This window comes from Budorcas taxicolor, chromosome 19 (assembly GCF_023091745.1).
Source record: "Budorcas taxicolor isolate Tak-1 chromosome 19, Takin1.1, whole genome shotgun sequence".
NCBI lineage: Eukaryota > Metazoa > Chordata > Mammalia > Artiodactyla > Bovidae > Budorcas > Budorcas taxicolor.
Genome location: NC_068928.1, coordinates 46,433,220 through 46,505,308, shown reverse-complemented (window position 1 = coordinate 46,505,308; position 72,089 = coordinate 46,433,220). Strand labels below are relative to the sequence as shown.

General features: G+C 39.5%; 2 protein-coding genes across 2 annotated transcripts; both read right to left on the bottom strand.

Annotated features, from left to right (window-relative positions):
• Positions 1-3,476: 3,476 nt before the first annotated feature.
• Positions 3,477-14,497, bottom strand: METTL2A (methyltransferase 2A, methylcytidine). The gene is made up of 9 exons (XM_052658103.1): positions 14,382-14,497; positions 14,087-14,178; positions 11,835-12,190; positions 10,701-10,750; positions 10,301-10,361; positions 8,440-8,579; positions 6,482-6,588; positions 5,077-5,142; positions 3,477-4,210 (listed from the first exon to the last, which is right to left on the bottom strand). The coding sequence occupies exons 1-9, from the start codon at positions 14,489-14,491 to the stop codon at positions 4,032-4,034; spliced, it is 1,161 nt and encodes a 386-aa protein (XP_052514063.1). The 5' UTR covers positions 14,492-14,497; the 3' UTR covers positions 3,477-4,031.
• A 4,528-nt stretch (positions 14,498-19,025) lies between these two features.
• EFCAB3 (EF-hand calcium binding domain 3) lies at positions 19,026-48,294 on the bottom strand. The gene is made up of 9 exons (XM_052658779.1): positions 48,212-48,294; positions 42,210-42,286; positions 38,937-39,080; positions 36,172-36,243; positions 34,657-34,777; positions 28,813-29,006; positions 28,282-28,466; positions 24,759-24,881; positions 19,026-19,352 (listed from the first exon to the last, which is right to left on the bottom strand). The coding sequence occupies exons 1-9, from the start codon at positions 48,283-48,285 to the stop codon at positions 19,026-19,028; spliced, it is 1,317 nt and encodes a 438-aa protein (XP_052514739.1). The 5' UTR covers positions 48,286-48,294.
• Between the last annotated feature and the right edge of the window lie 23,795 nt (positions 48,295-72,089).

Here is a 72,089-nt window from a genome sequence, read left to right as displayed (position 1 = left end):
CTGATTTCCCAGCCAGAGCCCAGGAGAGTATAAACTCACATGAAGGCAGCTAGTGGACCCATTGCAAAGGAGTAGGTTTGACAGCATCAGCACAGGCCAGGTTCAAGATGAAGCATGCACAACCAGGAGATGAATCACTTCTGAGCCGTAAGAACCCAAGGTCTCCAGGGAATAGTGTCACAATCTGACCCTGGGCAACGCCGTCAGGAACACAGCTCCTCTCTGATAGCTCTGGCGCACCCATCTCAAATCAAACTGTCCCTCATTTTTTAAACAATGTTGAATCTGTCTCCTCAGCCAAATTAACATCATTTAGGAAGATCAGTGAGTTTCAGAAACACTACTTTGCTAGACTTGAATCTAAACCACACAACTTCCTGAGCAGTTTCATATGTGGAGCTACCTTCCCAGCCAACACAGCACTTTTCTTGCCTGAAGAGGGTCAAGAGAGTCAGACTGAAAGCCCAGGCAGCCTGTGTTTTTCTGAGTGGCACTGAAGTCATACTTTAATCTACCCTGACCATGTTTAATTGTCTATTGCCCCTCATTAGTGATTCCAAGGCTGAAAAATTATGCAAAGTCCCTTACAGAGTTCAAGTTAGCTTGACAGATAAAAAGAGAGCTTGGCATATGGCTAAGTGGTAAAGAGATGGGGGAGGGGTGGTGCATAGGAAGGAAAGATAAAGGCTCAACTTTTGTATACCTAAACCCAAAGCACAGGCAGGTACTGGGATAAGGGAATAAAAACTGTTTCTGGGCTTCCCTGGTGGCTCGGTGGTAAAGAGTCTGCCTGCCAACGCAAGACACACGTTTGATCATGGATCTGGGAAGACTCCATACGCCATGGAGTAACTAAGCCTTTGCACCACAACTACTGAGTCTGTGCCCTAGAGCTCAGGTGCCACAGCTACTGACGCCCCTGCACCGTGGAGCCCGTGCTGCACAACAGAAGCCATCACAATAAGCCTGTGCACCACAACTAGAGAATGGCCCCCGCCTGCTGGTACTAGAGAAAGAGCCCGCACAGGAATGAAGACCCGGCACAGCCAAAAATAAACAAATTAACCCAATAATTTTATAAGGAAAGGAAACAGTCACTCAGTCGTGTCTGACTCTTTGTGACCCCATGGACTGTAGCCTGCCAGGTTCCTTCTGCCCATGGACTTTTCCAGGCAAGAATACTGGAGTGAGTAGCCATTTCCTTTTGCAGGGGATCTTCCTGACCTAGGGGTCAAACCTGGGTCTCCTGCATTGCAGGTGGATTCTTTACCATCTGAGCCAGAAAAATTTAAAAAGCCAATGATGAGGTGTACCAAATTAAGTCTCCAAACTATAATTTTTCTCTTGTGAGAAAAGTTGCCTTACTAAAGTGTGCAGACCACAATAAATAAAAGCCTTTTTATAACTAGTTGAAACTTCTTAAACTCCACCAAATTTTTTCACTTCTTGGCACACAGATATGCTAATTTCCAACACACCTTAAAAAACCTTCCCTAAGTGGTCCTTGTTCATCTTGTTTCACTCTTCATTGGAGCCAATTTCTCAATCACAGCATCTGCCACCACCAGCTTGTCATGGCAGTGCTGATGCCAGCCAGCACTGTGGCAGAAAATCTCCTCCATGGAGTCTTGTCACTGCTGTGTGGATGACGACCTTGTTGGAGGCACTCCCTTGGCTGGCTGGGTGTAGGTGACATGTCAAAAATGGTTATATGTGCGGAGATTAGCCCATTATGTTTAGGATTATGGGCACTGGTGATTGTTGAAAAGGGAACAAGTACAGAGACAAAATCCTGCGGTGTTGGACCGGAATCAAAGGTATTCCTCTGAACTGATGGTTTTCAATACATATTTAAGTAGAGAAATACAGACTCAAGTATGTATATATACATATATCCCTATGCTTCATCCACTGAGGGGACCAGGAAACAGGTACCCAATAGCAATGAGCACTCTTAGCTTGATTTCTAAACACCCTGCTCTTCCAAATGAAACTAGAACCCTTTGGGGGACATGGCTGGTTCAGACTGAGAAAAGGTACACGGTGAGCCTGGAACAACTTGTGCTTGAAGTGCTGGAACAGTAGTTCATTCATCCTCTGAAATGAATAGATATACTAAACGATTCCCTTTGGCATCTCTGAAGCATTTACAACAGAAACAGTTTTTATTCCATCTTCCCAGCTCCTGTCTTGTGTTCTGCCCCTTAAAAAGTAGAGTTTTTGCTTCCTTTCTGCGCATGACAAAGGGTCACAGAAACACATGAAGGGGCTCCCAGCGGCCAAATCTGGGACAATGAGCATAAAGATCACAAAGTATCAAAATGACATCAATGTATAATAAGCACTGAGTAAAAGAGAAACCCATGAATCTGTAAGTAAACAAATAAAGAAAAGGAAGCCTTCCTTACACAGAGTGCCAACCAGTAAGTGTAGGAAGGATGTGGGATTCAAACACACTACCTGGCTACCATCATGATAGTAATTTAGACAAGAAACAGCAACAGATGCTTAAACAATGGGGTAAAGTTTAAAGCGGAATGGGATATTTAGTCTCAAAGCACTAACTTACAAAATACTTCTTAGGAACTTTTCAGTGGAGAAACCCACCAGGCACCACCTCAATTAAGTGATCGAAGTTAACATCAACAATTTAAGATACTTCAAAAGCACATACCACAACAGCAACACTTCTGATATTCCTGCCAACAATACGTAACTAAAACCAAATCATGAGGAAGGCACCAACAAACCCAATTTGAGGGCACTCTGCAAAGGCTTTAATCTTCAAGTGTCAAGGTCATGAAAACAAACTTCAAGGATTGTTCCAGGCTGAAGGAAACTGAGACATGACTACTAAATGCAACACAATGGCTTTTTTCTTTTTTGATGATAAAGGATATTATTGGGACCATTGGGAAAACTTGGTTATCTGAAGCTGGCAGTGTTTCCATGTTAATTTCTACTTCTGACGGATATGTTTGGTGATATAAGAGAATATCTTCAGTTACAGGAACTACACATTATAAAATATTACATAAGATACACTGTAGTGTTGGGACATCATCCTGCAACTTACTCTTAAAAATGATTCAGGGCAGAATTCCCTGGTGGTCTGGTGGTTAAGACTGTGCTTCCACTGAAGGGGGCCTGGGTTTGATCCCTAGTCAGGGAACTAGATCCCATGTGTTGCAACTAAAAAAGATTCTACATGCTGCAATGAAGATGGAAGATCCTGTGTGCCACAACTAAGACCCAGAGCAGCCAAATAAATACTTTCTTTAAAAAAGAAGAAAAAAATCAATCAAGCAGGTGGAGGAGGGCAGCAATCACATTAAAGGGATGGAAGGATCACATTCAGAAGTGAAATGCCTAAAATTCTCCCAATTTCTTTTGCATCAAAAATATAAGAGTGGGCGCACACACACAAAAGACAATTTGCTGAAAGTGAAGATCTTTTTAACGTTTTTAGACACAGGTTACTTAAGATGGGGGCAGGGGTTGGGGGGAGAACAGTACTTAAAATTCCAAGGAACTAAGGTTAAGCAGAGACTACAACCAAATACTTAACAGGGGCACCTTATATTGATGCTGTTTTTCTGCGTCAGGAAAACATCCAAAGACCGGCAGTTCTTCCCAGCTTGCTTCCTTGATGATCACTGAGTGAGACTTTTATTTATCTCTCCATGTATCAATTGCTTAGTCCATATATCTGAATCCTCAGATAATTTAATGCAACTCAGTCATTCACCTTATCATATAATACTTTCACATGGATATAAATTTCTGATTCCCATGAATAACATTTCAATTATTAAGTTACAAAATGGCAAGATTCTTTGAGATCTCCACATAAGAAAAAAACTTGAGAAAGGTATATCACAGGGCTTCACAAATATGAAGCAAAACAGTTAGAATCTTGATATAAAATAATTCTTCCCAGGTTCAAATCTGTTTTGAATCCTTGAATGGTTCAATAACAACAAGACACCATTTGTGAATGTTCTTTTTAAAAAGCCCAGCGAGCCTGTGAGTCAGCAGCAGGTGGTGCCTGCCTCGCAGCCAGTGCTAGACACAAGAGGCTTGCGATACTTGCACTGAATCCAAACTCGGTACATTGTCAGTTGTTTTCCTCGATTCACTTGCAACCGGCGATCCACCAGGTTCTGAACCTTTTCCAGTCCAGCAGTAGTGAAAAGTGTGTCCAGTTCATCTAGTTTGGAAACAGATGTTTATATATTTTCCCCTGAAGAAAAAGCACCGTGTCTACCATTCCCCATGCTAAATGGTACTCTTTGAGACTGCTGTCCTGCCTCATAGACTTTAAGTGGTTTGGGCAGTATGGTTTAGCTACAATCGCAGTAGTGACTTGGTAGCAGCAAGTCCTCATTTAGGCAGAGGAAGGCAAACCACATGTGAAAGGTGGCCTGGAACGCACCGGGAAAGCCTTTCTAAGAGTCAGCTGATGGGAAAGAATTTTCTAGGGTTCTATGTACATCTTACAATCATATGCACAAACTGACATGTTATGTCAAAGCCATTTCTTTTTTTTTTTTTTTTTAAGGGGAGAGGTTTCATCACTCACTAAAGGCTCAGAAAAGTATGTTACCTGAAGCTGGCCCAGGGACAAAATATTCATATGGCACTGGTGGGGGTGAAAACTGGCAGCAGGACAAGCAGCAGAGGAAAGCAGCTCTGAGTTACACCTGGAACCCAGGGAGCAATGGGTTCACTTAAACTCAGGTGCACCTAAGGTACAACCCAGCTTCGAAGCTGAAATAGCTACAGTGCAGTCTTGCAAAACGAGCATGTGTCCTGTTTTGGACAAAGTGATGGAGGGGAAGAGCAGGCAGCAGAAGAACAAGGCAGGGACCAAAGGTTCATATAAGCTGAGCCTACTGAGAGAACACTGAGTAGTTCCAGGTGGCTGGGGGTAGGCTAAGGGGTGGGGAACGGCAGGGAAGAGGCTGCAAAAGGTAGGCGGGGCCAGATGACGCCACTTCTGAAAGCACACGGAGGAATATGGAAATTAGTCCTGGGGGGGCTGTCAGCACAAAGACAAGTGCTTTTGTGTCATACCTTGTGTGAAGAAGTACACTCTGGTGCCATCGCCTCTCACATAGAAATTTTCAGACAGACACTGACCTGCAGAGTGATGTAGTAAAGACCAGAGAAACTTTAAAGCACTTCTGTGAATTTCATGGCCAATTAAATGTGCATCAAGATATCAATTTCTGGGGCAGAGAACAGATCCTTTTCTAAGCTACTCTGGTACTTTGCAGGAATCTGAAGTCTCTCTTGGAGAAGAGCAGCTCCAGGAGAATAATCAAATTTCAGTGTCAGTGAACACATGTAATTCTCAGCCCCCTATTTTACAGTTCTGCTTCAGGATGAAAATAGCTTGTTTTCTTCCTTCCTCCACCATTAAATAAATAACACATACACTTTGTTTAAAAACAAAAGCAACTTTTAAATGGCTTTCTGCCCCTTTAGAAACACACAGTAAAAATTCAAGGAATATAGCTGAGTTTAAGGAAATCTGAGACAGCCGCTATTCCCACTTCAGTGACTGTCCTTTTGCGTCTCTCCATGGTGTCCACATGCACCCTCATAAATAGGATCCCATACAAACTGGTTTGTATCAAGGCCACACTTCCCCTTCTGCTGCTAAGCCCCCGACCTTCTCAGTTTAACAACCTGATGTGTAATCAATCCTTCTACGCCTTTTGAATGTCAAAGTAATCTTATTTATTTTTCCCTAGCTACTGTTAAACACAGGATTAAGTGTAAAATACCAACCCGCACAATGCTTTTCTCACTTGGTCACACAGCCAAGTCCACCCCCAACGAGACCAGTGGTATGGGGTCCACACCATGTGATAACACACATTACCCTATGCAGAGGCAGTCATTTTGTTTCCACGGTTTTGCTTATTACACACGTACTATGTGCGGGTTCCTGAATAAATCCCCAAAGGATTGTTGGATTGAACAGATAACGCCAAGGTGCTTTAAAAAAAGGGCCACAACCATTCCTATTTCTGCCTTTCATGGAGGAACATCGCTCTCTCTGAGTCAGCCAGCAATAGGTATCTCATTGCTGTTTCCATTTTCTTGAAGTTCTGTTTTCAGCCATTTGGATACGCTCTTCAGTAAATCAACTTTAAAACACTTCTCATCTGTTTTCCGGGTGGGTCACTGATCTTTTTCCTTATCAATGTGCCAGCAGTCCTATTTGAACAGCATAGATATTAAGTCTTTACTGTTCTATTAACTGAAATATTTGTCCTCAATCTGTCATTTGCCTTTTAACTTTTTAATGGCATCTTTTGCCATATCACACTTAAAACATACCACTCTTTTCATGTATTAAATGGCTCTCTGTATGGAGCTATATAATTCGAGAGTCTCTCTTTTATTCCACTAATTTGTGAGACTATTCTAATGGCAAAGCCATTGTTTTGATTACAGTGGGAAAAAATACCTTTTTTAAACCGAAGCTGAGCCATGTCATAGCGGCCATAATCTCGCAGAAGCATTATCCCCCCGGGCTTCAGAAGCCTGCTCAGCCTGTTGATAGCATTCTGCATCCTGAAGGGCAGCAGGGAACGAAGATCAGATCTCTTTAAGAACAGAGTCCCCTCCTAACAGCACCCCCACCCCCAAAAAGAGAACAGGTCCCTTTTCTCTGTAGCGTTATTTGGAAAAGCCAGTGGACTTCCCAACACTGACACATCAGCCCTGAAATCTTAGCTCCTATGCTGTTGTTTCAGTTATAACCTGAGCTCACGCCCAAAACTCTAATGTACATACCTTCTGCTGTCTCCTTACAACTGTGGCTTCTATCCACTGCCTTCAGTATGAAGAGGGCTGCTCCTTCAGTAGGGATCCACGGTGGGGGAAGTTACATGCTCTCTGCCTGGCTCACTTCCCACTCCTCAGGGGGAAGCCATCCCCACACTGGGCTCCCATGGATCTCTGAAAGGACCCCTGACCACCCAGTGAGGAGACTGCTAGTTGACCCACCTACCTGCCCACTATGCTCAAGATCTCTGCATACAGCCTGTCTCTTTCCATCTGTTGCATGAGGACTGAATCTCAAGAACTTTACAAGGTGACACAGTCTGTATGCAAATGAGTACTCTGGGCAGAGTGCGCTACACTTCCGACTGCATTTTCCATATATAGAGTCTCAGTGTAGGTTTCAGCTTTAACTATTGAAGAAGTATAAATGCTTTGAACTTAAAAACCACATGAAAGTCTAATTAAATACTGAATAACAAATTTCTTTTGAATAATGTTTTTAATTTTAATGTTTTGTTTCAGTCCATGTCAGTTTAAAACTCAGTGGTTTCTGTGGTGGCTCAGCAGTAAAGAATCCACCTGCCAGCGCAAGAGACGTGGGTTTGATCCCTGGTTTGGGAAGATCCCACATGCCGCAAAGCAGCCAAGCCTACGCACCTTGACTATTGAGCCTGTGCTCTAGAACCCGGGCTCTGCAACAAGAGAAGTCACTGCAATGAGAAGCCCGTATACTGCAACTACAGAGTAGTCCCTGCTCTGTGAAACTGAGAGAAGTGCGAGCAGCAACGAAGACCCAGCACAGCCAATATACAAATCAATGAAACTACATAAAGTTTACAGCATGTACGCTTCTGCAATTAATATTTAAAACCATGCCAGGCTGTTTGGGCTGTCTTCCACCGCCCTTATTTCATACTCACAATATTCCTATCAGGTCAAGTGACACAGTGCTATCCTAGAGGAAATGTGGGCTAGAGAAAGTCAATCACACCCCACCCCTCAAAGCACCCCAACTGATGCTGCTTCCTCGAGACAATATTTCAACTTCATTGGGATGACTGGCTGCCTATGTCCAGGAGCCTTTAATGGTATCTTTTAAGATAAACCAATCCACTTTCCTTTAATCTTGATTTTATGGAATTCTCCTTACTAAAGAAGTTTTCCAAAGAACTTAAATATCAGAGAACACTTGATGAGTTAAGTTTCACTGTATATTTTGTGCTGTTAATAAGCCTGGTTTATTTAAAGCATTTAAAAAGCCAATAATGGGATGTTCTTGAATAGCTGTGGCATTCACAGTTCTAAGACATCATGCTATGTGATCATCAACAGGAAATTTTTCCACATACCCACTAAGATGACTCCCTTATTCTTTGGAGATGTTAAACCATTATCGTAAGAAGAACCGACCACTGCAGTCAAAAGGCAGAGGTTTAGATGCTTGGAGTCCAACGTGGACTCCAAGACAAACTTAAGAAAAGTGGTTGACAAGCCTCTATTGCTTAGAATGAAATAGCTTCTTCCTGTCTATCAGAACATTAAGGAAATCATCTTTATTAAGGTTCCAACTCTGAGATCAAGATCCCCAATCAAAGCTTTGTTTTTGCTATGCTACTGGTTAAGGGACTTAAAACTTACTTGTCTGGAATGATTGCTGAGAGAACAAATATAAGGATGATGACATCAAGACTATTCTCAGGCATTGGGTAACTCTTATCTTCATCACACAGATCATGAACAAAGGCAAAACACCGAGAAGGGTCATATGCTGAATTTGTCTGCAGACAGATGGAAGAGAGGTTAGAAAATGTTCATATAGCCTCAAGAAAAACCATCTTTCTTTAAACATAATCCCTGCTGCTTCCCACTGAGGGAGATAGCTCTTGTCATTACAGCAAACATTGTTACTCTTAGGCTAAGAACCAGGAACAACTCTAGGAGCCTGTGAAATCCCACTTGTATGTTTAAAATGGTACATTCCTGACTCCTTTACTTCTAGTCTTTATTCTGATTAGGAGTCACATCTGAGGACTGGAAAAAAATGAGGAAGGTAAGTGACTAAAAGGGCAAAGTGAAACCTCATAAGTAGGAAAACAAACCATATTGAAAAAGCATGATTTAAAGCAACTCCCACTACAGCATATTACACAGATCATAGATTCTCCAGGAAAATCTCTCTCTCCAGATGTGGAAGATTTAACCTACAATTTATTATCATTAAACTAATTTTAAAAAGTCTCACTATTCATCTGGTATTGGCCCTTAAGAACAGTTTCAGAATCAGAAATTCCCTGGTGGTCCAGTGGTTAGAACTCGGCACTTATACTGCCAAGGGACTCAGGTTTGATCCCTGGTGGTGAAACTTAGACTCCGCAAGTTGAATGGCAAGACGCACACACAAAAAAGCCAACCAGAAATATTGCCGATCCCTGAGCTCCTTTGCATCATAGGAGCATCATCCATGATTGTAACACACATTCAGGGTAACTTCCCTATCCTTATCTCTCTTCTCCAAAACTGTGATTTTGTTTCTCACTGCTGCTGCTGCTAAGTCGCTTCAGTCGTGTCTGACTCTGTGCGACCCCATAGACGGCAGCCCACCAGGCTCCTCCGTCCCTGGGATTCTCCAGGCAAGAAAACTGGAGTGGGTTACCATTTCCTTCTCCAATGCATGAAAGTGAAAAGTGAAAGTGAGGTCGCTCAGTCACGTCCAACTCTTTGAGACCCCATGGACTGCAGCCCACCAGGCTCCTCTGTCCATGGGATTTTCCAGGCAAAAGGACTGGAGTGGGGTGCCGTTGCCTTCTCCATGTTCCTCACTGGTCACAGCTAATTAACAGGGCAAGTAGACAGTCAGCTGAGCTGAGTCAATCAGACTTTCTGGGGACTCTGGAATCAAGACACTGTCATTCAGGTGAGGTTCTGGGAACACTTGAAGAGGGGAGACTTATAAGGGACTGAGAGGGGCAAGTACATTGGGCCATGTATAAAACCAGGAAAAACCTATCAGAGAAAACCGGGCTGCAAAGGAAAAGAGCAAGCAAAAGGCAAACGGGCAATGAGAGGGAAAACACCATGACCTTGAGGGAGGCGCTGTGACAAAAGAAGGGGGTGGCAGCATCTCACCAGTGTGCCTTTGGTACCTGACACTTTGTCAGGGCTGAGTTTTAGTCCTGGCTACACCATATGCCCTTGAGATCTATGACATTCCCTTTAATTAGCTGCGCTTGTCTACAAGTTTCTGTAACTTGTCACTCAATCCTAAATGAAACAATCATTTCATTTCAATCCTTAAAACATGACTTTAGGAAGGTCAAGAGACCTGCCCAAAGTTCCACAGCAGGAAAGCAGCAGGTTCCATCATCACGTTTAGCCAACTCCTCTACTCCAGGTTATTGCAGACCACAGCACAATAAGCAAATAGTTTGAGATCTTGATTTTTATGAGGCCCTTTTCCCCTTAAGTCAGTGAAACTTACTGATAGGAGCACTGGACTTACCTGGACCAGTTCTACAGCTGTGGAAGAAAAATCACAACAGTAAACAAAGAGGCTTGGGTCACTGAAATGGGCAGGAAAAAAACCACAGCAGAGGCATTAGATTACAAACTGGATGATGTCGATTCTCTACACTATGCAGCAGAGTTAAAATATCAAAGGCACCACATGTTAACAAAGTAACAGGTTTAACACTCACTACTTTCCCTGATGACAAAGACAACTTATAAGTCAATTAAGTCAAAACAATCCATAATTGGATAATGTAGACATCTAATCTCCTGTAACCCACAGCTCCCAGTAATTGCTGTTACCATTCGATTATACTAAGAGTTCCAAGAAACAACAATGCATCACTTTTTTCTTTGCTGACGTGCTATTAAGACTTTACAACAAATCTTACTTGTTAGTTTGTAGAATTGGGAAGACTGTGTTTCCCACACCACAACCAACCTGTAGACAGAAATCAGAAATGTACTATTAATCACAGAATTCCCAAAGAATTAATTCCCTAAAGTAAATAAATAATCAACAATAGACAATTTGTCTTACTGTATTAGGAAAGGTGTAGTGACTAGAGCTAATCATGACACTCCCTGCCCGTGACCTCAGGAACCCTTAAAGAGGTAGCCACAGTAGACGAGAATATGGGCTTTTATCAGGATGGGACCTGGTCTGGGGAAAAAGAGCATGGGCTGCTCTTACTTTTTGAGTTTGGGCAAATGGTCCTGTAAACAGAGTATTTTCTTACTGCGCTCCACTATACCATTACTGGAAAAATGTTTCTAGTAGACTGGATTGAAAAAGTCATGAAGGGAACCATGCCAACACTGTCCTAAGTTCAGTGCTGGGTGTGGTAATAATGAAAACAGCACCATTTACTCAGAGCGTACTATGTGTCAGACACCATCCTCAGCCATTATATAAACATTATCTCAATTAACCCCAGTAATAACTATGAGGCAGAAGTCCCATTCCACTTGGGGAGGATCAGGGACCAACACAGTTATGCCAGAGGACTCAGTCCCAAAACTAATCAGCTTCTGGTGGCGTGTGTGGTCACTTTTGTGAATATTCACTTTACAGTGCACACTTTTCTTTTTCAGGTCTAGCCGAGCCTCTACCACACATCCAGACTGAGAAGACAAGAAATCTCCCACATCTGAAAAGCAGGCACCATCCTAACTAACCTCTCCATCTCATAACTGTATCAGAAGTAACAGAAGCTGTCTTCTGACCCGGGACTCTCTACCAGATGGCAGGGTGAGCAGGACACTACAACTTTTGGACAGAATATAATGTTCCCAGGTAGCACCTCAGGTGATTTATCTTTGTTTGTCATGACCAGGGCATCTGGTCTGCATCTAGGACATTTCAATAGCTCAAAAATGCAGGTGATTCCAGGCCAACATAAAGGAGGTAAGTCTAGTCAGCTTCATCATCAGAAGTTACCTTGGGGCTCAGCCTCTCTATTGCCACCCTCTGTGCATAAGACAGCCTCACTAACCCCACTGCCAGGACAATAAAGGGAGGTTACCTCGAGTATTCGGTAGGTGGCAGAGGATCCAGGAAACTCATTAGCACAGATTTCCAGGTGATGGAGTTTCTGAGTTACACTCTCTTCCATAAGAAGTGGCTGTGTCTTATCTCCAAGGCTAACAGAAGAACAACTATGCTGTTCTTCTATTGTTAAATCAGATCCATCCTCACCGCTTCTATAGTATTCATATACTTCATTCTTCTTATTCTCTGAGAACAAATTCGTCAAGTGATTTTGGCTAGGTGCCAGCTCTGGGAATTCAGTAAAAAGCCAATGTCTATCCTTGAAAAACCCATTTTCATGGATTTTGTAGAAGTTGTTCCAATATTTGTTGGCGTTGACCTCATAATCAGCTGTAAATATTTAAGAAAGAATTTTAAGAACCATCTCTCAGTTTTATTTGTATACAATATAAATTATCACCCTGCTTCACCAAATTTTATATGAAAAGTGATACTCAAGTAGAGCCTCAGTCTCAGAGCTGGTGGTCATTTGGTCCTATCACACTTGACTTTGCTCTCTATCTTGTCCTTCCAGGGAGTTTCAACTTCTGCCAGAAAACTTACTACCTATCAATTCTCCTCCCACATCTTTAGATGGCTCTTAACTATTAGAAAATCCTAATATTAAGCAAAAAACCTGTCTAATCATTTCTGGTCAAAAGGTCCTACTATCTCTCATACAGAACAGCTCTTTTGTATTTGAGGGCCATTATTTCCCTTTCTAAAACCTCTTTTACAAGCTAAATGTCCCACGTTCTTCAGTTATTCCCCATGTGAAGTCAATGGTTATAATACAGGTATGATACTGTATCTTCTTTACATTATATTTCTGCGTCTGTGGTTCTTTATAGTTTGGAGCCCAGAAATGAATTCACTACTAACAGATACCAAGCATGGAAACAGAAAATGATGACAAGAGGAAAAGTGTTCCGATGAGAAGAGATCTGATGACGGAGGACAGGACAGACTAAAGTATGGACTATTTAAAAGAAACCTGTGTTATTCAAGGTGATCAAGGCAGTCCTAGATTTCAGTTTTACTTTTTATTTTTGAGATAACACTGGCTTATAACTAGATTTTAGCTTTCTGCTCCTTGCCAATACAGAGCTTTGACTAGTGTAGTAGAAGAATAAAAACCTAAGAAACTGGATCTCAATTCTACCACTACTAACTAAACTGCTTACCTCTGGGCAAGGCACTTAATGTCCTGAAGTCCAAGTTTCTTTAACTGTAAAAAGAGGATATTGGACTATATGATTTTCAAAATCCCTTTCAACCTTAATTTGCTTTGATGTAGTCTTTGTCAAACTATGTAAGGTTAATATTTCATAACTGGACTCTTCTACTTGTTCAGAAATATTTCTGTGGGTACTACTCTGCAATTTCTAGTGCCACCTTCAACTGTCACTTAGAACACAGGCCCAACCAGTTCTAGTTTTACTAACTAGGAGTATTTTTCAGTGAAATCATCCACCTCTTCAGAAGAGGCTTCTTTTTCTTTGGCCAGACTTATTTCCACTCTGATTCATCCATCTTTCCTTTGCAGAAGCCTTACCACCTCATAGCCACCACACAAGGAAAAGACACATAACTCACGATTTGTTAGCCAGCCACCCCTCACCCCCCATTATTTAGAATCTGACCACTTGAATCCAGCTGTAACAGAAACATTTCCTCGGGCAAAATGTAGTGATGTAGAAAGAATATTCTCTAAGACAATCATGTTGCCACAGGTCAGTCATATTGATATGGGTCTAGTCAACATAATTAAAGACTTAGTGAAGCTGCTCAGTCGTGTCCGACTCTTTGCGACCCCATGGACTGTAGCCTACGAGGTTCCATCATCCATGGGATTTTCCAGGCAAGAATACTGGAGTGGGTTGCCATTTCCTTCTCCAGGAGATCTTCCCTCCCCAAGGATTGAAGCCGGGTCTCCTGCATTGTAGGCAGACGCTTTACCATCTGAGCCACCAATGAAAGACTTAAGTCACTAGAAAACGCTATCGAGATACAGTTATCCTCTTCCAAACAAAAAAGCAAAACCAAAACACCCTTTATGCCCTAACAAGATGTCAAGGAACAGCCCTTTCCCAGCCTTGCCCAACCCCTCCCCTTCTCGTTCTATCCCAGAGTTCTGTATCAGAGCAGTAACAAAGACTCTCGGGGCCTCGGTTCTCTGGCTTCTCCGGAGAGCATGTCCAGCAGTCCGCAGGCTGTCAATACCACTGAGGGTCCACCTGGGCGCACCTTGCTTCTCCTGGCACACCCGCTGAGTGCTGTTCTCCTGGACTTTCCTCTCTGCCTCCGCGGCCTGCTCCTCCGACCACTCCACGTTGTCCCTGGGGAAATGAAATGGGCAGCTTAGGCGCCTCAGGTTTTCGCCGCGGGCAGGGAATCGCTGGCCCCGCAGCGCCTCTTCCGTGGGAGGGGAGGGCCAAGAGTAGGCCCGCAGGACTCTGGTCGGCGGTCAGGGCCTTCTCAGAGTGCTCTGCGGCGCTGGGACAGGGCGAACCGCAGGCCGGGCGAAGGGTAGGGCACTTACCAGGCATTGTGGTGAAAGACGCGGGCGGGGTCGCTCAGAAACCGGCTCCCGAATTGCTGCCTCTTCCCGCAGACGGCTGCAGGATCGCCTTCAGTGAAGGAGCCGTCCATGACACCGGAACCGGAAACACCTACTTTCCCCTCACGCGCGAACGCTCTGCAGGCCACACCCCTTTCGGAAATCGCAAGGTCTGGGCGGGAAAACACGGAGGCTGGGTGGGGCAGTTATGAAGTCTCCCGTTGAGGCGGCGTTCGGACTCTGCCTGGTGGGACGGAGCTATTTGGGAAGGAGAGTCAGCGGGTTTTCGCCCCAGAGTCTTTAGTCCTTCAACAGGCGGGCCAGAAAGTGGTAGACGTTCCACTTGAGCCTCCTTCTAATTCTAGGATGCTCTAACAGGTCCCCAGTTTCTCTTAAGTTGTAAGACAAAAAATTTTGAATCACTTTAATAATTAGATAATTACCTAGCTTTACTGTAGAGTAGTGGCCAAAATAATTGAGAAAAATAGCAAGCAGGGCGAGGAAATAGGGCAGTTTTCCAGCTTTTCCCAGTGTGAAAAAGGAAAGAAAAAAGTGTGTGTTGTGTGTGTGTGTGTGTTGTTGATATCCACACTGTTTTTCTGGAGAAGGATATGAAATGAATTTCGAGAACACGAAGTTTAACCGTCAAATCAAATATCCAAGGACAAGTTTAAAAGTATAACCCCACCACCTAACTTTTTGAATTATCCATATGAAAGCTTATTTGCACAATCAGAATTGTAATACATACACATATATAATTATATTAATACATTTCCAGCCTTACATTTGTTTCGATAATTGCTACAAACTTACAAAAGAAGGAAGTATGCTGTCAATATAAGATAAAGTTAATTGAGAAGATTTCCAGAAGAGGGATGACTACCATTTGGAAGAAGAGAAGGGATTCGTTATTTAAGTAATATAGTTCTAGGTTTAACACACTGGTAACCAGTGATAGCTTATTGCTGAATCTTTCCATGGTGGTGGTGGTGGTTTAGTCGCTAAGTCGTGTCTCACTCTTTTACGACCACATGGGCTGTAGCCTACCAGGCTCTTCTGTCAGTGGGATTTTCCAGGTAAGAATACTGGAGTGGGTAGCCATTCCAGGGGATCTTCCCCACCCACGGATTGAACCTGAGTCTGCATTGCAGGAGGATTCTTTACCAACTGAGCCACCAGGGAAACCCAAGTCTTTCCATAGGCAAAACCAAAGGGAGCGATGATTCTAGAACTTTCCCTCCAAAAAAAAAGGAAACAAACCCTAAATCACAAAGAAAAGTAGAGGAGTGAATAAAAAAGATGATAGTAAAGAACTTGTAGTTTATTTGGAAACAATATTGTTTTGCTATTCTCATGGTCTTTTGAAACATTTTGAACAAAAGCTCCTTTCCAAAAAGCAAGTACAAGAATTTTTATCTTTTCTCAAGGTCAGTTGTGTAGATAAGGTGGTTGGTTCATATTTATTCTTGATATCTTGTTCTGTCATCTACAGGTTTCTTTGTTTTCTCTCTCCCCACACCGAAAGATTTGTGGTGCCGGTCAACAGTCCTATTGCATATTTTCTTCCAGATAGCTCACACTGTCTTCACTTGAAGTTACTTGCTATATTAGTTCCAATTAGAGTCATGTAAAGTGTCAAGCAAGTTGGGCCTTTCATTAAGATGTGACAAAGTATCCTAATCTTAACTTTTATACAATTACCTTTGGTTGGCCTGTAAAACTCATTTTTCTCCATCTTTTGAAGCACCTGCAATAATATTTCAGAAGGAATTTGGACAACATCTGTGAGTCCTTCATGGTATCAGGCTGTAGAGTCAGCAAGAACTACCTTTCAGAGGAGCTAAGGGTCCCTCTGCTGGTGAGTAATGAGAATTCTGCCAGCTCAGTGGGTGGCAGGGGTTCAAAGCAGGGAAAGATTGAGAAATTTCATTCTGGATTATGGCCTTGAGTATTAACCCTGGACTGAGGTAGTTAATTGTTTCAGGCTTTTCTTTCAGTTCCAATCAGTGGAAAGTTTTGGGCTGTGTAAGCATGTGCTCTGGAACTGAAGACTGGTGAAGGGAGCCTACTGTCCTAATTTGCTCTCTTTTAACGTTTCATCGACCCTGGACAGCCTTTGTAGCAGTCCTATATATTGTTGGTTTAACAATGTCAAATTTAAAACAGCTTTTGTGATTTTTTTTCCTTATTGCAAATAAATATAAGATTACTGTAGAACATTTAGAAGATATATATAAGGCAAAAGAAGAAAAAAAGAAAATATTATACCCCACCCTTAGTTTAGCACATTAGACACTTGATTTATATCCTTCCAGTGTTTCTTGTTTATAGAAATAATTTTTAAGTTAAATAATTTTAGAACAAACTACTTTGTGCCCCTCCCTGCTTTTTTACAGCTTCACTGAGGTAAAGTTGACATGCAATTAAATTCATCCATTTAAAATGTACAGGTTGATGAGTTTTCATAAAACTATGTATTTGTGCAACACCATCATAGTTAGGGGCTTCCCTGGTGGCTAACACGGTAGAGTCTGCCTACAATGCTGGAGACCTGGGTTCAAACATAATTAAGTTTTAGAACAACTCCATAAAGTTCTTTCATTCCTTTTAGGAGCTTTGCAGTTGTGAATATTATTCTTTTATTTGAAGTATCTTTTACAACATCATTTTAATGACCCTGGTGTTGTTTTGGATAGTTATACCATGATGTATCAGACAATTAGGCTACTTTGTTTCTTACTACTAAAAATTCACCATAAGAAAAATCCTTATAACTAAATCATTTTGTACATTCATTATTATTTCTTTAGGATTAATTTCTAGAAGTGGAAGTGCTGAGTCAATGGTTAAAATTAGCTCTGTTACGAAGCTCTGTGTTGTTTAGTTACTAAGTCATGTCTGACTCTTTGTGACCCCATGGACTGCAGCATGCCAGGCTTTCCTGTCCTTTGCTATCTCCTGGAGTTGATCAGACTCACATCCATTGATTGGTGATGCTATCTAACCATCTCATCCTCTGTCACCCCCTTCTCCTGCCCTCAGTCTTTGGTCAGAGCATTTTATCTGTCTGCTCACGGTTACACATCTAGGTCCAAGAACAGGATCCAGCACACAGTATGCAACTCAGGAAATAACTAGTGAACTGGCTGAGTACCTGTTGCTATATTGCATTCCATCAGAGAGAGGCCAACTTATGCCGTTGTCAACAGTGTGTGATAATTTAATAGAATGTTTTTCTGTTAAGAATAATTTTAATAGAAGCTATCCTAGATTTTCCAGGACAGATCTATTTAAAAATATTCTGTCCTGTTAGCCCATTGACCCAAGGAAATATCCCAGGAATTCTAATATTTTGGCATCCAAATGAAATCTCTTAGGTTTTCTTGTTATATTTACATAGCCATAGCAAAAAAACCCCAAAAAACTCTTGTCAAACTGTGAATTTTGTTTTATGGATAGAAAATGTTATTTATTTTTGTCCCAATCATAAAAATTATAAAGAATGGCAAATATTTTTAGACAGTTTTGAATATTCAAGGTAACACAAAATTACTTCAGGCTTATTTCATTGAACAGTTTTGGGAGCCTTCACTATCTTCGTTACTTGTTCCTGGCATGTTATAATTTTACATTATAAGCCACTGTCTCCATCAGTGTGGAACATGTATTTTCCTTTTTTTAGAAAAGAGAAAAGGTAATGGATTATATACACTTAAATATGTTAAAATAATAAATGTTATGGTGTTTATATTTTTCCACAATAAAAAATTGCAACCCCTCACCAAGAAAGAGGGTGTGAGATCAGTTGTTTTTCAGAGTAATCCAAGGGATCAGGATTAGAATCCTTAGGAAAACCCATATCTAATCAAGGTTCCCTGGGGGACGGCAAAATTGTTCCCTGAAACTGAAAGGTCATTCTCTTCTGTTGCTTCTGGCCTCTTTCACAAACCATAAAAAAATAAAAAGAATGCCACTAAGTCACATAAACTCAGATACTTATTGTTGAGAGGGCTGTTAGGAGGTCAGAGAGCAGCCCTGTGTTAAGTACCATCTTTGCTTTTATCCTTCCTGCTGAGGCCCAGGCAGCTTTGAGGTGCCCCAGGTGGGGGCAGCAGAGTGCAGCTGGTTGCTAGAGAAATCACCCCAAGGCATCTGCTGCTGGGGCTGCTGCTGCTAAGTCACTTCATTTGTGTCCGACTCTGTGCGATCTCATAGACGGCAGCCCACCAGGCTCCCCCCGTCCCCGGGATTCTCCAGGCAAGAACACTGGAGTGGGTTGCCATTTCCTTCTCCAATGCATGAAAGTAAAAAGTGAAAGTGAAGTCGCTCAGTCGTGTCTGACTCTTCACGACCCCACGGACTGCAGCCTACCAGGCTCCTCTGTCCATGGGATTTTCCAGGCAAGAGTGCTGGAGTGGGGTGCCATTGCCTTCTCCCCAAGGCATCTATTTACCAGTTAAGAATTAGGAAAGGGAAACCATACTATGACTTAAACTTTTTTACTGGTCAGAATTCAAAAGATGTCAATGTTTCCAGCTGCTGAGGATGTATTAGACGAAAGCAAGAATAATTTTGATATCTATGAAAAAGTAGTTTGTGATGAGCTGTTTAGAAAACATAGTTTCATTGTCGAAAGCCCTTGAAGCCTTTCCGTTTTCTTTTTCTTCCTGTGTCTGTGTCACATTCACTGATATCTGAAGAGGACGAGAATACAGAATTGTGGAAGGCATTCCTGTTCACGTGGGCATCGTATAACTTTAGGTCCTTAGGGGAAAGTAATTCTTGGCAGACATTCCAGGACCATGTATAAGTAGAAAAGGTGTCATAAAAGGACTCATTTTTACTCTCTATTCCAATCAAATCTCCCCGAATCTTCCGCCAGAGGTTTAGCATTTGTTTCCGGTGCTCAAGGGCAATTCCCAAGTTATAGGTTTCTGTAGCTCTCTTTACCTGCAGTGAGAGAGCAGTAGTTTATAGTAGTTACCGCAAAATATCTTTGGTTTCTGGACCACAATTCTAGATACCCCAAAGGTTATTTTTTCAAGTTACTTGAATGTCACTGAATTTATATATTAGGTAGTGCCTCTTGAGGACACATGAGTTAGGAGTTGATGGACAATGAAAATGTATTACTTAGGAGTAGTGAGATATTAAGAAATTTTATAAGAATTTAAAAACATGGTAGACTAAAACAAGGAGGAAATGTGGGATGGAGATGGGCTCTTAGAACAACACAAGTGCCAAGGATGGCACTCTGTCCAGCCTACGGCAGGAAGGCAGAAGATGCTGCGCTAAGGAGGTCCACAAGAAAAATGAAATGAAAACAGGTCAGTTGTGTTTGACTCTTTGAGACCCCATGGACTGTAGCCCTCCAGGCTCCTCTGTCCATGGAATTCTCCAGGCCAGAATACTAGAGTGGGTAGCTGTTCCTTCTCTAGGAGATCTCCCCAACCCAGGGATCGAACCCAGGTCTCCAGCATGGCAGGCTGATTCTTTACTGTCTGAGCCACCAGGGAAGCCCGGAGGTCCACAAGGATTTGATTAAATCTAAGGATTAGGTGGCCATGGGAAAGTATTCCAGGGAGAGGAGACAGCATAACAAATGCTCCAAGGCAATTCATCCCAGAGCTGGTAGGGGAGTCCAGGCCCTAGGGTATCACTAAAGAGTTAACTTTGAGGAAAGGCAAGTCAGGTGTTGTTGCCGTAATCAAGGCCTAAGACTTGTTCTCAGTGAGGTTGGGGAGACCCCTTTCGTCAGGGAAAGTCATGCTGTAGCGAGACACTTTTCTGTGGGAAGTGCAGTGAGACCCTCAGTTGTGTGGAGCAGAAAATACAGTTGAAATACGCTGCCATTGCCGATAGGGAAGCATTTATTTCTTAAGCAGGACAGTGACAGGTTGGATCTTCTTAGGACCCATTCTCCATAGCAGCTGTGTGGAGAACAGGTGGAGCTGTGAGGAAGGGATAGCAGGTTGGAAGTTGTTGTCCAGGTAAAGCCTAACGAGGGCTTCAGTTTAGGCAATAGCAATACAATGGAATGAATGGGACAGATTTGAAAAATCTTTGGGAAAATGGGAGTAGCCAGATTTGGTGATTAGTATATGTGGGGAGTGAGGAAGAACATAACTTAAGGATGGTTGCCAAATTCAGACTTCAACTGAAGAAAGTGGGGAATACCACTACACCATTCAGGTATGACGTAAGTCAAATCCCTTATGACTACACAGTGGAAGTGAGAAATCGATTTAAGGGACTAGATCTGATAGACAGAGTGCCTGATGAACTATGGATGGAGGTTCGTGACATTGTACAGGAGACAGGGATCAAGACCATCCCCAAGAAAAGGAAATGTCAAAAAGCAAAATGGCTGTCTGAGGAGGCCTTACAAATAGCCGTGAAAAGAAGAGAAGTGAAAAGCAAAGGAGAAAAGGAAAGATATAAGCATCTGAATGCAGAGTTCCAAAGAATAGCAAGGACAGATAAGAAAGCCTTCCTCACCGATCAATGCAAAGAAATAGAGGAAAACAATAGAATGGGAAAGACTAGAGATCTCTTCGAGAAAATTAGATTTACCAAGGGAACATTTCATGCAAAAATGGGCTCAATAAAGGACAGAAATGAACCTAATAGAAGCAGAAGATATTAAGAAGAGGTGGTACACAGAAGAACTGTACAAAAAAAAATCTTCACAACCCAGATAATCACGATGGTGTGATCACTCATCTAGAGCCAGACATCCTGGAATGTGAAGTTAAGTGGGCCTTAGGAAGCATCACTACGAACAAAGCTAGTGGAGATGATGGAATTCCAGTTGAACTATTTCAAGTCCTAAAAGATGACGCTGTGAAAGTGCTGCACTCAATATGCCAGCAAATTTGGAAGACTCAGCAGTGGCCACAGGACTGGAAAAGGTCAGTTTTTATTCCAATCCCAAAGAAAGGCAATGCCAAAGAATGCTCAAACTACCACACAATTGTACTCATCTCACATGCTAATAAAGTAATGCTCAAAATTCCCCAAGCCAGGCTTCAGTAATATGGAACCATGAACTTCCAGATGTTCAAGCTGATTTTAGAAATGGCAGAGGAACCAGAGATCAAATTGCCAATATCTGCTGGATCATCGAAAAAGCAAGAGAGTTCCAGAAAAAACATCTATTTCTGCTTTATTGACTATGCCAAAGCCCTTGACTGTGTGGATCACAATAAACTGTGGAAAATTCTGTAAGAGATGGGAACATACCACACCACCTGACCTGCCTCTTGAGAAGCCTGTATGCAGGTCAGGAAGCAACAGTTAGAACTGGACATGGAACAACAGACTGGTTCCAAATAGGAAAAGGAGTATGTCAAGGCTGTATATTGTCACCCTGCTTATTTAACTTATATGCAGAGTACATCATGAGAAATGCTGGGCTAGATGAAGCACAAGCTGGAATCAAGATTCCCAGGAAAAATATCAATAACCTCAGATATGCAGATGACACCACCCTTATGGCAGAAAGTGAAGAGGAGCTAAAAAGCCTCTTGCTGAAAGTGAAAGAGGAGAGTGAAAAAGTTGGCTTAAAGCTCAACATTCAGAAAACGAAGATCATGGCATCTGGTCCCCTCACTACATGGCAAATAGATGGGGAAACAGTGGAAACAGTGGCTGACTTTATTTTTGGGGTCTCCCAAATCACTGCAGATGGTGATTGCAGCCACGAAATTAAAAGATGCTTACTCCTTGGAAGGAAAGTTATGAGCAACCTAGACAGCATATTAAAAAAGCAGAGATGTTACTTTGTCTACAAAGGTCCATCTAGTCAAGGCTGTGGTTTTTCTAGTGGTCATGTATGGATATGAGAGTTAGATCATAAAGAAAGACGTGATGCTTTTGAACTGTGGTGTTGGAGAAGACTCTTGAGAGTCCCTTGGACTGCAAGGAGATCCAACCAGTCCATCCTAAAGGAAATCAGTCCTGGGTGTTCACTGGAAGGACTGATGTTGAACCTGAAACTCCAATACTTTGGCCACCTGATGAGAAGAGCTGACTCATTTGAAAAGACCCTGATGCTGGGAAAGATTGAGGGCAGGAGGAGAAGGGGACGACAGAGGATGAGATGGCTGGATGGAATCACCAACTCAATGGACACGGGTTTGGGTAGACTCTGGCAGTTGGTGATGGACAGGGAGACCTGGCATGCTGTGGTTCATGGGGTTGCAAAGAGTCAGACATGACTGAGCAACTGAACTGAACTGAAGGTTGGCTCTTGGCTTTCAAGTCTCAGTGCCTAGGGAGATGATAGTATGGAATCCTCGAGGAAGAGCCAGTTTGATGTGTAAGATGATGAGTTTGGTTTTGGATGTGTCCAGCTGGATATGCTGTGAGACAGCAGGGTAAATATGCTCAGCAGGTAATCAGTGAGATGAGGCAGTACTGGAAAGACGTCTAGGCCAGTGACAGTTAAGACTGATCAGGTGTATAGGTAGCAGCTGAAACAAGGCGAATCAGAGTGTAGGAAGATTGAGGGTAGGAACGGTGTTTTTTATTCTGTGGTATCTCCTAATCTCAGAACCTTGTTAACACTGGATAAATATTTACTGAACAAGTGAATGTGTTTAATAAGAAGAGCAGTAAGATGAGACTAGAAAACTAGGAAATATCAAGACTTAAGGAACTTAAATGTCCACTGACAGATGAATGGATAAAGAAGATGTGAGTTTATATATATACAGTGGAATACTACTCAGCCATAGAAAAGAATGAAATAAGGGCATTTCCAGCAACATGGGTGGATCTGGAGAGTACCATACTGAGTGAAGTAAGTCAGACAGAGAAAGACAAACATATGGTATCACTTACATGTGATACACGAAAAGATGATATGGATTAACTTACTTACAAAATAGGAATAGGCTTACAGACATAGGAAACAAACTTATGGTTACCAAAGTTTGAAGGGGGAAAGGGGGGAGGGGTAAATTAGGAATTTGGGATTAACAGATATACACCACTATATATAAAATAGATAAAAAACAAGGACCTATTTTATAGCACAGGGAAGTATAATCAATATCTTATAATAACCTATAATAAAAAAGAATCTGAAAAAGGATATATTTATTTGTGTATGTATAACTGAATCACTTTGGTGTATACCTCAAACACTGCAAATCAACTGTACTTCAACTATAGAAAAAAAGGGTGAACCTCAGGAAAAAGAAGAGAGGAAAGATACAGAGAGACACATAGAATTGAAGATGCATTGTAAAGGCTAAGAAAGTGAAAGTGTTAGTTGCTGAGTTGTGTCTGACTCTTTGCAACCTCTTGGATTGTAGCCCAAGAAGCTTCTGTCCATGGAACTCTCCAGGCAAGAATACTAGGAATGGGTAGCCATTTCCTTCTCCCAATTCTTTACCATCTCAGCCACCAGGGAAGCCCCATTGTAAAGGCTCAGGAAGTAGAATGTGTCTTGGAGAGCTTGATCATTAGCGTCAAATGCAGAAGGGAGCTGGCATAAAATAAATACACCACAGTTTCTTTCTGGGAGACAAAAGTTGCTAAGAAGTGAGGGCACGAAAGCAGACACCCAGCACAGAGTTGTGGTTAAAGTGTGGATTCTTCAGAATCCAAGGTACCCATGCTTATAATTCTGGTTCTATTACTTTCTAGCTGTGTGCCTTTGGGCAAACCATGTAACCTCTCTGTGCATAAAAATGACAAGGAGTAACAGTGCCTAACTCAAAGGTTTGTTGTGGTAAGTAAATGAATTAGTACCTATAAAGTACTTGTAGAGTGCTTACAGAGCACACTGCCTGGTACCTAGGAAGCGTAATTAAACTACTATTACTATTATTCTGTTAGCTGCCATAATAAAGATTCAGTCACTCATCACAATTCCCTCCCTGAGTACAACCCTCACCGTGACTGCTGGTTTACTACCTTAACTAGTTGCTGTCTCCAGCATGAAACAAATGAATGCCCCAGAAATGATGCTGGGTACAACTCCAAAGGAGAAATGATCTGGTCTTAAGGACAGAGAACAGAAAAAAAAAAATCTTGGTTTTATGGTTGTAGTGTGTATGTGCTCGGCCATTTCCAATGCCTTGCAACCCCATGCCCATGGGTCCACGCCCTCTGCCAGGCCCCTGTGTCCATGAGACTTTCTAGGCAAGAATACTGGAGAGGGCTGCCATCTCCTCCTCCAGGGGAATCTTCATGAGCCAAGGATAAAACTGGGGTCTCCTGTGTCTCCTGTACTGCAGGCAGATTCTTTACCGCTGAGCCACCAGGGAAGTTCTATGGTTGTAGTAATGAAGTGGAAAACGTTTTTGTCCATGGTTTCTGGGAAGGCATTCAACAGTGAATACTCACGTGTGGTTTAATAGCCGCTGCATCAGCCACTGTCCAGTTCTGCTTTCTCTTGAGTATTTGATCAATGGTGAGGATATCAGTTGAGTAGCCTGAGGTAGGGTCAACAGGTTTTATATTTGCTGCCTTTATGAACATTTAAAAAAGAAGGTGAGTAACATATTTAAGTTGAATTGCATAACAAAGACAAAATACACAGAAATATACTGTATTATGAAAGGGTGTGTATATGATTTATAAGATTATTTCTACACCACTTGTCAGTTGCTTCAGGGCACCTGGTATAGTGCCATGTATAAATGGCATCGAGCAAACTCTCTTAATAGTGAAGCCTAGTCACAAGACAAGTATAGACCAGAGGATGGTTTATGTTTGGGATGGATGTAGGGAGTAGAGAGGCACCAACTTCATCCTCACTCAAACTTGCAAAGCATTGAAAATGACTGTGCCCTCCACAAAGCACAACCTGGACTACTTCCAAAATTCTCACAGGGAACCAGCCATCTGTTTTTCCCTGTTCCTGGACTGCTGAACAGTGTTGATGGAAATCATATAAATATGCAGATTGCTTTCTTTGAAAATGTGTATGACCCAGGCTCATCCAGGTTCTCAGTACTGCTTGACATTACTTTTCTTCATTTGCAGATCTTACAGCTCTCATAGCGGCTGCTGGAAAACCAAACCTTTAAACTCCCTTAGCTAATGATCTTGTCTCTTCACATCTATCTAACATGAATTCTTTTTGCTCTTCTTTCCACCTTAGGATTTCTCCATCCTTTAACTCATTTTTTCCTCCTTCCCTCTCATATGTGAGAGTTTTTCCTAATTTTCAAGGTCTCTTTGTATATCATTATTTATTCACCTCCCTTCAATTTACTTCTTTCCAGCGCTGGTTTCATGGGTGTATGACTTGTGTAATTACACAGGGCCTTGTATTTAGAAGGGCCCTGAGTTTGGTTTAATGTTTTACGTTGCTATTTTTAAATTTTTAACTATTTTTGGACAAGGGGACCTACATTTTCATTTTGCACTGGGCCTAGCCAGTCTTGCCTCTCTTCTACATCTTCAAACATCTTCAGTTTCTCTTTAAGCAGTGGTTTTCAGCTTTGGCTGCAGAGTGGAACTTTAAAAAATCCTGAGGCCAAGGCCCCATTCCCAGAGATTTGATTTAACTAGACAGAGTTGAGGCCAGGACAGCAGGACTGTAAAAGCTCTCCCTGGGGGCTCTGTTGTGCAACCAAGATTGAGAACCAGAGTTCTAAGGGTTCTTCCTCCTGGCTATAAAAGTGCTCATCTCTTACATCCTGAAACAGATACTTATAGACTCCATTTCTCCATCAAGCTATAGTTTCATGTTTATCTTCCTGTTACAAAAACAGTTAAATTTTTATAAGAGGATTTGATCCCCCTCCCTGCTGCTCCTTTGCATTATCAGTTTCTGAAGAGGCATGACAAAAATCTTCCACTGTGATTATGGACTTGCTTATTCATTTAATATTTATTTTTACCATGTATAATACCTAAAAAGTCTAAAGCTAATCCTTATTATTCTGTTAAATATCACCTTATCTGTCAATTTGTTACGTACATACAGATTCAGAATAGTTTTATCTTCCTGATGATCAAAATTTTTTTTAAATTGAAGTATAGTTGACTTTCTATATTAGTTTCAAATGAACAAACAGTAATTCAACATTTAATAGATTATATCCCATACAAAGTTATCATAAAGTATTAGCTATACTCCCTGTATTGTACACTACATCCTTGTAACTTGTTTTATATCTAGAGTGATTTGTACCTCTTAATCTCCTTTACCTATTTTGCTCCTGTCCTCATCCTTCTCCCTCCTGGTAAACAGTTTGTTTTCTTTATCTGTGAATTTGTGTCTGTTTTATTTTGAAGATTCTCCTGATTATTAAAAACCATTAAATAGCATCTTTATCTTTATGTTTTGCTTAAATTTTCTCTCCCCCCTCCAATATATGGATAACAGCTTATTTTGATTTGTATTTGCCTGATATATCTTCTTCTGTCCCTTTATTTTCAAGTTTCTGGGTCATAATTTAGGTAAAAAGATATATATCTTAAAACTACTTAAAAAAAAATCAGCACCCTTTCTTTTAAACTTGAAAATAATTCTTTCTTCCTTCCTCCCTCCCTTCCCCTTATTATTTTTTTTTAAACTGGTGTCTTTAGTCGTTTCTTGTGATACTGATATATTTGGATTTTTCTGCCTATTTTGTTTCGTACTTTCTATTTTCCCATGTTCTCTTTTTTTTTTCTTATTTTTTTATTCCTCTATGGTTTGGCAATATTCATTTTAGTTTTTACTGATTATCTTCATGTTTTTAGTATTTACAATTAATGCAACAAATTATAGATTTAATCAATATCATAAGCCTCTCCCCAAACAATAAAAAGAACTTAGCTTTCATTCTGAGCACCACCCTCCTCATCTTCCATGTTAGCATGGTGTAGTATTTTATTTCTTATTGTCTGATGCTCTCCAAACCAGTACTTCTTTTTTTATTTCAGTATATAAATATTTAATTCTAGTTGCTTCTTTGGGTTTTCATTTTCCCAGGTATATGTAAAATTTAATAAAATGTGTATGCTTTTCTCTTTTACCTCTCTTATGTCTTATGTCCCATGTGTTTTCCAGCTTTTTGGTCTTGGGCAATCAAACATGGAAAGATAACGTCTCAGGGTAGTTTTAATTTGGATCTTTTATGAAGAGTGAGACTGAGTACCTTTTTATGTTTCTGAGAACTGTCTGCTCATATCTTTTGCTCATTTTTATATAGGTTAGTTTTTTCTAATCACTTTGAAGCTCTCTGATGTATGAGTTGCAAATGTGACTTTTTTGCCATGTAGAATTTTAAAATTATTTTTTATTTTTTAACTGTGCCACACAACATGCAGAATCTTAGTTCCCCAACCAGGGATTGAACCCATGACCTTTGCAGCAGAAGCATGTTGTCTTAACCACTGGACTGCTAGGGAAGTCCCTGAAACTTGAAAGTTTCATTCCTTGGTTTCTAATCAACATTTATAGTACATTAGATTAGATGTTATAATAGACTAGATTAGAATTATAGTACTATACATTTTTCAGCAATTTTAATGATTTGTTTAAATTAAATGAAATATTTATTGTTGTTGTTTAGTTGCTAAGTCATGTCCAACTCTTGTGATCCCATAGTCTATAGCCTGCCAGGCTTCACTGTCCATGGGATTTCCCAGGCAAGAATACTGGAATGGGTTGCCATTTCCTTTTACAGGGGATCTTCTTGACCCAGGGATCAAACAAGTGTCTTCTGCATTGGCAGGTGGATTCTTTACCACTGAGCTATGAGGGAAGCCTTTTACACCTGGATTTTAAATTTAGGAACATGGCTATGGCGTCTGGTTTGAAATATCATGACTGAAAATATTTGTCATTAATAAGCACATTACTAGTTCTGTTAAGTTAGAACTTAAAAAACCTAAATATTGAACTGATATGACATAATACAAATCTCACCTGTGTTTTCCAGTCTTTTTTATGGAAAAAATAGTTCTCAAAGAAATTCAGAGGTTCCTTTCTCTTCAGCATTTCTAATTTCTGTATGTCTTTGAATGGCTTTCCCATTACCACTCCATCCACATTAGGAAACAGTGGAAAGATGGGTATTTTTGAATATGGGCTATCTGAAGGAGGATTGCATTCTGAAAATATAAAAACAAAAAAATGTAAGAAGAAATTCCAGTAGAAGACATAACTGTGATGCCTAATTTGCCCTTTGCCTATTCATCTCCTCAGTGGCCCTGCCACCCCTTCTTCATTCTCCTGCTCCCACCACCCCACCCATCCACAGACTTTCAGCTGCATCCAGGTGTCTAGGGATTCAGGTAAAATGCACATTTGTTTCAAATGATATCTGTGTGACAGACCAGTCACTCAGAATACGCTGTGGCCCTACTCTTAAAGCACTTGGCATCTAGTATTTATTTCTGACCAGTAATATACACACACATCTTCTACAATGGTGGGGAGAGGACAAATGACTCTTACTCTTGAGCTCGTCAAGAAATTTAAATAAATCCTTTTCTTTCATTATTGCAATCCGAGCAGCATTAGCGAAAGCAGCTGTGCTTGAGCTTGGAGGTGTGCATATGTCTGGCTTAAATCTCCTTTTTCCATAACCTGTAGTATCGGGGCTCCACACCATTCCTGAGGTGGTTTCCTGGAATTTTCTTCGGAAATAGCTAGGAAATAAGATAATTTAGAGATGGTTAAAAAGTGCCTGACTGTTGGACAGAAAGAAAAAGAAGTCAATTTGCAAGTTATATATGCTGAATATGTTTAAGTTATATAGTCATTTAATATCATTTATGTGACATTTATAGAATATCTACTGACATTTTCCACAGACCATTTGATTACTTTATATATGCAGTCCCTGGGCTCTGGCTTCCTTCCTCTGCTCCAAGACTTCCCAGTCTTGTCTAGAAAAACACCTAGCAATTTTGATCTCTGACAAACCCTTAAGTGGTATCAACTTGACTATAAACATTAGTCATGCCTACTATTATATTATTTTGTGGTTTGTTTTTTAAAATTGAAGTGCAGCTTCTATACAATATCATATGCTACAGGTGTATAATATAGTAATTTTATGTTGGGTTTTAAAATGCAACATTTTTTAAATTGAAAGAAATTCTCATTGCAGAGAATCTGGAAGAGTTAGAAAAGTATAAAGAAAATGTTACCAGTAATCTTATTATCCACAGATGTCCACAGTAAATCACTGCTGTAATTCTTTACAATCTGTGTGTGTGTGTGTGCGCACGCATACATGTGTACATGTACATGCAGTCATGTGTATGAATGTATTTAGGAGATATGTTACTGTGCATTTTAGGTTATAAATTCTTTATGTGCCACAGGCTACATATGATAAAAGGTCTCTAATTCACAGCACAAACATTCCCAAAGGTATGTTTGGAATATCAGTGACAGGTCAGATTCCTTCTTGCTGCTGAGACAGAGACTCCTCTTAGCAGCTGAGGTAGGGATCTGGTCGCTCACTGCTTAGATGGAAAAACGTGTTTCTCACTGATTTGCTGCAGTGGGGGCTTCAGTACCAAAGTGGAAGATCTCACAGTTTGCTGAGTGGAGGACTGTCCCAGAGAACAAGATATAGGACCTTGCTTCTCATTACTTCACAGGTTTCTTTCTACTACAGCATCAGGAGGCTTCACTTCTCCCTGGGATGGTGACGAGCAATCTTTCTTTTCCTCTCAGGAAGAGGGAAAGAACTCGTTCTAAATATTGGAGCTGCAGCAGTGGTTGGGTAGGAGATGTGCTGATCGTGTTCTGATTGGAGTCTGGTTTGTAATCAGATACTTCCTTCCCTAACCTTTTTTTTTAAAATGTGTTTTATATTGGAGTATAGTTGCTTAACAATGTTGTGTTAGTTACAAGTATACACAGAGTGGTTTAGTTATCCCTATACATATATCTATTCTTTTTCATATTATTTACCCATTTAGGATATTACAGAGTACTGAGCAGAGTTCCCTGTAAGTCCTTGTTGGTTACTATTTTAAACTTTTTATTTTGTAGTGGGGTATAGCCGATTAACAAAAATGTTGTGATAGTTTCAGGTGAACAGCAAAGGCACTCACCCATACATACACACATATTCATTCTCCTCCAAACTCCCCTCCCATCCAGGCTGCCACATAACATTGAACAGAGTTCTATGTGCTATACAGTAGGTCCTTGTTGGTTATCTGTTTAAAATGTAGCAGCGTGTACATGTCCATCCCAAATTACCTAACTATTCCTTTCCCCTGTTCCTCCCCCCAGAAACCATAAGCTCATTCTCTAAGTTTGTGAGTCTGTTTCTGTTCTGTAAATAAGTTCATTTGTGTCATTTTAAAAAGATTCCACATATAAGTGTTATCATGTCATATTTGTCTTTCTCTGCCTGGCTTACTTAGTATGATAATCTCCAAGTTTATCCACGTTGCTGCAAATGCCATTGTTCCATTCTTTTTAACGGCTGAGTAACATTCCACTGTATGTATGTACCACATCTTCTTTACCCATTCATCTGTCAGTGGACATTTTGGTTGCATCCATGTATACAGTGCTGCAATGAATGTTGGATATATCCTTTCAGACCAGGTTTTTCTCTGATATATGCCCAGGAGTGGGATTGCTGGGTCATATGGTAGCTCTAGTTTTAGTTTCTTAAGGAACCTGAATATTATCTTCCATAGTGGCTGTGACCAATATCAGCTGCATACCAGGTTATGTTTACAACTGTTTCCTTTCTTCCCTCCTTCCCTTCTTTCCTTCCTTCCTTTTTTCCTGTTTCAATCTTTCTTCACTAACACAGGTTTTCCTTAACTATCTCTTGATCTTTGGATGTCTATTCATACTTAAGAGTGAGAATAAATACTCTTTAAGGCCACAATACTCATTCATTGGTGTGGTGGATCTTATTGAGTAGGAAATTTACTGTCAGGTAACTGGTTGGAGCATTGTTTCATTAAGGGTCTTTTAATTGTGGTTGTCTGGGTTTTTTCTTTCTGTGTTTGTCTAGTCAATTTCTCTGGAGAGGGGTCCTCTACTATTTTATCTAGTATAAAAGTCTAGCTGTTAGTGGGGTTTAGGGAAGGGGAAGGTGGCTGGTAGAGTCTCACCATTCAGTAAGTAGAATTTCATGTAACCCTGTTTTCACTGATACCCTCATCCTCAGTTATGTCTGATCTCCCTGAGCCCAATCTCTGGTACAACCTCTTCAGAGAGTTAACTGCCAAGCAGTCACTTGGTTGTGTGGGGTTAGAGAGAGGAATCTAAGGGTCAACCTGCTTCTCAATGCTACTTTTAACTAGTATTTGTATTTTGGGCTCCCTACACCTCTGCTTTATTGAGCCCATCTTTGCATGAAATGTTCCGTTGGTAAATCTAATTTTCTTGAAGAGATCTCTAGTCTTTCCCATTCTGTTATTTTCCTCTATTTCTTTGCATTGATTGCTGAGGAAGGCTTTCTTATCTCTCCTTGCTATTCTTTGGAACTCGGCATTCAGATGCTTATATCTTTCCTTTTCTCCTTTAGCTTTTCGCTTCTCTTCTTTTCACAGCTCTTTGTAAGGCCCTCCTCTGACAGCCATTTTGCTTTTTTGCATTTCTTTTCCATGGGGATGGTCTGGTTCCCTGTCTCTTGTACAATGTCACGAACCTCCGTCCACAGTTCATCAGGCACTGATGCTGAAGCTGAAACTCCAATACTTTGGCCACCTCATGCGAAGAGTTGACTCATTGGAAAAGACTCTGATGCTGGGAGGGATTGGGGGCAGGAGGAGAAGGGGACGAGAGAGGATGAGATGGCTGGATGGCATCACTGACTCGATGGACGTGAGTCTGAGTGAACTCCAGGAGTTGGTGATGGACAGGGAAGCCTGGTGTGCTGTGATTCATGGGGTTGCAAAGAGTCGGACACGACTGAGTGACTGAACTGAACTGAACTGAACTGAGTGTCTCAGTTTCTGAGTGTTTCAAGTGTTCTTCAGTGAGAACTGGCTTGCTTCTTGACCTCTACTGAAGCCATTCAAGTTTCAGCTTCTTCTGATCTCACTAGCCAGTAAACAGTCATTCATTTCCTGTCCAGCTTCCAATTATGTTGATATCATTTTTCAGCTCTTATTCCTGTTTCTATGACCTCTAAAATGCTTTTACTATTATTTTAGTGTAATATCAGAAGGGAGAAAAAGTTAAAACATGCACTTATTCTAGTATATTTAACATGACTGCTATTTTTTAACACCTAAAACTTGGCTTTCTTCCCATCATCCTTTTGGAACTGAAGTTCACTTATGATTTCTTTTTTTTTTTTTGGAGACCAAGTATTTCACTTTTTTTTATTTTAAATTTTTATTTTTACTTTATTTTGCTTTACAATACTGTATTGGTTTTGCCATACATTGACATGAATCCGCCACACACTTATGATTTCTTAAACTACCAAAGCTAATTCCATCCATTCAGTCCTCATTTTACCTGGCCTCACTTTAGTATTTAATACTGGTGTAAAACCTATGTTGTTGAATTTCTCTGTGACCTTGGTTTCTCGATTCCTTACTATCTTGTTTCTTTTCTTCTTTTTTTTCAATTTGGCTGTGCTGGGTCTTAGTTGCAGCATGTGGGATCTTTGTTGCCATGTATGTGAGGATTAAAATAGATAATATGTATATTCTATGCTTATATACATAGTTGAAAGTGGAAGTGTTTTTCTGGAATTGAGCTGCATAAGTTGCTTGTATATTTTTGAGATTAGTTGTTTGTCAGTTGCTTCATTTGCTATTATTTTCTCCCATTCAGAAGTCTATGTCCGATGCAGGATACAGCATGCTTGGGGCTGGTGCATGGGGATGACCCAGAGAGATGTTATGGGGAGGGAGATGGGAGGGGGGTTCATGTTTGGGAACGCATGTACACCCGTGGTGGATTCATGTCAATGTATGGCAAAACCAATACAGTATTGTAAAGTAAAATAAAGTAAAAAAAAAAAAAAAGAAAGTGAAAGTGTTAATCACATAGTCATGTCTGACTCTTGCAACTCCACGAACTGTAGCCTGCCAGGCTCTTCTGTCCATGGAATTCAGGCAAGAATACTGGAGTGGGTAGCCATTGCCTTCTCCAGTGGATTTTCCCAACCCAGGTATCAAACTCAGGTCTTCTGCACTGCAGTAGACTCTTTACCTTCTGAGCCACCAGGGAAGCCCGTATACAGAACACATACTGATAATAGTTAACATTCATTGAGGTCTTATGTTTGCTAAGCACTGTACCTGCATTACCAGATGTCCTTACAATTGTCCTATAATTGTGTTATAGGTATTATTATTCTCATTCTACAGATGAGGAAACTGAGGCTGAGAGGTTAAGAATGTGATACATTTTTGTACCAATATCAGGGATTTAACAAATGTATTTGACTTGGAATGAAGTGTAGAATGTTGCATACCCTCTGTTCTACATCTGATCGAGGTGTGGGACAATATAAAGAGATTACCTGTTGAGGAGCAGAGGATATTTTACATTGTTGGTGGTATTCTGTATTTTAAAATCTCTTGAAGTGGGATAGTAGAATGCTTTGAAAGAATAATGCTTTTCAAAGTAGAATGCTTTGAAAAGACTGATAATGGCAACATTTAATTTTTGCAATACCATGATAGAACTATATTGAGGAAATGTATCTTCAATGACATTTGCTGGAATAAACACATTTGGGTGTGAGAATGTTTCCTTATCCTATTCTAAAGTCTAATTTTGGCTCTGCTCCAGTCCAAACACTACTTTGGGAGGTATGAAATTGCTGCCCCTTGTCCCAAAGGATTTTTTCAGAGCTCCTGAGAGATCCAGTGTGAATGGGAGTATCTTATATTCAAACTCAGTTTCCAAGCTCACCCCAAATCATTCCAGAACAGTCTTATTCCCCTGAAGTTTTCTAGCCCAGAGTAGGAGAAGCTGAACTTTTGTTTTTTTGGTCATGTTGCTGGGCTTGCAGGATCTCAGTTCCCTTATCAGGGATTGAACCTGGGTCACCACACTGAAAGCCTGGAATCTTAACCACCAGGCCACCAGGAACTTCCGAAGCTGAACTTTCTGGGCTATTATAGGCTCTCAGTGGGGTCCTGAGATGGTCTGAATCAGCCTTGCAGTTTCAGAACTAGGCAGCGCTATGAGGTCTCATGTTGCGGCCCATGAGTAGCTAGCTGCCTGTACACCTTCTCCTTGTTTGGGGGCAGATCTGTGGAGATGTTAGGATGTCAGGGAGAGGCAGTTGCCTTGTAAAATCCTCCTAAGTGTTGCTGAGGTCATTTTTGTTCCTTTGCCACCTACCTTACTATTTCCGATATTGCCTTTTTGGGTAAGGCTGAAGTCTCTATAAGCTTTGATAGGATTTCAAACAACAGGATCCCTGGGTTGCCAGCTAGATCTAAACAGGTCCCCTTTTCTGGAACTATGGAGGGAAAAAAAAAGATTCAAAATGCCTTCTGAAAAAAAAAATGATCATAAAAAGTGTTAAAGTGACAGTCATTTTACTGTATATACAATATTAAAACCAAGTCAAAAGCTAAAGAATTATAAACAAACATTCAAAGTCTGTTCTGTTTGGCAGGAAGGTCATTTTGATTACTGAACAGACAAAATAATCATGGGATTTAAAATGAAATACTTTTAGTTCAGTGACTTCTAAGTAAACATTTAACATAAACATGAATTATATGTTAAGGACTATTCTGTTCATCTACGAAAAGGAACTGTTGATAAACATAACTCTGGTGTGCAGGCAAACCCTTGTTACTATAGCGATACTTGAAATAGTAACTTCTGTTTATACTAAGACAGTTCATAGCTTATGAAAGGATGTCTTTTTTAAAACTGTATGTAGTATTTGGAATTTGGAATGTATTTATCTGGAAAACATGATATGAATAAGGTCAGATTTTCCAAGGCAGCTTGTTAAACTCATAAACAAACCATTAGAGAACTAATAGCAATAAATTGAGTGTATCTCCAAGTTGTTAAACCTTGTGTGAGAACATGTTCCGGAACCTCCAGCAGACTCTCCTGCTCGCACAGTGAGGGCAGAGGTTTATTGGGGTGAGGAAGATTTTTTCAGGAATGGTGAATTATCTATACCCAAATATGCATGAGAGAGACAGCATTTTTCTAAAAATATATGAAATGAAAGTGTTGGTCGCTTAGCCCACGGACTGTAGCCCACCAGGCTCCTTTGCCCATGGAATTCTCCAGGCAAGAATACTGGAGTGGGTTGCCATTTCCTCCTCCAGGGGGTCTTCCCAACTCAGGGCTTGAACCCAGGTCTCCTGCATTGCAGGCAGATTCTTTACTGCCTGAGCCACTGGGGAAGCCCCAAACATTTAGAGTGCTATATGTATCCATTTTTCTTTTGTAAGAGTAGTGCCTCCCAAAGTAGCACATGCATGTGGTAAAGAATTAAAATAACATAAAGTGTTGGTCGCTCAGTCGTGTCCATCTCTGCAAGTCCACAGACCATAGCTTTCCAGGCTCCTCTGTCCATGGAATTCTCCAGGCAAGAATACTGGAGTGGTATATAAATATAAAAGGTGACCAAAATTTTCTGCACCACTGCCTGACTGTTCTCACTTAAGTCCAAAAAGCAGTGTCTCCTGCAGAAGGACTTGATGGATTTAAGTTAAAATTCTAAAACTGTATCAATTTCCTTAGCAAAATTTGTTTTAAGAGAAGCAGTACAAAAGTAAATCACATTCCAGACTATACCTGCCTGATTGGAGGTCTAAAGGAACAATATTTACTATGCAGTGAATTGCAACTACCCCACTGCCATCTATTTAGCAACATACTTACCCACAGCCTTAAGGAAGCGGTTCTTATCTGTTAGCACCTTTAAAAAGTCTGAGAAGTTCACCTTCCCATCCTCTGCAACAGAGATCCAAGGTTCAGAACAAGGCTATAGTCACCTTCCCATTTCACATCCTCCTCTGTATTTTATTATTAGGCTATCCCTGAATTATACCCCTTTCTTCTTAAATTAAAGGATAACAAGTGCTATTAGAGTATGTTTCAATGAAAGGATAAAACTTTGGGCAGAGTTAGTGGAAACAAGTGACACTTTAATTAAGTGGTGACTGACTCCCATGAAGGGTGCTGCTGATTGACTGGGACACTGGCAGTGAGTGGGGTGTGGTGGGAAAAGGTATTGTGCTGAATACTTATTCCACACAACATACCAGCTTGGGCTACTAATCACTAGTATTCAAAGTAAAGACTACTTACATGCTTTAAAAAATATCAATAAAAGTGCTGTGGCATTAAATTCAATATAGGTGGCTCTAGTGATGGAAGGAAGATTTGTACCATTATGATTCAAACAGAAACAAAGGGCTTGGATAACCTTGGTAATGCAGGCAGATATGGTAGAGGATTCTGGGAAGAAGAAAACTAGACCTAACTATCTTGATATAAGAGAAGTCACTTTAGGCCTAAGCCATTTTGTCATCTGAATCTGGTCACAGTGCTTGTCCTTGTAAAAGAAGAGGAACTAAAAAGTCCCTTGATGAAAGTGAAAGTGGAGAGTGAAAAAGTTGGCTTAAAGCTCAACATTCAGAAAACAAAGATCATGGCATCTGGTCCCATCACTTCATGGGAAATAGATGGGGAAACAGTAGAAGCAGTGTCAGACTTTATTTTGGGGGGCTCCAAAATCACTGCAGATGGTGACTGCAGCCATGAAATTAAAAGACGCTTACTCCTTGGAAGAAAAGTTATGAGCAACCTAGATAGCATATTGAAAAGCAGAGACATTACTTTGCCAACAAAGGTCTGTCTAGTCAAGGCTATGGTTTTTCCTGTGGTCATGTATGGATGTGAGAGTTGGACTGTGAAGAAGGCTGAGTGCCGAAGAATTGATGCTTTTGAACTGTGGTGTTGGAGAAGACTCTTGAGAGTCCCTTGGACTGCAAGGAGATCCAATCAGTTCATTCTAAAGGAGATCACAAAGGCGAACAGCCAAGCCCTCCAAGTTATGACCTCTGTGACATCACTTACATGACAAAATTTGAAATGTCCCCCGGGGCTAAGGAGGGAACGGGGCCGAGGGTGTGGGTGATGAAGAGTGGGCGTGGTTAGCGAGGGGCTGCAGGAGGGCCTTTGCAGCAGTGGCCGTGTCTGTGTCTGGTCAGTGTCCAGGCTGGGACTCTGGCCTGCAGTGCTAGAAACTGAGTTCAGGATACACAGAGTGCCTCTGTGCTGTTTCTTCCAGTGACATGTGAATCTATGTTCTCTCAAAATAAAAAGATTAATTAAAAGAAAAAAAAAAATAAAGGAGATCAGTCCTGCGTATTCTTTGGAAGGAATGATGCTAAAGCTGAAACTCCAGTACTTTGGCCACCTGATGCAAAGAGCTGACTCATTGGAAAAGACTGATGCTGGGAGGGATTGCAGGAGGAGAAGGGGACAACAGAGGATGAGATGGCTGGATGGCATCACTGACTCGATGGACATGAGTCTGAGTGAACTCCGGGAGTTGGTGATGGACAGGGAGGCCTGGCGTGCTGCGATTCATGGGGTTGCAAAGAGTCGGACACGACTGAGCTACTGAACTGAACTGAGTGAAGTGAGTGAAAGTCACTCAGTCATGTCTGATTCTTTGCGACTCCATGGACCATTCAGTCCATGGAATTCTCCAGGTCAGAATACTGGAGTGGGTAGCCTTTCCATTCTCCAGGGGTTCTTCCCAACCCAGGGATCGAACCCAAGTCTCCTGCATTGCAGGCAATTCTTTACCAGCTGAGTTACATAGTTAATTATTTTAAAGGAATGAAGAATGTAAAAACAAACAGGTATTACCAGGAGATGATATATCAGTTGTAAAGACTCCCAGTTCAGTTTCTAAGGTAAAGATTAGCCCAAAGCACATTCTTGAGCTGTTTTGCAGGATCCAAACCCCCTCAAGCTCTAAACCATCAGACTACCTAGAGCCTCAGGATGGTAGATGCTGACCTTTGCTGACCATCATGACCTCCATCAACTAGAGCCTGGGCTCTGTTTGACCTTTGCCCCAATTCTATGCTGCATTCTCCTTTGCTCAAGCCCCTCCATGAAAGGGTATGCAACCTTAGCTTAAAAACCTCTCCAGTATTGCAGTTGGGGAGAAATTGCTTTGGGAAATGTCCTCAGTGTTCTCCTTACTTATTGCAAGTAATGAATCCTCCCTTCTTCTGCTGTTAAGCTTGGTTGTGTCTTTTGGCTCAACACCCAGTAAGAGGTGAGTCCAGTTTTTGAGTAACAGTAACAGGTTATTTTTGAAATTGTCAATGTCTTTCTTTATTTCAAGGTAGTCTCCAAAATGTATATTATGACAGGTAATCTGAATTTGATATTAAATACAACAGTCACTTTTGGTTTCCACACAGGCTTTTTCAAAAACTAGCCCATTTTGTAGCTTTAATTCAATTTCATAACTTGTACACATACCTCACTGATAACTTTAAAGAGAAACACATTTATGTACTTTTGGCAAATAAATGAGGCTTACTTCTCATGTTTATATAGATTGAGAAAAATGTATTTACAAAAATCTTCTATAAAAAATGGCAAGTCAAAGTACTCACGATCAATATCAGCACATCTTAATTCATTATAGACATCGTGCTTCGTTAGATTCATTCCCAACTTAGCTAAAGTGCACATCATTCCATGTAAATCAATACAGCCAGTTTTATCCTTGTTAAAGAAATTGTAGGCATCTTGGAAAGCTGGGGAATTAGAATTAAGTTAGGACAGTTGTTTAAGAATAAACACATATTCTAATGGAACTGGGACAGACAATACTGTTGATTGGAGGTCATGTTCTGAAAACACATTTAGAGAAATCTGTGTACTTAATAGGCATTTCTTATAAAGAACAGTGTCCTTCCATGAGATTTGAACTAGATTAAACTACTTGGTGGAAAAGCAAAAATGGCTTTTGAAAAAATTTCACACCCTAATTCCTGGAACCTGTGAATGTATTACTTTACATGACAGAAGGGATTTTGCAGATGTAATTAAGGTAGATTATCCTGGATTATTTGAATGGATCCCTTATGAAGCAAGAGAGATGTGGCAGAAGTGAGAGATTCAAAGCAGCTGGATTTGACAGGTTGTTGCTGGTTTGAGGATGGAGAGGGCAGGTGATGTGGAATTCAGGTAGACTTACGGGACCGAGAGAGACTTCTGGGTATGAGCCAGCAAGGAAGTTGGAACCTGAGGCCTGTGACTGCAAGGAATTGCATTCTGCCAAAAACCCAAACAAGCCGCTAAGTAGATGCTCCTCCAGAGCCTCCAGATAAAAGGCCAGGCTGGCCAACACCTTCATTTTGGCCTTGTAAGACCCCAGCGAAGAGGAACCAGGAGAGCCCATCTGACTTCTGACTTACATGGAACTGTGAGGTCTGAATGTTCTCTACAGACTCAAAGTTTTTTCAAAGAAAAACTCAAGGCATTAACTGGAGTCAAAATTAGGTATATATTTTCTAAAATTAGTAAAGTGTTAGTTGTTCAGTCCTGTTCAACTCTTTGAGACCCCATGGACTGTAGCCCATCAGGCTTCTCTGTCCATGGAATTCTCAGGCAAGAATACTGGAGGGGGTTGCCACTGCCCTCTTAGGGGATCTTCCCAACCCAGGGATTGAACTCAGGTCTCCAGCCTTGCTGGTGGACTTTATACCATCTGAACCACCAGGAAAGCCCCAAATTAGTAAATGAAGGGGTAAATCCAGAACAAGGTAGTCCCTAAGTGGCACCAGAATAAAAGATTTCATATCGCATTCGAGTTTTAGTGCCTCTATGTACAAGAGTGATTAATTCTATAGAAATTACTGCCCTATAGTTATGTGAAAAATTAACAGCTTTCTCCTTTGATATAAGGCAGGCTTCTCAAGGGCTGGAACTGTCTCTGACGTGTTTCTTTTTTTTCTCCCAGTATTTCTGGCATGTAGTAGGCATTCATGAAACTTAATCAACAAATACTTACTACATGCCTTCTATGTGCAAGGGGCTAGTCTAAGTGCCTAGGATACCTTAGTGCACTAGATAAAGATTCTGCCCTTATACAAATATAATAAATAGTTAAGTTAAAGAGCGTGTTAGAAGGTGGTAAGTGCTATGGAAAAAAAAAGTAACACAGGGTTGGGGGTTTGGGATTTCTAGGGATTGAAGGATAGGTTGCTTGTATTAAAAGGTAAGATTTGAGCAAAGACTTGAAAGGTGAGAGAGTGGGTATCTGGAGGAAGGGAAGAGAGGACTAGGCAGAGGAAAGAGCTGGAGCAAAGATCCTAGGGGAACGGGCCCAGCACATTCCAGGAACAATAAGGATGCTAGTGTGGCTGGAGCAGAGTGAGCAAGAGGAAAGGAGCGGGAGAGGTCAGAGAGGTGATGTTATGTGGGGTTACATTTAAAAATTTATTTTCAGTTTTATTTCAGATTGGTTTCAGATGTAGTTGCAAAGAGAGCACAGAGAATCCCTGTAGCTTCCTGTATCATTAACATCTAACATTACTATAGTACCCTTGCCACATCATGAAGCCAACATTGATATAGTACTAGTAACTAAACTGCACACGTTATTTGGGTTTTACTGGTTCTTCCCTCCACTCTTTTCCTGTTCCAGGATCCTGTCCATATTACATTGTTACATTTAGTTGTCATTTTTTTTTTGGCCTTTTCTCTCTAACAGTTTATCAGTCTTTCCTTTTTTTTTTTTTTTTTTGCTGACACTTGCAACTTTTGAGGAGTGTTATTCAGGTGCTTTGTGGTAGTCCTTCAATTTGGGTTTTTCTGCTGTTTTTCTCACGGTTAGCCTGAGATTATGGGTTTGGGGAAGGGAAACCACAGAAGTGAAGTGCTGTTCTCATCATTATGTCAAGGCTATCAACATGACTTATCACTGACGAGGTAATGTTTGTCAGATTTTTCCAGTGTATATTTCTATCCTTTCTTTTTCATATTCTACTCTTTGGAAGCAAGTCGCTAAGGGTAGTCCAGGTTAAAGGGACAGAGGGCCCAGGGGAATGGGGAATTAAGTTCCACCTCCTGGAAGAGGTAGTATCTATTAATATACCATTTGGATTTCTTTTGTAACAGAGATTGGTATCTTCTTCATTTAAAAAACTCAATCATTTATTTTATCATTAGGGACATCAATCTTTTTTTTTATGCTTTGAGTTATAATCCAATATTATTCATTTTTATTGTTCAAATTGTTCCAGCTCTGGCTGTTGTGAGCTCTTTAAGGTTGGTTTCTGTATCCCTTTGACATGCTCCTGTTCTTTTGTATTTTGAGCATCTCCTAACTTTCTGGCACTGCAAGATATTCCATGTTCATCTTGTGTATTCTCCGTCCAAGCCCTCCAATCAGCCATTTGTCCAAGGAACTTTGGTTCTTTGACAGGAGACTGACACTGGAAACCAAGATCTGGGTGCTAGGTATGCTTGTGGCTATGGGGTTGTCTGCTTCTGTCTTCTCAGCAAACAGAGCTAGCAAGTATATGCACATACACTAACCCATGTACATACACATATCTCTACTTATTTCTTGATCTAGCCATCTGCATCCATATTAACCTAAACATGAGTTTATACTGACATCTCATTCTACTCCAGTTACACTGTTTCACTTTAGCCTTCTCCCCTTGTTTATCTGAAACCTCTCCAACAGAGAGAAACCTGGATCCCACCATCTATCATTCAGTCACTTACATATTCAACCTATGTATACATTTACAATAGTTGTAGAATTGTTCATCTATACCCCTATGAAACAACTTGTTTCATAGTTGTTTACACTAGTTAGATGTTTATACTAATTAGTTGTTTCATACTAATTAGAGCATGGTTCTCATTACCTCGCATTTGTGAAGGGCTCAGCTTCCTTTCTTTGTGCTGTAATTGACATGACAGAAGTCCTGGTAAATCTTTATCCCTGAGGAAAGAGATGTGTATTGAAACCAGCAAATATTAGTTCCATTCATCAGTTTTTGCTGACTGGAATGGCTGTAAGAATCAAAATATATCGAGTCACACTACCTAAGGGACCTGTTACTGTCAATTGCCAATAGCTACAGGATGGGCAGTGACATTGGTCATGGAGGTCCTCGTCTACCCTAGACTTGCCCATCACCCTAACCCCTTAAAATTTTTGATTTCTTCCATTTTACAAGAGGAAACTGAGGCTCAGAGGGATTAAATAACCTGTCCTGAGTCAGAAAGATAATAAATGGAAGCCCTGGGATTCAAATCCAGGTTTATTTGACTCCAGTGCTGAAGAATATAAGCCTTACATGATTACTATTGTTAGAAATATAAGTTGTTTCAAATTTTTAATGTTTAAATAATCTTATTATGATGAATATACTTATAGCAAAACTTTTGCTTTCCTGTTTATTTTACAGCTTTGCCAAACTGTATTTTTACCAGCATATGGGGAAACAGCAGTAGACTGATTTCTGCTGCTCTCCCACCTCCCCTTGCTGCTCAGTGCCTCATGTCAGCTGTATCTATCTATTAACATCTCTCATCAAGAGAGAACAGTTCTGGAAAGTTTGGAACCCTGGATGACCTTTTGTTTCCTCAAAAAATAAAATCTGAAAATAAGGAGAAGATTAATACTTTGGGGATTATTTTATATATATCTGCAGTGATATATTACTATTTTAGGAACATAAAAATATAATTATGCAAAACTGGATTTTTAATAATGTGGTAATTTAATAATAAATTTATAATAAACACAATTTTATGGATATATTTTATTTAAAATACATCTGGTTTAAAATTTTTTTTCCTATTTTTTAAAAATATATTTTTAATTGGAGGATATTTGCTTTACAACATTATGTTAGTTTCTGCTGAACAACTATGTGAATCTACCATGAAAGTGAAAGTGAAGTCGCTCAGTTGTGTTCGACTCTTTGCGACCCCATGGACTGTAGCCTATCATGGGATCCATCCATGGGATTTTCCAGGCAAGAGTGCTGGAGTGGATTGCCATTTCCTTCTCCAGGGGATCTTCCCGACCCCGGAATCAAACCTGGGTCTCCCACATTGTAAGCAGATGCTTTACCGTCTGAGCCACCAGAGAAGCTACCATAAGCATACATATATCCCCTCCCAACATTTAGTTTTGATACTAGTAGAATTAAAGGTTTTAAGAAATATGTAATCTCTTAGTTTTTGTGTTTTTACAATAATAAATTTAAAAAGTAAAACTAGAAGAAATATAAACATAGAAGTTAGATTAAAAAATTATGGCTAATGAATTTAGTTTCCTCTACAGTATCTAGTTAATTCACCAGCTCATTTTTAAAGAGGGACCTGGAAAAAATGGTGATAAGGTCTCAAAATGCACCAATCTCAACATTTTTGACATGGAATTTTATCTAGTCTTATTTTCTCAGCTTTTACTAACATTGGTTTCTTCTGGTGTTTGATTTTTATTACTGACTTGATACCTTTACTCAGGTTATTTTATATTCACTGTTTATAATTCTAAATATAAACAGATTACTTTCGCATGACATAAATGATGCAGGAGATGGAGAAATATGAAGTTCTCAAGAAGCAGGAGGAAAGTAGAAGGCCAGGCAATGCAGTCTTATTGTGCTCCGTCACTCAGTTGTGTCTGACTCTTTGTGACCCCATGGACTGGGGGCCACCAGGCTCCTCTGTCCCTGAAATTTTCCAGACAAGAACACTGGAGTGGGTTGTCAGGCCCTCCTCAAGAGAATCATCTCATGTCTTTATTCAGTTCAGTTCAGTTCAGTTGCTCAGTCTGTCTGACTTTTTGCAATCGCATGAACCGCAGAACGCCAGGCCTCCCTGTCCCTCACCAACTCCTGGAGTTTACCCAAACTTGTGTCCATTGAGTCTGTGATGCCATCTAACCACCTCATCATCTGTCATCCCCTTCTCCTCATGCCTTCAATCTTTCCCAACATCAGGAACTTCTCAAATGAGTCAGCTCTTCTCATCAAGTGGCCAAAATATTTAGTTTCAGCTTCATAATCAGTTCTTCCAATGAACACCCAGGACTGATTTCCATTAGGATGGACTAGTTGGATCTCTTTGCAGTCCAAGGGACTCTCAAGAGTCTTCTCCAACACCACAGTTCAATGTATAAATTCTTTGGCACTCAGATTTCTTTATAGTCCAGCTCTCACATCCATACATGACTACTGGAAAAACCATGGCCTTGGCGAGATGGACCTTTGTTGACAAAGTAATGTCTCTGCTTTTGAATATGCTATCTAGGTCGGTCATAACTTTTCTTCCAAGGAGCAAGCATCTTTTAATTTCATGACTTCAGTCACCATCTGTAGTGATTTTGGAGCCCTCCAAAATAAAGTCAGACACTGTTTCCACTGTTTCCCCATCCATTTTCCATGAAGTGATGGGGCCAGATGCCATGATCTTCGTTTTCTGAATGTTGAGCTTTAAGCCAACTTTTCACTCTCCTCTTTCACTTTCAGCAAGAGGCTCTTTAGTTCTTCACTTTCTGCCATAAGGGTAGTGTCATCTGCATATCTGAGGTTATTGATATTTTTCCTGGGAATCTTGATTCCAGCTTGTGCTTCATCTAGCCCAGCATTTCTCATGATGTACTCTGCATATAAGTTAAATAAGCAGGGTGACAATATACAGCCTTGATGTACTCCTTTTCCTATTTGGAACCAGTCTGTTGTTCCATGTCCAGTTCTAACTGTTGCTTCCTGGACCTGCATATAGGTTTCTCAAGAGGCAGGTCAGTGGTCTGGTATTCCCATCTCTTTCAGAATTTTCCACAGTTTATTGTGATCCACACAATCAAAGGCTTTGGCATAGTCAGTAAAGGAGAAATAGATGTTTTTTCTGGAACTCTCTTGCTTTTTCGATGATCCAGCAGATATTGGTGATTTGATCTCTGGTTCCTCTGCCTTTTCTAAAACCAGCTTGAACATCTGGAAGTTCACGGTTCACGTATCGCTGAAGCCTGGCTTGGAGAATTTTGAGCATTACTTTACTAGCGTGTGAGATGAGTGCAATTGTGCGGTAGTTTGAGCATTCTTTGGCATTGCCTTTCTTTGGGGTTGGAATGAAAACTGACCTTTTCTAGTCCTGTGGCCACTGCTGAGTTTTCCAAATTTGCTGGCATATTGAGTGCAGCACTTTCACAGCACTATCTTTCAGTATTTGAAATAGCTCAACTGGAATTCCACCACCTCCACTAGCTTTGTTTGTAGTGATACTTCCTAAGGCCCACTTGACTTCATATTCCAGGATTTCTGGCTCTAGGTGAGTGATCACACCATTGTGATTATCTGGGTCATGAAGATCTTTTTTGTACAGTTCTTCTGTGTATTCTTGCTACCTCTTCTTAATATCTTCTGCTTCTGTTAGATCCATACCATTTCTGTCCTTTATTGAGCCCATCTTTGCATGAAATGTTCCCTTGGTAAATCTAATTTTCTTGAAGAGATCTCTAGTCTTTCCCATTCTATTGTTTTCCTCTGTTTCTTTGCATTGATCGGTGAGGAAGGCTTTCTTATCTCTCCTTGCTATTCTTTGAAACTCTGTATTCAAATGGGTATATCTTTCCTTTTCTCCTTTGCTTTTCGCTTCTCTTCTTTTCACAGCTATTTGTAAGGCCTCCTCAGACAGCCATTTTGCTTTTTTGCATTTCTTTTCCTTGGGGATGGTCTTGATCCCTGTCTCCTTTACAATGTCATGAACCTCCGTCCGAAGTTCATCAGGCACTCTATCTATCAGATCTAGTCCCTCAAATCTATTTCTCACTTCCACTGTATAGTCATAGGGATTTGATTTATGTCACACCTGAATGGTCTAGTGGTTTTCTCCACTTTCTTCAATTTCAGTCTGAATTTGGCAATAAGGAGCTCATGATCTGAGCCACAGTCAGTTCCTGGTCTTTTTTCTGCTGACTGTATAGAGCTTCTCCATCTTTGGCTGCAAAGAATATAATCAATCTGATTTTGGTGTTGATCATCTGGTGATGTCCATGTGTAGAGTCTTCTCTTGTGCTGTCGAAAGAGGGTGTTTGCTATTACCAGTGTGTTCTCTTGGCAAAACTCTATTAGCCTTTGGTCTGCTTCATTCTGTATTCCAAGGCCAAATGACGTATAGATCATTATATCTACTACTGTGGGCAGGAATCCCTTAGAAGAAATGGAGTAGCCATCATAGTCAACAAAAGAGTCTGAAATGCAGTACTTGGAGGCAATCTCAAAAACGACAGAATGATCTCTGTTCCTTTCCAAGGTTAGCCATTCAATATCAGGGTAATCCAAGTCTATGCCCCAACCAGTAATGCTGAAGAAGCTGAAGTTGAACGGTTCTATGAAGTCTTTATTAGTTACATTTTAGAAAACATACTCTTGGCAGAATTCCAAACCTTATCTTGAATCAAACGTGAGAAATGTGTTTTTTTTTTTAACTTAAAAAATTATTTTATTTTACAATGTTTCAAAGGTTCAAAAAACTTTAGATTTGGAATGAACCCAGTATAGCTTCTCATTTCATGTAGGAATTCCCTCTACATGTGATATTATCTAATCTTTGCTTGACTACTTTCAGTGACAAGGAAGTCACCACTTCAAAAGGCAGTTTGCAATGAAGGGTAAAGGGACAATGAGATCAAGGGATCTGGCTGCTCTAAGGTCTTGGGGGTTTCTCTGGTGCTTCAGCTGGTAAAGAACCTGGCTGCCAATGCAGGAGACTTGGTTTCAATCCCTGAGTTGGGAAGATAACCTGGAGAAGGAAATAGCAACCTACTCCAGTATTATTGCCTGGAAAATTCCATGGACAGCCAGACAACAGTTCATGGGGTCACGAAGAGTTGTTCACAAATGGGTGTGTGTGTGTGTGTGTGCGCGTGTGTGCACGCATACACACACACAGGTTGTCTTACCCATGTCCCAATAAAGAAAGTTAGTAATACATTCCTGTAGCAAAGGTTAAGGACATTAGGAGAAATACTCTCAAAATGACAAGGAAAATGGATAATTGTGAGAAAGGAGAGAGGCTTCTTGACTTATGATCTGATAAAATTTGCACCAGGCTTTTACTTTCAGTCATTAGTGGTTTCTGTTTACTGGAATTTGTAGTTATCAGACTGAGAAAAAGGTATCATTAATGTCACAGGCAAACCTCCCTTGCCAATTTTATTTTTTAAATTTCACTTTATTATTATATTTTGAGCCACTTGGCATTTGGGATCTTAGTTCCCTGATCAGAGATTGAACCCCCTTGGAGTCTTAACCAGTGGATCATCAGGGAAATCCCCATCCCAACTTTAGCCTAAGGTTAGTCAGAGTTAATTTACCAGATTTCATTTTACTGGCCACTTTTGAGCTACATACTCTTTTTCTGTATTCAGACGCTTAGGAGTTTATTCTCCTCTAAATTCGTTCTCCTTTAAACTGATACTTAATACGTCTTAATGTGTAGCTGACAACCTCTAGCCCTCTGGAGTTTTCTGTCCCGGCACACAAAAATAACCTCTTGTTTGGGAGAACTCTTTGTTTCTCTTCTTTTTTGCTGAACCACCCAGCTGTGGGATCTCCCTGATCAGAGATCGAACTGGGGCCCTCAGCAGTGAGAGCACCAAGTCCTAACCACTGGACCACTAAGGAATTCTCCTCTTTGGTTCTCTAGTCAAAGGACATATATGTATTTTTTTCATAAAAAATATATTTCTTCAAGTCAGATGTCTTGTTTTATAATTAACTATCACAGAATGGATCCCTGAGGAGGTTTCTCACTTGTTTCATTATAGCCTTTATGTATTTAATATATTCATCATAGTAATTCTTTATCTTAATATATAGATCACCTTAATAAATTCATAACTTACCTCCTACTGTGGAAGTTGGGTACTTTTGTTAAAGGATTCAGTTTAAATTTTGCTTTAATTTCAGAAACTGCCATGTGGCCAGTAACTCTGTCTGGAATTCAGAAGATACCATTAAGGATCAAATCACAGATTAATTTCTTTATATACTTTTACAACTTTCCCAGCTCAGGACCTGGAGTTTGAAGTCCTGGGCCTCAAAGAATGATAATACATGCAAATGCAAGTTAGAGATATGTGCATGTTGGGAGTTGGAAGGCCATGTGGATGGGCCCCTTTAGTATCCCAAAATCTCTAAGCAAAATTTCTTGCCATTGCTCCTCCTTTATAGTGAAGTGAAAGTCATTCAGTTGTGTCCGACTCTGTGACCCCATGGACTATACAGTCCATGGAATTCTCCAGGCCAGAATACTGGAGTGGGTAGCCATTCCCTTCTCCAAGGGATCTTCCCAACCTAGGGACTGAACCCAGGTCTGCCACATTGCAGGCAGATTCTTCACCAGCTGAGCCACAAGGGAAGCCCAAGAATACTGGAGTGGGTAGCCTATCCCTTCTCCAGTGGATCTTCCTGACCCAGGAATCACACTGGGGTCCCCTGCACTGCAGGTGGATTCTTTACCATCTGTGCTGTTACGGAAGCCCCCTGAATACATTAGCATTATTCTGATCCTATATAAAAATAAGTGGTAAAGCATCCTGGAAATATTTAGAAAAAATTATTTAAAGACAACATTTATTTTTCATCTCAAGACATTATAGCATTTGCAATTTGTTAATTGTTTGTGTCTTGGATAGCTACCTGGTAGTAAGTAGCTTTTCCCAGCGGTTCCTTCTGGTCCAGCCCTGCCCAATCAGTTCTTATGAACCCACTGGTCTTTATTAAAAGTAAGAATAGGTGAGGAATATAATACTGTTTTGCTACCCTAGACCCCCGTGAATGGACTCTCAACCACTATGGTCTTTCTAGTCCCTCCTTTCTGCTTCTGCATAGCTTAAACATCAGGACCTGTGGACCAGAAACTGGGTTGGTAGGGTTTCCCCCTTTTATTGTTGATCTTTTTCTCTTTTTAATATAGAGTTCTGACTTAGGAATAGTAGACTATCACATACTATTAAACCATGAAGAAAAAGTCTCTAATGTTTGGTTAGAGTTAATTTTCCGAAGTTTTTATCTCATTCTCTGGAAAACTGTTGTTTCTAAATAACTCAACTACATGTGCTCAAAATCTAGAAACCTACCACAGAGCTGGGAACTCTGGAGAGGCTTGACAATTTAGGCAGTTGAAAGGTTCTGTGAAATCATCCTCATGGCTCAAAATAACCATTACTTTAAAAAACTACCTTCAATCTCTCACTGAGATGATAGACTTAAAAAAAAAGGACTGTTCATAGATTCCTATAAAATCTGGATATTTACCTACTTCTAAGTGGTGCTACTTATAACTTCTGGGCTTCAATCAGATCAAGAATCCAATAAAGGGTTTGTTCCATCACACAACTGTGACCTCATTCACTTCTCAGGCTCAGGCCCAGGTGAGAATGACCCAAAAGCTCCTTCCAGCTTTAGAGTAACTGTGATTTCAATTCAATGTGGTTCATTCAGCACTGATAGGGTATGTGTGGGTATGTAACAGAGTCAGAATATTTTGACACTGGTGGGATTTCAGTGAAGGGGGAGTTGTTGTTGTTGTTTTTAATTCTGTATTAACATATTTTCACACTAAATACTGGCGAACTGAAAGTTGTTCAAGTAAAAAATTTTAACGAATTGCTTTGGTTGAATTCTGATTAAGAACCATTTCATTAATTGTTTATATCCAGAAAGAAGGACAAAATCAAACTCTCATAGATTTGTAGTCTATGGTATTATTGAAAAGAGTGATTTTAAAGAGCAATTAAAGAAAGTATTATAATTGTTTTAACTTTAGTATTCAAGATCCGACAGGTCTTGGCATTTAAATCATCTAAGCAGAGAAGTTGGAAGTGTCCCTAGTTTTCACAATGGCTAAGCACAGATACCTCTGGGAAAGGCTTAGCTTGAGCCCCTCAAGTTGTTTCAGGCTTCACTTGGCTGTAATTTTAGAGATTTTCTTTTCCTGTTCTGGGGGATTCATTTATTATGTGCATAATTTGACTTTTCCCTAGTCTTTCCAAACTTGGTACATTGCCTTTCATTCTGGCTAGGCATATAGAAGGAAAGAAAGACAAGGTTCAATTTATAAATTAAAAAAATATTTAGTTAGGGCCTACTATGTTAGGGGCTACCAAGATTTAAAATGAAGATAATGACCACCATTGTACTTTCTGTTCCTATGAATTTGACTCTCTAGAAATCTCATAAGTGGAATCATACAGTATTTGTGACTGGCTTATTTCACTTAGCATAATATCTTCAAGGTACATCTATGTTGTACAATGTAACAGAACTTCCTTCCTTTTAAGGATGAATAATATTTCATTATGGGGCTTCCCAGGCAGTGCTAGTGGAAAAGAACCCACCTCCAGTGCAGGAGGCGTAAGAGACTCAGATTTGATCCTTTGGTTGGGAAGATCCCCTGGAGGAGGACATGGCAACCCACTCCAGTATTTCTGCCTGGAGAGTCCCATGGACAGAGGAGCCTGGCGGGCTGCAGTCCATAGGGTTGCAAAGAGTTGGACATGACTGAAGAGACTTAGCATGCATGCACATGTACAATATTCCATTATATATTTCACACTTTTATTTATTTATCTGTTGATGGACATTTGAGTTGCTTCCATCTTTCAGCTGTCATAAATAATGCTGCTGTGATACACTGGTGTTCACGTCTCTCTTCAGGACCCTGCTTTCATCACTATAACACTCTTACCACCTCAACCTCTACTTCCTGCTCTGGATTACTGCAAAGACCTCCTAACTGGTCTCCCTGCTTCTGCTCTTGCTGCATCCACCCCTGCCAAGTTTGTTCTACACACAGGAACCAGGACAATCTCCTAAAAACTAAGCCAGATCATGCGATGTCTCTGTTCAAGTCCTCCGTTTCCTGTGCTACTCAGGGTAGTAACAAAAATGGAACCTTTACATTAGCTTTCAGGGCTACTGCCCACACCTGTATCACCCCTTTCCCCCAACAAGGGACATGTCACTGCACAATCCTGAAACTGTGCGGTGCATAGCCTATGTGGCTGAATGTGATGGTCCCATTCCCTTCAAGACCTCATCTCCTCCTACATTGCCCTTGCTCACTCTGTTGCAGCTACAGCGGCCTCTGCTCTCTCTCAAGTATTCTGAGCATGCTGTTGCATGAGAACTTTTGCACTTGCTCTTCCTTCTGCATGGAGTGCTCTTGCTCCAGATTTCTGCTCCCCAATCTCCTTAGCTTTTTGCTTAAATGCTCTTTATCACTGAGGTCTTTCTTGATTACCTTCCTCCTTTTACAGTATCTCTTATACTCATTTTCTTTGCTTTATTTTCTCTGTAATCTCGGTCATACTATTGTGTATATCTCTTCACTAGAAAGTAAGATCCACAAGAGCAGTGAGCTTTGCCCCAAGCACCTGGACTAATACTTGGCACATGCTAGACTCTTACTGATGTTACATGAATGGATACACACATCCCTTCATCGCTTCAGCAGACACCTGCTAACTGCAGGTACAGAAAATAAAAAGACTTATAAAATGTGATGTCTGGGTAGGGGATTAAGAGGTACAAACTACTATATATAAAATAAATAAAGATACATTGTACAACACAGGGAATATAGCCAATACTTTATAATAACTATAAATGGAGTATAATCTATAAAATTTTGATTCACTGTGTTGTGCACTTGAAACTAATATAATATTGTAAACCACCCATACCTCAAAAAACAAAAAAAGAGATGGCATGCCTATCCTAAAGTAGCTGACAGGGAAGTGGGACAGTTTCATTCAAATTCAGATTTCTAGGACTGTGAGTGAATAGTGGTGACAGTAATCATTGCAATTAATAAGGCGGAATACATAAGGAACTAAACCACTCTGGGCAGCAGACATGTATTATAATTTAGTTACATCAATAGTCATCTATTTAGAACCAAATGGGATGAAGGGCTGATTTTGCTTAATTTACTGGTGGGTGTATCTTCCATAGTTTAAAACTGGAGGACTGGTATGATATTTATCTGTAGGGTTGATGGTCCCAGGACATAAGCTGGGTTCCACAGCTTGAGGCACTGTACAGAAGGAAGGTGCTTTGGGGTTAGGGCTTATGTTTGGGGCCAGGCTATTGTTTATTATTTCTACTTACAGAGCCTGACAAGCAAACAGGCATGGGTTTTGAGTACTTGTGGTTTTTGTTTTGTTTTGTTTTTTAGCAAATGTGTTTTTGGGTCAGTCCTGGAATTACAAAAGAAAGTAAACTATAATTCACACACCATAAAATTCACACTTTTGAAAATGTACAATTTTGTGGGTTTTAGTATATTTACAAAGTTGTGCAACCATTATCTCTACCTAATTCCAAAGCAGTTCCATCAGCCAAAAAGAAACCTTGTAGCCATGAACGGCCACTCCCCATTCTCTCCTCCCACAGTGATTGTCTCCTGGCAACCACTAATCTGTCTTTTGACCGCAAAGATTGACCTATTCCGGACATTTACCTATATATAAGTAGCATTATGAAATGTGTGGCCTTTTGAGTCTGTCTTCTTTCTCTCAGCATCATGCTTTCAAAGTGCATATATACTTTGGCATATATCAGTACTTCATTCCTTTTTATGGCTGATTAATATTCCATTTATGTGTATGCCACATTTTGTTTATCCATTCATAATCTGACAGATATTTGGACATACGTTTTCATTTCTCTTTGGCATATTGCTAAGAATGGAATTGCTTGGTCATATGGTTTCACATTTTGGGGACTGCAAAACTGTTTTCCACAGTAGCTGCACCATTTTACATTCCCATCAGCAATGCATGAGGATTCCAATTTTTCCACATTCTTATCAACACTTGTTACTGTCTTTTAAAAACTTATAACCATCCTAATGGGTGTAAAGTAGTCTCTCATGGTTTTGATTTTCATTTCTCTAAAGACTAATGATGTTGAACATCTTTTTATGTGCTTACTAGTCATTTTTATATCATCTTTTAATAAATTTCTATTTATCAAAATAGAAATTTACTTTGCCCATTATTAAGATTGGGTTATGAGTCTTTTTCTGGTCGAGCTAACAAGGTTTCTTTATATGCTTTAGATATTAGACCTTTGTTTTTCTCACTTTCTTGACAGTGAAGACCTGTCAACCATAAAAGTTAGTCCTAGAATTTTAAAGCTGAAAGAGAACTGATAGATCATTCATCTAATTTACTCTTTTCAATTTATAGACAAAGACACTAAAGCCCAATGAGTTGAATTAATTTCTTTAGTGGCAGAGTTAGGAATATCTGCTTTGTATAACTGTACTGTAAATTGCATCAAATAGGTTACAATGTAATTAGAGATGATAACAATTCATCAGAGTTGAAACCGTTAGAAAACAATATGAAATACATACTATCATCTGAGATGCATTGCAGCATGTACCATTAGGTTGGCCAAAAAGTCATTTGGGTTTTTCCTTAAGATGTAATGGAAAAACCCGAATGATCTTTTTGACCAACCCAATAAATGTGCAAAAGGAACTCAGAAAAACAACTGGGGAAACAATGGTGTTCAGTTACCTGTCAACAAGTAGACAGAGGGTAGTAATTGACAAAATAATTAAGGAAAATAACCATGGAGTAATAAATTTAAGTCAAAATATTAAACTCCATCATTATAATGCCTTTGCCTGATGCCATCAGGTTTCACTCACCTTTGGCATCATCTATGATTTTCATTAGTTTCTGTAGAGACCCCATTCCTTTTGATTAAAGACAAGATTCAGAGTCAAAATTACACAAACTTCTGAAGTGAATGAAAAGTAGAATAGGAAGATGTAATTTTATATTAATTTTTCCTTAGATGAGAGGGAAGCTGAAGAAAGTGTCAGTTGTATCTGATATACATCTTAATTAAAATTGCTTTCTTTCCTGTTTTAATGTATCAAACTCCAAAACCAAATTTTTTTGAAAAGCATCATAGAGTCAGCATTGAGGTCAAGACTATTCATTTATCAATTCTTAGGATGCAAAGAAGTGAAGTAACTCTGGAAACCTGTTGTAACACAAGAGAAATCATCTGCTATGCATTTCGTTTTCATTAGTGCTTTGGTTATGAACCCTTGACTAGTCTATACACCTTATAATGATATAGAGATTTCTTTTTAGTAAATACTTCTGTGGAATGTGTGGGTACAATATATGTCATAATATTAACTATAGAATCTCCTTCCCTCAGTATACTCCATCCCATGGCCAGAAAAATAACCATCAAATACCTTAAAAGTACTGATTCATGTCTTTTTCTTCTCAAAATGTGGGGCAGTTTGGTTTTCTTAATGTGAGGAGATTAACTCTCAGGAAAAAAAGGGCTCAGTTACTTAGGTTTGGTCTAATTTGGCTAGATAATGTCAATAATGTAGTGTTATAATACCAAGAAAAGACCGGGGCAGGTTATGGAAACATGGAAAATTCTGTGGTAACTTTAAGCTGTGAAGGTTATACAGGGTAATACATCATACAGAAAGGAGTACACATAAAATAGATATGTTTTCTTTATAGGAGGGGAGATAGTAACACTAATGTGTGTGTGTGTGTGTGTGTGTGTGTGTGTGTGTGTTGGTCGCTCAGTCGTGTCTGACTCTGCGACCCCATGGACTGTAGACTGCGAGGCTCCTCTGTCCATGGGATTTCCCAGGCAAGAATACTGGAGTAGGTTGCCACAAAAAGCATAATTTGTAGAATTAAGAAAAGCTTATCATTTCTTTCCCCTCCCCTCTCCCCTATTCCATTCTCTCATACTTCTCTCATTCTTCTCAGGCTCTTCTCCTGCCTAGACATAAGTTTGCTTAGAAGACATTTTATACCATTCTTGGGTACTGCATGGAGCACCACAACTCTGACTGGGAATGTGACTTGGAAGATATCTGTTCCTGACAAGAAGCAGACTTTATTTTTCTATACTATTTTTTTCTAAATATATAGTAAAATTTCTCTATATTCCTAATAAGTGTGATTAAAAAAATTCTCATATAGAACCCCACAACCCAAGCACCATTGAAGGTCAGAATGGAATTTTGAATGTTCATTAGCAGATGACATAAATATTAGCAGGTCTTGAAGTTGTTCATGTAGACATGTCATTTTCATGTTTGTGCCTAGGTAACTGAAATCTACCTTTATGACTTAGAAAAATAGCAATGGTGAAATAGGAATTAGCAGGAAAGTAACATTTTTAATGTGAAAAATGTTATTGTCTAAAAAGTAATTGTCTAGTCATCTGAAATTTGAGGGTGAAAACTTAAATCATAGTAGTACATGTTCGAATGCACAAAAAAGTCAATGCAGTATTCAGAAATAAAATCTGTTTTCTCATTACCTATATCTATACAGAAATCTTGGTCTTCCTTGGTGGCTCAGATGGTAAAGAATCTGCCTGCAGTGCAGGAGACCCGGGTAGGGAAGATCCCCTGGAAAAGGAAATGGCTACCTACTCCAGTATTCTCGCCTAGGTAATTCCATGGAGAGACGAGCCTGGACGGCTACAGTCCATGGGGTCACAAAGTTGGACGTGACTGAATGACTAACACTTTCACTTTCATACAGAAAACTTAATAAGGGGAAATTGAATATTATTTGGTGAGCTTGTGGAACAGACACTACTGTTTGAAATTTCTAAAAATATTGAAATACACTTTTGAATGTCTAAATTTTCTTTAATGCACTGTAGAATTCACAGAATAAAACATATTTTGGTGACAGCAAGTAGAATGGGGCTTTTGTAATGACAAAAGCAAGTGGGTGAGCAGGGTGAGCGTGTGAAATGTGTATGTTTGATTGAGTCTGGAAGGGAAAGAAAAACACAAAAATGCAACACCACTAGGAAAATCAGGGAAGTATGAGTGAAAGAAAAATAATTTATTAATAGAAATATGGAAGAGTTAAAAAATAGGGAAAAAGAAACAGAAAATTTTTGCACCTTGTTTTATGTCCATTGATATGTTCCAGTGTCTCCTGGTTTATAGTCTATGGGAACTTGAGAAGAATTTGTATCTTGCTGTTGTGTGAAAACTGTATAAATCTTAATTATGCTGAATTGGTTGATAGTGTTTTTCAGGTCTACTATATCCTTCTACTTTTCTGTCTTTTCAATCTATTAATTTTTGAGGGTTTGATATTGAAACTCCAACTAAAAATCTTAATTTATCTACTTAAAAAATAACTGTAATATATAGTGGAAATATATGTAACTTTGTTCTATATTTTCCAAAGTGAAAGTGAAAGTGAAGTTGCTCAGTTGTGTCTGACTCTTGGCGACCCCACGGACGGTAGCCTACCAGGCTCCAGAATACTGGAGTGGGCTGCCATTTCCTTCTCCAGGGGACCTTCCCAACTCGGGGATCGAACCCGGGTCTCCTGAATTGCAGACAGACGCTTTACCATCTGAGCCACCAGGGAAGTATTTTCCAAGTCTCCTGTAAATGTGTTATCACAAATTTATAATTTAAAAAGAAAAAGAGAAGTGAAAGAGGAAGAAGAAGAGCGATGGAAAGGTAAGCAGACACCACTGTAAAATTGTGCTGTCTCAGCTCTGTAAATGTTCTTTTAAACAATTGATTCTGATTTGGGTGGCTCACTTATGATTCACATAACTGTTTCTTCTGAGTGGCCTGGACTGGGAAGGTTAGCTCAAGAATAACTGTGGTACAACTGCTTGGGTTAGTGAGTGTTTAATTATTTGCAAGCAGGAGACTAGAACCTCAGTTAGTCAATAAGCACTTATTGAGCACATACTGTGTACTCAAAAACTGAGCCTTGCTGAAAGGAGGAACTTTGCTTGTCTCTTTTTAATTTTTGAACTTTCATTTTTACAGTTGCTTGGGTACTCAGTAAATGCTTATTAATGAATTCTGATCTTATACATGGCCATGGAGGATTGCTTCCAGTATCCCTAAATTCAGCAGCATGACTTTTCAATGCACGGTTAAAGGCCACCAAGTAGACATTTCTGAAAGTTTTCTGGCACCAGCTACAGAAGCAGCAATAGATGAGATAAAGTGGACTTATTCAAAGAGATGCTTTTTTTTTCTTTTACAAATAGTAAAATACAACAGCCCTTACTTGGAAAGTTTAAATGTGGGTACCCAGAATTTAAACTTATTTTCTCTAACATTCATTTTATAGATACTTATGTAAAGTACCTTAAGTTACTTTCAATCTTTCTTTTTGAAACAATCAGTTTTTCAGAGACAATTCAATTTTTTTAAATCATACTCATTGAAAAATGCTGGTGCAGAGAACAAATTAAAATTACTTAGTAATCAAGTACAGATTGAGGTTGTGCATGTGTTGAGGAAAAGAGGGCAGAAGACAAGTTTTACTTGCCTCTACTGATCAACTTCACAGTATAACTTTCAAACTTTCCATTTTTTTTTCTATGTAACTATAGAACATAGTATTGCGGCACTGGGAAAATTAATTTAGACATAAATGTGATAAAAGACCTGCAAATTAAAAGTACTGAGATTATGTATTAAATTTCAGAGGCATCCAAGAAGAAATTTTAGGCCATTAGACATACCCATCAATAGGTTAGATTTTAATATTAATAAGAAAATGGGAAAGTACATTGAAAGTGAGACTTTAAAGCTAAATGCACAAAAGTTGTGTATGTATAAGGAAAAAATTGGGGATGGTGAGATTATAGATTGTCACTGGTGATAGAATTAAGGATTATTCACATATTTTTCATTCTTTCATTTTGTGAATATAGAAATTTTCTATTCTATGTATTAGTTTTTTTAAATTTATTTTTAATTGAAGAATAATTGCTTTACAGAATTTTGTTGTTTTCTGTCAAACCTCAGCATGAATCAGCCATAGGTATACATATTATCTATTAGTTTTATAACCAAGAAAATACATGAAAATAAATGCACAGCATCAGATTATCAATTATTAACAAAAAATTTATACTCACGTTTAATCTTCTTCAGGCCCTCCATTACTGAATGCACTTTAACCTTCCCATGTTCTAGAAAACATTTTGAATCAGATATAAAAGAAGCCATGTAAAAGTTATTAAAGCAGATAAAAGTTATGAAATTATTAAAACAACATGGCAGGTTGGAACTTCTTCCATGAGTTAGAAGAACTAGAGATACTGTTTTGCCTTGGAATTGGATTATCTCTCAAGTGAGTATGATGGAAAAAAGTATGGATCAATGAGAGAACTATCTCGATTTCCTTAATGCCATTCTTCTTTTCTGTGTTTCAAGGTATTAAACTTCAAAGGTGATGCACGGAAAAAGGGATATTACAGAAAGAACCAGGGCTTGAGTCTGGCAGTATGTTTTTCAGACTCAGATCGATGACATTAAAAAAAAAAGGTATGAAGACACTATGTTGTCAAATGCTCGGAGTTGGAATAGGGAGAGAAGGACTTGCTGTTTTTTGTTCTGACAGGCATTTCTTGAGAATCAACCCATTTGAGATGATAGTGTGTTTGTTACTCCCGAGGATACAGCATATGCTTCTCTGACTTGAATGATCTCACACTTGTTCAAACTTTGGGTCTTCTCCAGGAAACCCCCGTCCTGACTAAATGCTCCTTTAGCACCTTCTGCATACATTTATTACATTATATCAAAATCATTTTATGTGCCTGTCTGTTCTGTTGGACCACAAGCTCTTTGAGGACAAAGGCTTTGACTCATTCATCTTTGTGTCTTTAGTACTTGGCATAGAGCCTAGCACATAGGATCCCTTCCTTTAACGACTTAACAATTTGTTGGGAGATAGTGTAAGTTTGACCTAAGAAAAAGCGCTAAGGGGGAATCAGTCTTAGTAGTGGAGGACACTGATGGAAACGTGGAGGGGAACAGGACCAGAAAAACAGGAAACAGTGGTTGATACCTGAGAAGTTAATGCAAATGCATGAGAAATCTGGAGATGTAAATATTGTATCTAAGACATAACACTTGCATGAGAAAAGACTAAAAACAAGCTAGAAGAAGAGCAGCTGTGAGACAAGTGGGACTGAATGTTTCTTTCATGATGTCATCCCATGAGAGGAGGGGCAAAAAGAAACCCTGAGTGGCACCTTCAAGAATTCTGACAAGGAAGTAATTTTTGGTGTCTATAAAATATTACACACTCTTGTTTCAAGACTAATAGCATATATCTCTTTTTTTCTTCCTCTCTCCAAAACTCTGAATATATTTTCAGTCTTCTCTCCTAAGCCACAAAATGGAGGCTGGAACTTAAAGAACAGAAACAAAAGTGAAAATTTCCCTAAAGCAGGAATGGTAGTAGAATCTATGAGAATAAGGACCTATTATTTAATTTTAAGCAGTTTCAGTAAAATAAGCTACCAACCCAGCGTTGAGTTGAGAAATGATGGAATTAGCATCCAGTGGAATAATAGAATGAAAAAAAGACAACAGCATAGTAGAAGGAATGCAAAGCAGAGAATTCAAAGTAGCAAGTCAGAACTATTGGTTAGTAGGAGAAATATGTGTCCTTCCCCTAACCTACCCAAGAGTCCCTAGATATAGGAGAATTTCTGGGTTTCCTCTATACACAAATAGTATCACAATAGTATAGATACTATTGTATCTATATATTGTAATAGATACACAATAGTATCACAAATTGGTTCAGTGTTAGAAAAATTGTTTGCTATGTGGGGAAAAACCCCAAGCTGGATCCTTGTCTTACCATATGCAGAGGTAGTATATTAAAGATCTAAATGTGAAAGGTAAAACCATATAGTTAGTAGAAGTATTGAAAAACAAAAAAAATTAAGTGTTGCCAAATTTGGTGTTCATTACTGAGGAAGTGAGTAGGTAAATTACAGTAATTGTATTGAAGGGATATTTTGCAACAGCCAGAATTAGACTGGTTTATAGAAACATGGGTAAGTCTCAAAAAAATAATTAAAAATTTTTAGAAAAATTATTTGTCTGCATTGGTTCTTCACTGCATCATGAGGGATTTTGCATTTCAGCTCACAGACTCTCTAGTCGTGGCTCATAGGCTCAGTAGTTGTGGCACACAGGCTTAGTTGCTCTGCCACATGTGGGATCTTAGTTCCCCAACCAGGGATTGAACCCATGTCCCATGCATTGCAAGGTGGATTCTTTACCACTGGACCAACAGGGAAGTCCCTCAAAAACATAGTGCTGATTCACATCCACTAGGATGGCTAGAATAAAAAAGTCAGATAGTAACAAGTATTGATTTGGGAGTGGAGGAATAAGACCTTTTTACATTTCTGGTGGGAATGCAAAATGATGCAGCCACTTTGGAAAACAGTCTGTTCCTCAAAAGGTTAAATGTAGTTATCTTATGACCCAGCAGTTTCACTCCTTGGTATATACCCAAGAAAAATGAAGTACATGCACACCAAAAGTTGCACACAAATGTTTATAGCAACATTGTTTATAATAGCCAAAAGGTGGAAATAATCCAAATGTCTATCAACTGATGAGTGGATAAATGAAATGAGACATATCCATACAGTAGAATATTATTTGGCCATTAAAAGGAATAAAGTACTGATAAATGCCACAACATGCATGAATTTTGAAAATATGCTAAGCAAAAGAAGACAGTCAAAAAAGACCATATATCATATGATTTCATTTATATGAAATGTCCAGAAAAGCAAATCTATAGACATAGAATGTAGATTAATGATTGCTTAGGGATGGAAGGATAGGGAGTGAAAACTGAAGGGTACAGTGCTTCTTTTTGAGGTGATGAAGAAGTTTGAGAATAATTGTGGTGATAGTTGCACATATCTGTGAATATGAAAAACCACTGAATTGTACACTTTTAGTGAATGAGGTGTATATTATGTGAACCATATCTCAATAAAGATATTAAAAATGTTGAGTGATAAAAAGAAATAGTTTTATAACACAATACCACTTAAATAAATTAAATACCACACACATTGAATTTTTAAAGGGATATGCATATATCAAAATAAACCAAAGGAAAGTGGGTTGGAAGGATACATATTAGATATAATAGAGAATGGACTTATGATGGGGGGAAAGAAATAGAAGTGGAAATAGGAGGTAACAGGAAAAATATAGTAAGTCCCTTACATACAAACCTTCAATTTGCAAACTTTCAAAGATTTGAATATGCGTTCAAATGTCCAATTATGTAAGTTAGTTCACGGGTCTGGTGTATACTGTCACATGCATACATCCTCTACAAGTGGCTGTGTTTTTGTGTACTTTACTGTATAGTACTGTACAGAGTACAGTAGTGTAGTATCTTTCTTTCAAATCCAGCATGTCTGGAAGCAAGCATAAAAGCAATTGTGATGTAGCTGGTACTGTACTGTACTTTTCCAGGTAGTGTATATACGATTAATAACATTTTCTTTATTTTTTTGTGTTTGCTTGTTTTCTATATATTATTTATGTGAAAAGTATTATAAATCTATTACAATACAATACCATATAGCCAACTGTATTAGCTGGGCACCTAGGCTAACTTTGTAGGACTTACAAACAAATTGGGCTTATAAACACGCTCTCAGAATGGAACTCATTCATACATAGGGAACTTACTGTATAAAACACAAAGGTCCTTTCATGGAACAATGGTGATACTGTGCTATACTGATGAATTTGATTAACTCAACTGTGTGCATCTGATATTTAAGAAAAAGTTCACTCTTCTCCTGCAAAAGAAGTCTAAAGGTCTTGGTAAGATACAAAGGAAGAAAGATGTAGCAGCAGTGATAACATCAGTAGTGATAACAAATAACCCAGACAGCAAAGGTTCTCAGACATTTTGGTCTCAGAACCTCTTTATATTCTTAAAAAATTCTGAATATGATAACATACTTTTTAGTGAAAAATATATATCAATTGAAAATGAAAAATAGAAATCAGTTTCCTAAAAATCTTAGTGGGAAAAGTGAAAAGAAAGTGAAGTGTTAGTTGCTCAATTGTGTCTGACTCTTTGATAAAGGCAGATAGTGTTTTATTGATATTTTCAAAATAGTTGCGATCTCATGGACCCCCTGAAAGACAGAAGTGTTCCTGGATTATGATTTGAGAACTGCTAGCCTGGAGAGTTGATAGCTCAAGTAATGGTCAAGTATGGTCAAGGGATGGAAGGAATTAAAACTGAGAAGACTGAAAAATAAGCCCTGGATTGTTTCTACATTAGGAAGTTAGAATAAGTGGAGCTGGCAAAGGAAGTTATTGATTATTTCTGATTCTGAGAGCTATTTCAGTAGAGCTGGGGACTACATGAGGGGGGAAGCCATTTGCAAGGATTCAAAGAATGTAAAGTTTGGAAGCAGAAACAGCACCTCAAGACCACTTAGGAAGTGGGCTGAAAGAAATGAGGGATGAATGATCATAATTATAAGGCAGAAGAACCAGAACCAAGTCAAGGTTAGTTTTTAAAAGGAATGGAGGAGTATATGCTACTTTATAAATAGAGAGAAATAGATGAAACCGCAAGTGTTGAATTATAAAATAAATAACTTTTCTACAAATATTGCTTCATTGTATTGTACACTTGAAACTAATATAATATACTGACTATCTCTCTATAAAAAATATTTTTTGAAGAAGTGGGAGAAAATCAGGTCAAGAGAAATGGATTTGGAAGGGGTAAGAAGAACCTTTTCAAATGAAGAGAAGAGAGGGAGATGGTGTATCTTCCTGAATAAGAAGAAATGATAAACTGGAAAAAATAGAAACTGGAGATGTTTGCAATGAATAGGTTCAAATTTATTAAAACCATGGTTTGAGAACATAATGGTTGTATTTTATTTCCTATTGTCAGTTGGGCTTAGCACAAGTACTCCCTTCTTTACCATTGTAGTTCCTGGACATATTCAGTGATCAAATAATGTTTGTTATTTGAATAAATCAATATACAATCTTTGCATTCAAAGCCAGAGCTGTGCATAAGTTTTCTAGTAACATCATTCTAGTTAGAACTGCCCCCCCAAAATGCTGCTCCCTAGATCATCTTTTTCTTTCTTAATTTGTATCAGAAAAACAAAGAGAGTAATAGAAGTAAAAAGACTAAGTTAAAGTAATTATAAAATGCAAAGCCAGCAGATAAATCATGCAACTAGACTCAGTAAGCAATAATAAAAATCAATAAGCAAACCAACCAATCCCTAAGTCCCCTGCTTTCCCTAATACTCTCCCTAATACTCATTTTTATTTGCTAATTTCAATTACTCTAATATTTTTCCTTCTTGTTTTGGGGATGGAATCATGCCCTCAGGTACATAATAAATTGGTTGTACTTGTGACTTAAGAAACGAAAGGCCAGGCACAAGCTTAATATATAATTTCTCCATCTTTTAGATCCTTGACAGGCAAAGTGTGGACCTTGGATCAGCCATGTTGCCACTATCTGGGAGCTTGTTAGAAATGCAGGATTTCTTAGGCTATACTTCAGACCTGAATCACAATCTGCATTTTAACAAGATGCCCAGGTGATTCATATGCACATTCAAGTCTGAGAAGCATTGTTCTAAGTGATACAAAAGATAAGGATCATTTCTAAGGCTCTTACATACAAGATAACAAGATAACTTCTAGGAAGACACAGAATTAAAAAAAAAAAACAACTCACCATTGAATGTCAAATGAGGCATCAGTTTTTTCATTTCTTCTTCATTGAGCTCAATCCCCTCATTTGCTAGAAAGTTGTCTAAGTCCGGGATATCAATCACCTCTCCTTAGAAAAGGTGAGAAATAAGTTGCAGAAATATTATATGACTATCTACAAAAGATGAAAAACACCATTGTGCTTACATATAACATTAACTATGTGTATCCAGAATAATCAGGAAAATTAGAAAAAAATCCTGTTTTAAGTTCTGGTTCAGAAAATCAATCAGAAAGTGGTTACAAAAAAGAATTCACTGATGGGTTATTGCAAAATTGAATGTAGCAAATTAAGCTATATATAGGTTTTTTTTTTTTTTCCCTCTTCCTCCCACCCTACGGGAAAATTAAGTTTCTTCTATAGACCAGTTTTTAATTTATTAAAAAAAAGTTTGAGAAGTTTTTGTGTAACACAGGGTGCTCAACCTAGTGCTCTGTGATTTACGGGGGAGGCGGGTGGAGCAGATGGGGGAGTGGAGTAGATAGGGGTGGTAGGAGGGAAGTTTAAGAGAAGGGGATATATGTATACTTATGGCTGATTCATGTTGTTGTATGGTAGAAACCAACACAACACTGTAAAGCAATTATCCTCCAATTAAAAAAAATTTAATGTAGTATGACCTTGATAGGGGAAAAAGGAATGTTTGCCTATAGTTTGCTTCTCGGAGCACTTGGCATTTCAAGAATTTCATTCATCTCAACATAGAAGTAATTATTTTCTCATTCATTGTAAAAATAATGTAATAACATTTAAGATTATTATAAAGTGGGAAAAATATAATTACACCACCCTACCACAAAACCATTTTTAGTTTTTCATATTCCATTTCTGGTCTTTAACAATAAAGCTATATTTTCATAATGTGGAAATCTAACATACATATAACTCTGTATTCTGCTTTTCCAACCTAGTATAATTTAACTACTTCATAAACTTGTTTCTAAGTTGCTACATAATTTTTACAGTTAAAATTTCAACACATGATATCCCATAAGCCTGACTTACCATGGTTGATGTGGTAATTCCCATAACTGTTAGGTATTTAGGCTGTTTCAGATTTCTCTGAAGGTCTTTAGGAAGATATATATATATATATATATATATTTATTCAATTAAATTATTTCCAGAGGATACATTTCTAGGATTGGGGCTAATGGGGAAAAGGAATAGTTCCGTGGCTCCTGAGATCTATAACTATTGTTGAAGAATTCTTCGGGGAATTCAGAGAATTAAATTTCAGAGAATTTAATGGATATTGACATATAAGCCCATATTAAATGTAATTTACTGAATTTCAGCAGCATCCACTAAAATGGAATACATATGAAAGAATTTAAACATTTATAAGGGAATATATTTTTCTTCACCAACTGCAAAATATTAAGATGCTATTTATAATATCTTTTCATCATAGCTTGCAACTCACCCTTGATATAACTGATAGCATCCATCAAATCATTCAGACCAACTGTACTATTACCTGTAAGGAAAGGGAAATAAACTTCATAATCAGAGAAGCTAATGTTACTGAGATTCACATTTAGGATGCATAAAGTTCTGAAATTATGAATTCAGTAATCTTTTTTCTAATTTTCCTTAGAATTTTATGAACTTATCCTTAGCGATAACAGTATTATCTTAGAAACAAAGCTTGTGGTCTGTAATAAATCATTCTTTTATTTTCCTATTTGCTTTTAGAGGCTACTAGAATAAAGTTAAATTAATAAGTGATTGGTAGGACTTCCCTGGTGGCAGGTCCTGGGAGATTCTACATGCTGTGGAACAACTAAGCCCATGAGGCACAACTACTGAGGCTATGAGCCTACAGCCTGCGCTCCACAACAAGAAAAGCCACTGCAACGAGAAGCCCAAGCTCCGCAAGGAAGAGCAGCTCCCACTTTATGCAACTAGAGAAAGCCTGCACACAGCAGCAGACCCAGCGTAGACAACAATAAATACAATAAAATAAATAAACATTTCAAAAGAAGTGTTTGGTTACAAGTAAGTGTAGGGAGACAGGACAAATAAACCTAACCCTGAGTATTTGTATTAGTTATTAATCAACAAACACTTTGCTTCCCTGGTGGCTCAATGGAAAAGAATCTAACTGCCCATACAAGAGATGCAGGTTTAATCCCTGCATTGGGAAGATCTGGAAAAGGAAATGGCAACCCATTCCAGTGTTCTTGCCTGGGAAATCCTATGGACAGAGGAACCTCATGGGCCACAGTTCAGTCCACGGGGTCACAAAAGAGTTGGGCATGACTTGGTGACTAAACAACAACAAGCACTTAGGAGTACACCTTCTGTGTGCAAGGCACTTTGCTAAGCTTTGGGGATTCAAAAGTAAACACACTGGCAGAGTTCTTGCTGTTACGGAGTATACAATCTGGTAGAGGGAAACAGACAATGAGCATGTAAACAAATGAGCAGAAAGGTGCTGTTTTTTTGAGGTTAAGATGTTATCAAAGATGAAACAGCGCAAAATAAAAAGCAAAAAAAAAAAGCTAAAAAGAAAAAAGTTGAAAAAAAGATGAAAGAGGGCAACATAAGTAAAGAGTAATAGTGGGTGGGATTGCCTTAGACAGGGGGCTGAGCAAAGCCCTCTCTGATATGTATCTATTTGGGTTGAGGCCTGAATGATGAGAGTCATGTGAAGAACTGAGAGAACATTCCAAGCAGAAAAACGGTATGTGCAATAGGCCTAAAATGGGAATGAATTTGACATGATGGAGAGATAGAGAAAAAGCCAGTGTGGAAGGTGCCAAATTATGCAGGGCCTTGTAGGCTATGATGATAAAGCTTGGATTTTATTCTGGTTGCAATGAATGTCTGGAGGCCTAGAAGAAGGGGAGTAATTTGATGATTTCAGCTTTCAAAGGATCACTTTGGCTGGTGTATGCCGGATGGGGAATTGGAGGAATGAGGACTAGATAGTAGACTGTTTTAGTGGCCCAGGAAAGAGATGATTGTGGCTATGGTGGCAGCAGTAAAGATGGTGATAATGGATGGATTTGGGACCTATTTTTCAAGTACAGCCTAGATTTGAATGTGGAATAAGAGGGGAAAAAAGAATGAAATCTAGTCTCTCCTCTCCCTTCCTTCCAAAAACGGCAACAGGTAGATGAAATGACATTACTGAAATGGGGTGGGTGGAAGGGGAGGCAGAGGAGAGGGCTTGAGACTTTTCAGGGGAATTAAATAAGTCCATTAAATCTGTGGTGCCTTTTGGACATCCAAGTGGAGATATCAAATAAATAACTAGTTTGATATACCATTCCTGACTTAGGGAGGTTGCCCTGGAGATATAAATTTGCTTTTATCAGCTCAAAGACAATATGTCGCCCAATGAGACTGGATGCAGTCTCATAAAAAGAGAACGTAGATTAAAAAAAAAAGACACCTAAGGGTCTAGCCCTGGGCACTTCATTATTCAGAGATCTTGAAGGGAGGAAGAATCAGAAGAGGAAACCGAGAAGAAGCTGTCAGTGAAAAAAGAAGAAAATCAGATAGATATGGAGCTTTGAAAGTCTGAAATAAAAAATGTTTCAATAGAGAGGGGATAGTCACTATGTCAAAAGCTGAGATATCAAGTAAATAAGAACAGAAAATTGATCATGAAGCTTGTTAAGAGATAGGTCACTGATGATTGAGAGTTGGTTCAGCTCCCTGGCAGGGAAGCAAGCAATGGAGAGTGAATGGGAGGTTAGGAAGTAAAGATAATGAGTAATGACAGCTTTTTGAGAGGTTCTGCTGTGAAGAGGAACTAATCTAGTAGTAGCTGGCCAGGGACAAGGGGAATAAGAGACATAGCTCCCTGTCAATGGAATACAGAGATCTAGTAGAAAGGGAGAAACTGATGATGCAGGAGAGAAAGAGCAAAATCACAGGAGTTAAGTCTTTGAAAAGGTAAGTGGAAATGAGATTCAAGGCACAAATGGAAGGGTTGACTCACAGTGGGAGCAGAGACTCCTTTATAACAAGATGAGAGCAGAGTATGTGGGCATAGATACAGGTGGGTTCATAGATATCAACGAGGAAAATGAGGTTATTCTTATCTAACGGAATCTTTTTTCTCTATGAAGTCTGAAATGAGGAGGTGTTGGAAATTTGAAGAGAGAAGGGGTGAAATTACCTCTGAAAGTGAGAAAAGTGAATTTAGTTGGAAAAGGTAGTAGGGACTATGGCCTCATTAAGGACTGACTTGATATTCATGGCCAATGTGTTCAAGTGAGTTCTATTAGCGCAATTTTGTGATTTTCTTCAGAAACATTACAGCTTTTCAGGAGCAAGCATAGAGTAAGGCGATGGCTGGGTTTTTGCCAAGGAAGTTTGTTAGGATTTTTGAGAGTTTTTCAGCTCAGTTCAGTCGCTCAGTCGTGTCCGACTCTTTGCGACCCCATGAATCGCAGCATGCCAGGCCTCCCTGTCCATCACCAACTCCCGGAGTTCAATCAGACTCACGTCCATTGAATCAGTGATGCTATCCAGCCATCTCATCCTCTGTCGTCCCCTTCTCCTCCTGCCCCCAATCCCTCACAGCATCAGAGTCCTTTCCAATGAGTCAACTTTTCACATGAGGTGGCCAAAGTACTGGAGTTTCAGCTTCAGCATCATTCCCTCCAAAGAAATCCCAGGGATGATCTCCTTCAGAATGGACTGGTTGGATCTCCTAGCAGTCCAAGGGACTCTCAAGAGTCTTCTCCAACGCCACAGTTCAAACGCATCAATTCTTCAGCGTTCAGCCTTCTTCCCAGTCCAACTCTCACATCCATACATGACCACTGGAAAAACCATAGCCTTGACTAGACAGACCTTTGTTGGCAAAGTAATGTCTCTGCTTTTCAATATGCTATCTAGGTTGGTCGTAACTTTTTTTCCAAGGAGTAAGCATCTTTTAATTTCTTAGCTGCAGTCACCATCTGCAGTGATTTTGGAGCCCCCCAAAATAAAGTCTGACACTGTTTCCACTGTTGCCCCATCTATTTCCCATGAAGTGATGGGACCAGATGCCATGATCTTTGTTTTCTGAATGTTGAGCTTTAAGCCAACTTTTTCACTCTTTCACTTTCATCAAGAGGCTTTTTAGTTCCTCTTCACTTTCTGCCATAAGGGTGGTGTCATCTGCATATCTGAGGTTATTGATATTTCTCCCGGCAATCTTGATTCCAGCTTGTGAGTTTTTAAGGTTATATAATTGTTGAAGTATTGAATCTAATTTAAGGAAGCAAACAAGGATATATGGGGGAGGAGTTGAATAAGGAAAGACTGGTTGAATTAAGGCACTGAAGACCCCCATAACGATGGAGAGTAGCTGGAGTTGGATTTCTATATTCTGTTCTGTTACACCTCATGTTCAATAGCATCAGTTCTTTATACTCAATTGGTAAATGGAATAATGTCACAATAATGTGGAAGTTATATTAGTTCATACATAATTTTTCCTAAGTAAGAGAATCACAATTATAAACCTCAGCAGGAAAAGAAAAAAAAAAACAACCTGGACTGGCTATAGTAGGGGCCCTCTCAGCTCTATTTTAATAAAATTAAAAAATAAGTGCCTATGATGTATGAGGGGGAATCAGGTTCATTGACTCAGAATTCTACTTCCATCTACATTATTTCAGAGCTGCATGTCAGCTTTCCAACTCTCTTTTTGGGTTGTGTATATGTGTGTATTTTTGAATGGCTTCCAGCTGCTCTGAGCTATTTGCCTGGGCTTTTCAAACTTCTACACACAGTATCAACTGCTGCTTTTGTTAGTGCTCTGCTTACAAATTGGCATAGATTTTTGAATGGGCTTTCCCCTTTTCCCCCATAAGCTCAGTTACTTCAGGGTACTTTCACAGAATGGGAGATTTCTCTGCCATTCCTACATTGTGTTATGGTAGAACAGCTTGCATAGTAAATGAAGGATAATGGGTAGACCGTGGATATATAAAATAAATATTTTCAGGGTGATGAAGTATTAGGCAAGGACAAGATTCAGGTCATCAAAGGAAAAGATGATTGAAGTTAAAGAGGTCAAGGAACAGCAGGTCAGGATGTTGGATGGGTGATCTATATCAGGAGTTCTTTCTTTTAATTTTGTTTTTTGGTTCTTTTCGGCTGCACCCTGTGGCATGTGGGATCTTAGCTCCCTGACAGAGGTCTAACCTGTGTCCCCTGCAATGAAAGCACAGAATCTAACCTACTGGACTGAAGGGAAATCCCATAACAAGAGTCTTAATCTGGGGCCCATGGATCCTGAATATATAGATTTTTTTCCATTCAAGCTGAAGGACTCCCTGTAAAATACATCTTTATATTAATCACTAACTTAAATTTAGCATTTTCTGTAATTATTCATGTAGTCCACAAACCACAGTAGTAGTAGAACTTGTGACTTTGTTACTATTGATAATAAAAAGTCACTACCATTTTCATATCACATGACAGTCGATGCAAATATATTGAAAAGTTACTTATACTCTTCACTACTTTAAAATGACAATAATTGTCAGACCTGGTATTAGAACTTGTTCAGTTCAGTCACTTAGTTGTGTCCAACACTTTGCGACCCCATGGACTGCAGCATTCCAGGTCTCCCTGTCCTTCACCATCTCCGGAGTTTACTCAAACTCATGTCCATTGAGTCGGTGATGCCATCCAACCATCTCATCCTCTGTCATCCCCTTCTCCTACCTTCAATCTTTCCCAGCATCAGGGTCTTTTCCAATGAGTCAGTTCTTCACATCAGGGGGCCAAAGTATTGGATTTTCAGCTTCAGCCTCAGTCCTTCCAATGAATATCCAGGACTGATTTCCTTTGGAATGGACTGGTTGGATCTCCTTGCAGTCCAAGGGACTCTCAAGAGTCTTCTCCAATACCACAGTTCAAAAGCATCAATTCTTCAGTGCTCAGCTTTCTTTATAGTCCAACTCTCACATCCATACACGACTACTGGAAAAACCATAGCTTTGACTAGACAGACCTTTGGTGGCAAAGTAATGTCTCTGCTTTTTAATATGCTGTCTAGGTTGGTCATAGCTTTTCTTCCCAGGAGCAAGCATCTTTTAATTTCATGGCTGCAATCACCATCTGCAGTGATTTTGGAGCCCAAAAAAATGAAGTCTGACACTGTTTCCACTGTTTCCCCATCTATTTCCCATGAAGTGATGGGGCCGGATGCCATGATCTTAGTTTTCTGAATGTTGAGTTTTAAGTCAACTTTTTCACTCTCCTCTTTCACTTTCATCAAGAAGCTCTTAGTTCTTCACATTCTGCCATATGGGTGGTGTCATCTGCATATCTGAGATTATTGATATTTCTCCTGGCAATCTTGATTCCAGCTTATGCTTCTTCCAGCCCAGTGTTTCTCATGATGTACTCTGCATATAAGTTAAATAAGCAGGGTGACAATATACAGCTTTGATGTACTCCTTTTCCTATTTGGAACCAGTCTGTTGTTTCATGTCCAGTTCTAACTGTTGCTTCCTGACCTGCATACAGGTTTCTCAAGAGGCAGGTCAGCTGGTGTGATATTCCCATCTCTTACAGAATTTTCCAGTTTATTGCAATCCACAATAAGGAGCAGCGGCTGTGCTTTACTGGAGCAGCCATGAAGAGAGACCCCACGTCCAAGGTAAGTGAAACCCAAGTAAGACGGTAGGCAGTGAGAGAGGGGATCAGAGGGTAGACAGACTGAAACTACAATCACAGCAACTAGCCAATCTAATCACATGGACCACAGCCTTGTCTAACTCAGTGAAACTAAGCCATGCAGTATGGGGCCACCCAAGATGCATGGGTCATGGTGGAGAGGTCTGACAGAATGTGGTCCACTGGAGAAGGGAATGGCAAACCACTTCAGTATTCTTGCCTTGAGAACCCCATGAACAGTATGAAAAGGCAAAAAGATAGACACTGAAAGATGAACTCCCCAGGTCGGTGGGTGCCCAAAATGCTACTGGAGATCAGTGGAGAAATAACTCCAGAAAGAATGAAGGGATGGAGCCAAAGCAAAAACAGCACCCAGTTGTGGATGTGACTGGTGATAGAAGCAAGGTTCAATGCTATAAAGAGCAATATTGCATAGGAACCTGGAATGTTCGGTCCATGAATC

Bases quoted from the DNA above. Each gene is read 5' to 3' on its own strand.
- METTL2A (XM_052658103.1), bottom strand. From the start codon at position 14,491: ATGGACGGCTCCTTCACTGAAGGCGATCCTGCAGCCGTCTGCGGGAAG. The intron at 14,179-14,381 runs GTAAGTGCCCTA...TCATTTCCCCAG, and splicing joins GTCTTTCACCACAATGCCTG to GGACAACGTGGAGTGGTCGG. The intron at 10,362-10,700 runs GTAAGATTTGTT...TGCCCATTTCAG, and splicing joins CCAATTCTACAAACTAACAA to TGACCCAAGCCTCTTTGTTT.
- EFCAB3 (XM_052658779.1), bottom strand. From the start codon at position 48,285: ATGGCAGTTTCTGAAATTAAAGCAAAATTTAAACTGAATCCTTTAACA. The intron at 39,081-42,209 runs GTAATGAGAACC...CTAATTCCCCAG, and splicing joins GAGCCCTTCACAAATGCGAG to CTTTCCAAGATGCCTACAAT. The intron at 36,244-38,936 runs GTGAGTACTTTG...TCTCTGTTGCAG, and splicing joins AAGATGTGCTGATATTGATC to AGGATGGGAAGGTGAACTTC.